This window comes from Panicum virgatum, chromosome 8K (genome assembly GCF_016808335.1).
Source record: "Panicum virgatum strain AP13 chromosome 8K, P.virgatum_v5, whole genome shotgun sequence".
Taxonomy (NCBI): domain Eukaryota; kingdom Viridiplantae; phylum Streptophyta; class Magnoliopsida; order Poales; family Poaceae; genus Panicum; species Panicum virgatum.
Window position 1 is genome coordinate 40,901,902 of NC_053143.1, and position 58,850 is coordinate 40,960,751.

At 47.8% G+C, this 58,850-nt stretch overlaps 3 protein-coding genes and 2 pseudogenes across 4 annotated transcripts in view; 2 read left to right on the plus strand and 3 right to left on the minus strand.

Annotated features, from left to right (window-relative positions):
* Positions 1-2,517, plus strand: part of LOC120644680 (cell division cycle-associated protein 7-like) — a 3,847-nt gene extending 1,330 nt beyond the window's left edge. Inside the window, exons 2-6 of one of the 2 annotated variants that reach the window (XM_039921359.1) lie at positions 1-13; positions 422-505; positions 1,349-1,478; positions 1,706-2,097; positions 2,128-2,517. The exon at positions 1-13 is cut by the window's left edge and continues 224 nt beyond it. In XM_039921359.1, coding sequence (XP_039777293.1) covers positions 1-13; positions 422-505; positions 1,349-1,478; positions 1,706-2,097; positions 2,128-2,155 — 647 coding nt within the window. In that variant the 3' untranslated portion in view covers positions 2,156-2,517. Of the gene's footprint in view, positions 14-421; positions 506-1,348; positions 1,479-1,705 lie in introns of both variants that reach the window. The other variant, XM_039921358.1, reaches the window with a different exon arrangement.
* Positions 2,518-2,627: 110 nt separating this feature from the next.
* LOC120645728 lies at positions 2,628-4,724 on the plus strand. The gene has a single exon (XM_039922482.1). It carries the CDS (start codon positions 2,628-2,630, stop codon positions 4,722-4,724), a length of 2,097 nt encoding a protein of 698 aa, XP_039778416.1.
* Positions 4,725-24,762: 20,038 nt separating this feature from the next.
* Positions 24,763-25,701, minus strand: LOC120645729 (annotated as a pseudogene).
* Positions 25,702-27,094: 1,393 nt separating this feature from the next.
* On the minus strand, positions 27,095-32,336 carry LOC120645730. Its single transcript, XM_039922483.1, has 5 exons — positions 32,318-32,336; positions 31,600-32,013; positions 31,366-31,533; positions 31,156-31,257; positions 27,095-27,237 (listed from the first exon to the last, which is right to left on the minus strand). Exons 1-5 carry the CDS (start codon positions 32,334-32,336, stop codon positions 27,095-27,097), a joined length of 846 nt encoding a protein of 281 aa, XP_039778417.1.
* Positions 32,337-43,773: 11,437 nt separating this feature from the next.
* Positions 43,774-49,580, minus strand: LOC120645731 (annotated as a pseudogene).
* Between the last annotated feature and the right edge of the window lie 9,270 nt (positions 49,581-58,850).

Consider the following 58,850-nt stretch of genomic DNA (forward strand, 5'->3'; position numbering starts at 1 on the left):
GTCATCAGTGCCGGTAAGCTTCCACTGGAGTAACAACTTGGGGATGCTGTAGTTTTGCATCAGTTTCTTTTGCTATCCATTGTTTTGCTGAAGGGTAAAACAACTTGAAATTCATTACAGCGAAATGAACAAAAAAATACAACTTTAACAGTAATGGAATGCGGTCTTAGTACAGGTGAATTTCTGCTAGAGACCAAGTTTAATATTTTTTACTACCTCTTTCCTAATGTGATTTAGTTTGTGTATGCTAGATAGATCAATGTGTACACTTAAAAGTCTATTTCTTCTATATTATATATGAATGACAAGTTACTTGATTAAAATTATTCTTGTCTCGACTCAAGGTGTATTGTATGTAACGTGGGATTTCAGAATTTTCTTGTTGCATATCTGCCTGATGCAAAGTGCTTCCATGGTACAGGCAGAAGACTCTTGGTCATCACACAAGCTGCTGCAAATGCCAGATTGTCCAAGGGCAGTTCTGTGGAGATTGTTTGTACATGAGGTGAGGTTTTTCTTTAGATTAATTTCTCATTTCTCGGTTAAATGTGGTCTAGTTCTGCTGCTAGATAGAATTAAGCATAGAGTTATCAATTACATTTATGAGTGTGGACATAAGTAGTTTTAAGCCATCTTTTCTGTTTTCTAATGACATGCACGTTAATGGGTTGGGCGCATGTTTCCTTCTGACAATTTTGATTGTGTATATGCAATGATGACATTGTTAAATGTAATTTGTGATTTGCAACAGAATTCCATGCTTTTGATACTATTCTGCACGTAGCATAATGTACTGTTTAAACACAAAAAGGCTTATATGTTAGTTCTAAAAGTTTAACAGAATCTCCAATCACAAATATAAATCTATCTGGGCATATCTTAGTTGAACCTTTTCTTACTCTTGCCACCAGTATCTAAATTGTTGTATATAGGTTGACTACACACGATTAACACTAAAATGCAATGAAAATTACTTGTACAATCTATAGCTCTTCTCATTTATGATAATTGATTTTCATAGATATTTCTAGTCATATCAGAGGAATTATTAGCTAGAGAAATATAACAGGAACTTTCCAATTTACATTCACAAATCGATATGGATTTGATGCTGAAATTATAACTTTTTTCTTCGAACTTTTGGAAGCCAGTGAAACCTATGTAGGATTTGGATGCAATATGGAACTGAGCTAAAAATGGCCTAGATTTGTGCAGGTCCAGGTCTGTGTCAATAGTACATGTACTCTAAATTGGGCATGTTTCTTCTCTCCATGTGTGCGCGCGTGCCCGTGCGTGCACTTGACATTTAAGTTCTCGTTTTTGAATTGACATTTTGCAATCAATGCAGGTATGGCGAGAATGTGCTAGAAGCTAAGAAGAATCCCAGCTGGATATGTCCCGTTTGCCGTGGCATTTGTAATTGCAGTATATGCAGAACTAAGAAAGGATGGTTCCCTACTGGTTCTGCGTATAGGAAGGTATATATACTAGCATAAACATGGATTTTACGTTTGGAGAGCACAAACTGCTGTTAGAAGTGGAAGTAACTTGAAATTTATGCTATATTCTTTAAAAATAATCTCTTTTGTAATGATGTGACTAAAGTCTTTTTGTTATTTGTAGTTTACTGTCATGTTTTAATATGCGTGAATGATTTTATCATTGATCTAATGATTTGATAATGTGGGTGTGTTCCTTCATGCAGGTTGTCAGACTTGGGTACAATTCTGTGGCTCACTATCTAATTGCAACACAGCGAGCATCAGCTAACCCAGAGGATTCAAGCTCAGCTGACTTCTCAAACAAGCAGCTTCCTGACAAATCAGAAACCTCATGTGTTTCTGACCATGATGCTACAGCTGCCAAGGAGAGCTTAGAGGATGGAGAAACGAGTAGCAAAGCTAAGCAGAGCAAAGCAAATTGCCGCCAAGTGAAGAACTCTGATGGCGACAAGGACGATAGCAGAAGCGAGTCCGCGGTGACATCTGATGCTCACATTGATCAGGCCAATAATAATGTTGGATGTGTCACTCCATCGTCTAAGCCAACTTCAAGGAAGAGGAAGTACGAACGAAGCCCAGACTGCATTGCAAGGAGGCTGCGAAGCCCAGACTGCATTGCAAGGAGGCTGCGATCCCGGTCCAACAAGCCATGAACATTGGATCCTATGAGAACGGACTCCCGTTTGCTTTTGTGATCCCAGTCCAAGTGGGTCGTGGTGTGTAGGTGTTGTGGACACTATATTTGGCAAGAAGTACCAGTGCAGGAGCAAGGCAAGGGCGTCCACAACAGAATAGGTGCCTAGTTTGGTTATTTCCGGTTTGTTAGGCTTAAGTTTAGGAGGTCTGTTAAGATAGTCTTTATATTCAGGGAAGAGAAGAGAGTCTTGGCAAGTAGAAGGATAGCCTTTAGAGCTCAGAGCCTCCTGTGTGAGGGCGAGTTAGGGTTCTATTCAACTGCCGAACCTGTTATCTGTGATTTGGAAATTGGGATTGATTAAAATAGCAGTCCACATCATTTGGTATCAGCTAGGTCTTTCCTCCGCCTGTTCCATCTACTATCGCCTGCCCACAACCCCCTCTCCCTTGCGCGCTGCTAAACCCATCTCTCCACCGCCATGTCCGACGATGGCGATCAAACGCCGGCCACCCAAGCCTCCATGGAGTCCATGTTCGACAAGCTCGTCAAGATGGTCGGCGACCTTGGCAAGCGCATGGACAGAGATCTTTGCCGTTCGCCAAGAAACACGTCTCATCTCCGCGTCTGTGAAGAACGTGCAGACCCAGATCCTGGACAAACAGGGTCGCTTCGACACCCACGATGCATCCTCGTCCGGCAAGCCGGCGGCCCCTGGCCACAAGCTGCGCTTCCGAAAGTATGACGGCAGCGACGTTCCCATCACGTGGCTGCACAAAGGCGAGCAGTTCTTCCGCGCCTACGGCACACCGGAACACCTCAAGGTTCCGATGGCATCCTTCTATCTCGACGGCGCCGACGGCCAATGGTACTATCGTCTGGAGAAAAACCAGGGCGTTCCGTCCTGGAGTCAGTTCGTCGACGGCTTCAACCGGAGGTTCGGGCCCCCACTGCGTAGCAACCCCTTGGGTGAGCTGACACAACTCCGCCGTACCTCCACGGTCGACGATTACCAGGAGCAATTCCTCCTGCTCCTGGCTCGCTGCGAGGATGTCACGGAGCTGCAACAGATAGCCATCTTCACGGCGGGACTCCAGCAGCCCCTCAGCACGGACGTTGAGATGCAGAAGCCGGCAACACTAGAGGACGCCATGGCTCTAGCCCGTGTGTTCGAGCGTCGCAAACACGTGACCACGGAGCTGTCCGCCGGTGGAGGCCGTACGACGTCGTGTTCCGCTCAGCGCGCATCGGTTTCCTCGTCGTGGTCCACGCCGGCAACACCCACCACGGGCTCTACATTAGCACTGCCCGTGGCCGCGCCCAAACCTCCATCACCGACGGACGGCTGTTTCAAGTGCCTCTCACCGGAGGGATCTACTACTTGGAACTTGAAGGGCTGTGCTTCAACTGCCCCAAGAAATTCTCGAAGGAACACGCCAAGGTCTGCTCCGGCAAAGGGATCTACTACCTGGAACTTGACGACGGTGATGCAGCGGAGGACACCGAAGCGGAGGACGACGTCACCATCTCGGTGCACGCCGTCACAGGCATCCGCACGAGTTCCACTCTACAACTCCGGAGCAGCGACCCGCGGCGCCACCATGGTCGCGTTGATCGACTCCGGGTCGACGCACTCCTTCATCTCCGACGCCATGGCCCTTCGTGTCGGCCTCGTTCCCACCCCACGGCCGGGTCTCTCAGTGGGCGTCGCGAACGGCGATCGTGTGCCCATTGCCAGCGTCTGTCGTGGCGTGTCCATGACCGTTGAGGACGAACAGTTCTCGGCCGACTTCTACGTCCTCCCGCTGGAAGGCTACGACCTCATCTTGGGCTGCGATTGGTTGCACTCCCTGGGACCCGTTGTTTGGGACCTATCCAAGCTCTCTATGATGTTCTGGCGCCATGATCATCAAGTGCGCTGGATAGGAGTGCACGCCACACTATCGCCATGCCTGGCGGTAACGCAGGCCATCAAACCCCTGATGGCCCTCCTCGCTGAGTTCGACGACTTGTTCGCAACGCCGTCCGGCTTGCCGCCGCCTCGACAACTGGATCACCGGATCCATTTGCTGCCCAACACCCCTCCGGTGGCCGTCAGACCATACCGGTACGCCCAAATGCTCAAAGATGAAATCGAAGCACAATGTCAAGCAATGCTGGAGCAAGGGATTATTAGGGCCAGCACCTCGGCGTTCTCGTCGCCGGTGTTGCTGGTTCGCAAACGCGATGGCTCTTGGCGCTTCTGTGTCGATTACAGAGCGCTCAACAGCAAGACGGTCCGGGACAAGTTTCTAATTCCGATCGTGGAGGAACTCTTGGACGAGCTTAAGGATGCCGTGTTCTTCACAAAGCTTGATCTACGCAGCGGGTACCATCAGGTCAGAATGCATCCAGATGACATTGCCAAAACGCCGTTCCGAACTCACCATGGGCACTTTGAGCTCCTAGTGATGCCGTTCGGCCTCACCAACGCGCCATCGACGTTCCAAGCCCTCATGAATGAGGTGTTGCGGCCGTTCCTCCGCCGGTGTGTATTGATCTTCGACGACATTCTCATCTTTAGCCGCACCGAGACAGAACACCTGTAGCATGTCCGGGCGGTCCACAGCACGCTTCGGCAGCACGGCCTCGTCCTCAAGCATTCCAAGTGCTCTTTCGGTGAACGCTGGATCCGCTACCTCGGCCATGTCATCGCAAACGGCGTGGTTGCCATGGACGTCGACAAGATTCAGGCCATCCAGGATTGGCCGCTACTGCGCTCCATCAAGGCGCTCCGTGGGTTTCTGGGGCTCATGGGGTACTATCGGCGCTTCATCCACAACTACGGCATCATCGCTGCGCCTCTGACGGCCCTCCTCAAGCGGGACGCGTTCCAGTGGGGTGACACAGCTACGGCGGCGTTCCACAACCTCAAGTGTGCGCTGACAACGGCTCCGGTCCTGCAGCTGCCCGACTCCACCAAGGCGTTCGTCGTGGACTGAGACGCGTCGGGATCCGGCTTCGGCGCGGTGCTACATCAAGGGCACGGTCCAATAGCCTTCTACAGCCGCACCGTCGCGCCGCAACACGCCAAGTTGGCAGCATGTGAGCGCGAGCTCATTGGACTCGGGCAGGCCATGCGCCACTGGTGGCCTTATTTGTGGACGGCGGAGTTCATCGTACGTACGGACCATTGCAGTCTCAAGCACCTCTTGGATCAGCGTCTCTCGACAATACCTCAGCACACCTGGGTATGCAAACTCTTTGGGTATAGTTTTGAGGTGGTGTACAAGCCTAGGAGGCAGAACGCGGCGGCTGACGCCTTGTCGTGGCGTGACGAGCATGAGCTTGGCGCACGAGTTCACGCCCAGCCCATGTCGCGGCTGGAGTTCCCCTTTTTCAATGCGTTCCGGCGTTGGGTGCAGCCTCTCCCTGAGATAGTCGCCAAGCGCCAGGAGATCCACGACGGTGTCGCCAATGCGGTGTGGTCTGCGGCCGATGGCTTTGTGCTACACCAAGGCTGCATCTACGTTCCGGCATCATCTTCCCTCTGGCCGCAGCTGCTCGACCATGCAAATGGAACCGGCCATGAGGGGATCTAGAAGACCTTCGGGCGGTTGCGCTCCTATTTCTACTGTCCGCAGGCGGCCAAGCTCATCCACGACTACATCCGTGGGTGCCTCGTCTGTCAACGGAACAAGACGAAACACCTGCACCCGGCCGGCCTCCTACAGCCCCTCGAAGTTCTGTCATCCGTGTGGAGCGACATCGCCATGGACTTCGTCGAGGGTTTTCCCAAGGTCAGCGGCAAGTCCGTCGTGCTCACGGTAGTGGACTGTTTCTCCAAGATGGTCCACTTCGTTCCTCTCGGCCACCCCTACACGGCTCTCTCCGTCGCGCAGGCGTTCTTCGACACCATCGTACGCCTACATGGGTTTCCGTGCTCCATTGTGAGTGACAGGGACCCTGTGTTCACTAGCACGTTGTGGACGAAGCTCTTCTCGCTCGCCAGCGTGAAGCTACGCCTCAGTTCTGCGTTCCGGCCGCAGACTGACGGCCAATCGGAGGTGGCCAACCGCGTTCTCGGCGTCTACCTGCGGTGCTTGGCTGGCGATCGGCCGCGCAGCTGGCTTCACTGGTTGCCCTGGGCGGAGTATTGCTTCAACACATCGTACCAGACTGCTCTGCGCGTTACGCCGTTCGAGGTCGTCTACGGCCGGCCGCCCCCGTCGTTGGTGCAGTATGATCCTGGCATGGCGCGCGTCGTCGCAGTGGACAAGCAGCTTCAACATCGCAACGTGTTCTTGGCAGAGATTCGGGAATGACTACTTCAGGCGCAGGATTATATGAAGTCGTCCCATGACAAGCTCCACAGGGACCTTTCGTTCCAGGTGAACGACTGGGTGTGGCTGCATTTGCATCAGCGCACCGCTTCCGGCATTACTGATGGCTCCAAGTCCAAGCTATCACCACGTTTCTACGGGCCGTTCCAAGTGGTGGAGAAGATCGGCTCCGTGGCGTATCGTTTGCGGCTACCTCCTAAGGCAAGAATCCACAATGTCTTCCATGTTGTGTTCCTCAAGAAGCATCATGGTGAGACACCTACGGCCATGAAGCGTCCCCTCATAAGAGAAGACTTAAATGTGATACAAAACATCAGTCCCAGGAGGCTGATGCCACATTTATTACATCAGATGGTTCAAAACCTTACAAACCTTGGCGGACACTCGATACAGATGATAATAATAATTAACCAGGCTACGACATAACACCAGACCGCGAACCACATAGGGTCTACTACGGGCTCAGAGTACTGCGACAGCGGAGGCATCTCAACAGGGCCGGTTCCACAGGTAAAGTTGGGTGTAGAACGATAACCCTACTCGGCGTCGTCTGGTACGAAGTCCGGGTCTTCTTCTGTAAAAAAAGTAAGAGTGGGGTGAGTACAAACGTACTCAGCAAGTCCAACCACACCCACGGAGGGGGTTATAACAGAATAATATGCATAGGTAAATCAAGGATGAGGTTACGGTTTAATTTGCCGAAAAGCGATACTTTATGCAGGGGTTTATTTTATAGAAAACCATTTAGAAATCAGTTTTTGGCATTAACACAGAGTTCAGGTTTTAAAACTGCTACCGGACTCCCCGTCTGACGTAGCACACGGCACAACTGCCGGGACCAATTCCAAAACAACTCACACCAGCCCATCCCAGAGAAACACTAGTTATGTGACCACACCGTAACTCGCCCAATACCGTGGGCACGGACTATTCGAATAGATTCTTAACTCTGCAGAGGTGTGCAACTTTACCCACAAGTAGGATACCACAACTCGAACACCGTCGTGTCGGTGTAGATCCCAACATAGCCATTACCCACCATAGCTAAGCCTGACTAGCCATCACGGGATGCACCAAGGGGTCATTGACCGTTCACTTAGGTATAACCGGGCATAAGTCACTCGGGGCTTATCCCTTCTCCTTAGTCACCCGTTGCTCTCAGCTCTCCTGATGGCTATCACACCAACTAGTGGGATTTATGCTACGCCGTTGCCCATACAACGGTCGAGTGGTTTGCACGATAGTGGAGTCAGGTGAGATGACACACCAACTCGGTCCTTAGACACGACAAGATGGATATCTCCCTTCTTTGCCCAGCCACACAGGCATAAGCACACCAATCGGCAAATCACATAGAAATGCCGTCCATCTCGCCCATACTCATCTTTCGAAAATCCACATTTTATCCCTTCCCACACGCACACATTTTCTTTATAAATCAGATAGTATTATGAGTAAAGTCCTAAGCGTTCTAATATCGATTAACGTCCAAGCAAAATCAGACATTAATCTAGGTGGTCAAGGAATGGTCATCACAAATCAAGGGGTGGCTATCCAACCGTGTTTTCATGCAAGTAAAACATATGCAACTTTATAAAACAGGCCATTGGGTTGTGTTTATAAAAACTAGGACAGAAACATGCATCAAAGGATGGGATTGAACTTGCCGTCTTCAAAGCCTTCGGGGAAGTCCTGTCCTTCGGGCTCGGGGTCGCGGATCGGGTCCTCGTTCACCTGCTCACAGCACTGCTCGTCAACGGGTTCTCCTTCGTTCACTCCGTGGTCTACAGCGCACACAAACAAACATTCAATCAAAACAAAGATTTGTCGTCGAGCTCGAAACGGGAACACATGAAATATAGGGCATAGATTGTTATTTTCGAATGGTTTCTGAATGGTATGGCCGAAACTGAGTTAGGAGAGGCGGGGTAAAATTTTAGGTTAAACCGGGGTCGTTAGGCACATAAAATGATAGGTCAGGGGAGCGTTTAGGCCCTAAACAGGGGTTTAGGGACCTAATTGTAATTAAGATTAAGTAGGCAGGGGCTTGGTTTATATTTTAGAAGTTTCTTGGGTTAATCTGAAAGGGTTAGGGGCTTAGTTGTAATTAACTTTATATGGTGGGGGTTTATTTTGGGAATATAACAAAAGAAGGGGTTTTAATTGAAAAAGGCTTTAAATGGGTGGGGTTTCTTTAGTGAATATAGAAAAGTGGAGGGGGTTCCTGGCAAAAATGCCAGTCCTCTTCCTCCCCCGCGCTGGGAAAACAGGGGAGGGGTAGGGGCGCGCCGGCGGCGGCCGATTCGGCCGCCCTGGGCCTCGACGGCGGCCCGGGGTAGAGGGGAAAGAGAGAGGGAGCTGCGGTGAGATGATCCCCTGCCTCACCTCGGCCGGAGATGGCGTGTGGCGGTCCGGCCACGGCGGCCAGCGGCGGCGGTGCTACAAGGCAGGCGGCGGCGGTGCTAGGGGAGCAAAGGAGAAGCTAGGGCGGCGGCGGTGGCTCTGGGTGGTGGTTGCGATACTTGGGGATGCTCCGCGGCCCCTTTTATAGGCGGCCAAGGCGGTGGAGGGGTAAGAGCGGGGCGACGGCCGGCGAGGCGGCTCTGAGCGGCGTCAATGGGGTGGGGACGGCGAAGCTCTGTGCGGGTGTCAACGGGGGTTGAGGCGGGATGCGTGCTGGTGAAGTGACGGTTCGAGGGGTGGCGCTGTGCTTCGTCAATGGCACCAGTGGACGGCGAAGTGACGCGAGGCGGCGACCGCCGCAGGCGGCACTGTGCCGTGGTCGCCGGCGCTGTGCGCCGGGGCGACGGCGTGCGCGTGCGGGTCGGAGCTTCGGCCGTCGACGGGACGCGTCGTGGGCAGGGCGAGCGGGGCTGGACAGTGGGGCGCTGCGCGCGTAGGAGCGGCCAGGCGGCCGTGGCGTGCGGAGCAGGGCGTGGGCGGCGCTGGAGCGGCGTGCAGGCAGGGTCGGGCTGAGCGCAGTGGCGCGCGCGAGAGCGGGGTCCCGGGGGCGTGCGCGCGCACAGGCGCTCGCGTGGGCACAGCCCGGGGGCGGTGTTCGCGGCGAGCAGCGGGCGGCCGGGGCGCGGGTCGGGTCAGGCGGGCGCGCGTGGGTGCGTGCAGCGGCCGGGAGCGGGGCGAAGGCGAGCTGCGCGGGGCGCGGCCGGTGCGCGCCGAGCCGCTGCAGGGCGGCGCGTGCGCTGCGTGGCCGGAGCGGGGTCCAGGGGCGGCGTGCCCGGGGGGGAAAAGGCGTGCTCAGCTGGGGCGCGGTCGGGCGAGCAGGGGGCGAGGGGGGAGGGCGCGGGCCAGGCGCGCGCGGCAGAGAAGAAAGGAAGGGGAGAGAGAGAGGAGGGAAGAAGAGAGAAGAAAAAGAAAAGAAAAAGAAAATGGGAAAAGAAAAGAAAAAGAAAAAAGGAGGGGAAAGAGAAGGGAAAAAGAGAGGGGGGGGCGAGCGCGTCGCGCTGATCGCGGCCGCGGTCGGCCCACGCGTGTGTCGGCCGCGTGCGACGCGCAGGCCGAGGGCCAAACAGGGATGGGACCAAAGCGGAAGATTTGGGTGCCGGCTCGGTTCCTCGGGGTATCGGGAAGTCAGGCGGAAAAAGAAACAGAAGGGATCGAGCTCAATGACAAAACAAGGATTAGCGCGTGATTTAGTTTTGTTAGATTTTGGGATGTTACAGGCCATGAGCGCCTTGTCCGCCATCAAGGTCCTCCGAGCGATGCCCAGTAGGAACTCGTGGGACTTGCTGGTTCAGTGGGAAGGGCGCAGCACTGCAGAGGCTACTTGGGAACCTCTCTAGGAGTTCAAGGAGCGTCACCCTGATTTCAAGCTCGAGGACGAGCTTTTTGGTCGGGGGGGGGGGGGGGGGGAGTGTTGTGGACACTATATTTGGCAAGAAGTACCAGCGCAGGAGCAAGGCAAGGGCGTCCACAACAGAATAGGCGCCTAGTTTGGTTATTTCCGGTTTGTTAGGCTTAAGTTTAGGAGGTCTGTTAAGATAGAGTCTTTATATTCAGGGAATAGAAGAGAGTCTTGGCAAGTAGAAGGATAGCCTTTAGAGCTCAGAGCCTCCTGCATGAGGGCGAGCTAGGGTTCTATCCAACTACCGAACCTGTTATATGTGATTTGGGATTGATTAAAATAGCAGTCCACATCAGTAGTTCCCTTACAAGACTGCCCAGTATATGTTGGGAATCTGTAGATGCAGGTGATTGTGGGGGTGGTATTTTGTGTAGCTGTGTTACAGCTTTAAACTATGTTTGTTGCCAAGAGTAATTGAAATGGGCTATGCTTCTGGCAACCTGGCATATAGTGCAAATCTTTCTGATGTTCAGTGAATGTTTTATGAATTTGCAGTAGCCTTAAGCTTAATGTTTGATTCACAATCCAACTCAGCTCTTAATCATCCTTAATTTAAAAATATATAAAATTTGAGTCCAGTTCTTTTTGAACCCAAGAGCCAAGACAAGGAAGAGGAGGTAGTAGGAATAAAGTCCTGACTGCGTTTCAAGCAGACAGCACCATATGCACTAGTCATTCTGATGGACGCTCCGCCTCCCCCTCCCTCTCCCCTCCCCTACCCCACGCCGGGCCCGGCGGCCACCACCTCTGCGCCGGAATTCATTCCAAATCCGGCGGCCACCACCCCCGAGCGCCCCCCCTCCCACCCCTCGCCGCCCGCGGGCCGCAGCAAGTCCATGCGATGGTGCCGTGATACGCCGCCGTCAGGCAAGTCCGGTGGCCCATCTCCTATCTCCTTCAGGGACGTGCTGCTGGTTGGGATTGGTGCGCGCGCTCCGCCGCTGTCATCGCCGACTGGCTCGCGGGAAGCCCCTCCGTCGCCCGCCATACGTCTCGTGGTGCACCCGGAGAGGCGACAGCCCGCCGCGCTCCTCACGGACCCAGACGCCGAGGGCTGGCGCCCCGCCCTCAGCCGTAGGGCTCGTCTGGCAGCTGGGAGGCTTGCGCGTGGTGCCCCCCGCCCTGTGCCGGTTGATCTTCAGGGAAAATGCTTTAATTGCTTCTCCCCGAAGCACCGGGCGGCATTCTGCAAGTCATGTACGCGGTGCTTCCACTGCCGGGCGACGGGCCATCGCTCTTATGTCTGCCCGAGCCGACGCTCCAGGATTCCGGACGCCGCTCATCCCCGGCTGGTGTGGCGACCGGTGGCTGCCACCTCACCTGCGGCGTCCTCTTCTCCGGCCCCGATGGATGCTCCTGGTGCTGCTGCGCCCGCCCCTCCGAGCAATGATGGCTCTGGGCGGCGCCGGCGCCGGCACCGGAAAAGGCATAGAAACCGCGGCCCTCCATCCCCAACCTCTGGCGACTCCGAGACGGCGCCATCCCTCGCCTTAAGCGGTGATGGCCGCCCGGCGACGGTGGGCGGGCAGGATCGTCGTCCCCGCTGTCTGCTCATGCGTTCGGCCGGCATTGCCCGGCGAGAGGCGAACCTCTCTGCGCGTGCCCTGGTCGTATCGGTGGTTGCTGATTGCCCCGGCGACCTCGCAGACTCCATCGTGCCTGCGCTGGCCCAATGGCTTGAGATCGAGGCTAGCTCGCTATCCCTCCTTCGTCTGGGAACGGCGAGTTTCCTCTTGATTTCGCCAGACGAGGCCACGGCGACTAGGATCCTCAATGGTGCGCAGCCGCTCATGCTCCCTAGTGGACGTCTGTTCTTCTCCCGGTGGACGCGTTTCCTCAACTCCTCCGCTGGAACTCTTTCTTCGGCGGTTGACATCGAGCTCAAGGGAATACCGGCACATGTCTGGGACATGGACACGGCGGCGCAGCTTCTCGGCGGCTGCTGTCTCCCCATCGACCTCCATCCCGCGACATCCGAACAACGGGACGTCTTCCGTCTGGCGGCCTGGTGCACATATCCGGACGACGTGCCTCCAGCGATCGACCTCCTCATCCCAGAACCTGACGTGGTGGCCCGGGGAAGGGCGGCGGATCGTCACGCGCTCGTCTACCCCATCTCAATTGCCGTGACGCCCCTCGACGAGCTGGCTGGGGCAGCTGCCCCCCCCCCTCCCCCGCCTCTCCCTCCTCCGGCGTTCGATGATCGGCGGCGGCGGCCGCGTTCAACGGCGGAGGGACCCAGGCTTGATCGGGGCCCGCCGCGGCCCTATCGCCTCGCGACTGGGCCCGACATACACTAACGGCGGCGCGTCTTCCCGAGGCATCGCGCTGGGCCCGGTGAACGACGACGCGCCCCATGTTCCGAGGAGGCCCGCGACCCCAGGACCCGAGGCTGTCGAGGTTTTGGACGCCTTGGAGCCTGTGACGGACGTGGGCGATGTTATTGTGCGTGCGGCGATGCCCCCTTCGACGGTCAAGCTGCCCGCCTTGAATGGGATCGCGGTCGTCGAGACGGCGGCGGCGGATGACGCCTCACTGCCAGTTCGTGACTCCCCCCCTCCGTCTTTGAAGCTGGTGGTCCCCCATGATCTACCTGCGACCTGCTTGTCCGTGACCGTCGATCCTCCTGCTCCGTTCGCGTCTCCGGCCCCCATGCATCTCGTGGGCGTGGCCGTTGACGACGCGCAGCCGGGAGATTCGCCTGCGACTGCTGGAGGGGCGGCCATCAACGTCGGCCCGCTGATCCATGATGCGGCACCGGTCCTTGCGGCGAAGAGGAGATTTCCCGCGCGCTGGCCCGCATGATACTGGTAGCGGGGGAGGTGCCGCTGGTACACGCGATCTCTAATGGCGGCGCTCCGTCGACCACTGCGACCAGTGTGGCGCCTACTTCTCCGTTGGCTGAAGCGCCCACGACGGCCGCTCCGCTGGCTGAAGCGCCCACGACGGCCGCTCCTCCTCTGGATGCGGAGCCTGCAGCGGCCTGTTCCCCAGCGGCGAGAACGACTACAACTGAGTTGTCACCGCGGGCTGCGACCACCAATGCGACCACCGTGGTGACTGCTCTGGCAGCTCCGACACCTCTGGTCCCCTGCTTCAAGTTGGTGTACTCCCGGCGACAAAGGCAACCACACCCTGAGCCGGAAACCCCGCTGCAGGGGGACGCCATCTCACCGGCACGCCCAGGCTCCCTCAATTCATGCCAGCGGAAGCGCTTCTTGGTGAAAATTTCTAAAAAGACGGCAAGGATCCTCCCTACGCCAATGGCGAGCAGACTGCGTTCCCGCCAAGGTTTTAAATCTCCGGCTATAGCTACCGCTATCTCCGGCTATAGCTATTTGAGAGAAATTTAGCTAAGTTTTTTCACGTAGAATTTAGCTCTTAGCTACCGCTATAGCCCGATATAGCTGGCTATAGCCTGTTTTTGGACATCGATAGCTAAATGGCTTAGCCCGCTATTTAAAACACGCCTGCACACCTTGTGCTCCGCGGCGCAGCCGTCGCATCGCTGGGATGGAGCCGGATGTTCCTGGTGGTGGGACATCCCAATGAGCAAGGAAGAAGGTAATGCGTGCCCTGGACCTCATTGGGGAGACTGCCGGCATCGATCAGCAAAGCTTGGAGAGGTACTGCAAGCTATTCACTGGCTCGGCGAAGCTCCCGGACTCCCAGGCTTTGGCGCTCTCGGCTCTCTTCGGATGGGCTGCTCCTGATGAGGAAGAATTGCGGCGGGTGACTGGTTGCTGACTGTTGCTGCCAAGGTCGTTCTTTTCCTTTGCTAGACATGAATCTGTCTAAGATCCTTTGCTGGAACGTCCGTGGATTAAATTCCAGGGCACGACAAGACACTGTAAGAACCTTGATCACCACAGGTCGAATTGAGGTAGTCTGTTTACAGGAGACAAAAATGTCGGGTGTTTCTCATAGCTGCATTCTTTCTATGCTGGGCTCTGATTTTCCTCATTGGGTAGAGCTGCCAGCGGTTGGTGCTAGTGGGGGTATTTTAGTCGCTTGGCGACATGATCTAGGACCAGCTACCACCACCAGGCTAGATAATTTCAGCTTGTCTGTTCAATTCTCCCCGGCCAACTCACAAGCCTGGTGGTTAACTTGTGTGTACGGTCCTCAAGGGAATGATAATAAAGTGATTTTCATGCAAGAAATTCGTGATGTGAGATCAGCTTGTCCTGGACTGTGGCTTCTCCTTGGGGATTTCAATTTAATAACACACACTGATGATAAGAACAGTGGGACTGTTGACAGGGCAATGATGGGAAGATTTCGCCGTTTGATCAGTGACTCGGAGCTAAAAGATCTGCCTCTGCTTGGCCGCAAATACACGTGGTCCAATCTGCAAGACCAGTCGACACTAGTCAAACTTGACAGAGTTCTTTGCTCAGCCGATTGGGAGCAGATGTTTCCTAACTGTCTATTGCAGAGTTGTGCCACAGATGGGTCAGATCATTGCCCCCTCCTGCTAGGGTTGAATGATGTACAACCGGCTAAGGCCAGATTTCATTTTGAGGCCTTTTGGCCCAGCCTGGATGGTTTTCAAGAGGTAGTTGCAGCAGCTTGGGCATCTGAGGCAGTTTCTCATTGTCCATTTGACACCCTGGCAAGAAAATTCAGAACACTTGTTAGAAAACTTCAAAGCTGGAGCCAAAAGAAAGTGGGCCATGTCAATTCACAACTAGCACTAGCCAGGGAAGTGCTCCATCAGTTAGAAATAGCACAAGATTCTAGGGAATTATCCAGGCTCGAATTATGGCTCCAGAACAAACTCAAGCCGCATTCCTTGGCTCTTTCCTCTCTGCAGCGTACCATCGCAAGAAGTAGATCCCGCATTGGTTGGCTTAAGGAAGGTGATGCCAATACATCTTTGTTTCATGCACACGCCCGACACCGCAAGAGGAAAAATTTCATTGCTAAGATCACCACGGTCGAGGGGACAACCCTCACCAAACATGAGGAAAAGGAGCAGCATATCTTTGATTTCTATAACAGCTTGCTGGGCAGCAGTACTGACAGAGAGATGATAGTTAATCTAGCAGAATTAGACATGCCAAATATTCCTCTACATGACCTAGAAGTTCCTTTTTCAGAAGAGGAAGTTTGGAAAACAGTAAAGGCATTACCTCCCGATAAAGCTCCTGGCCCTGATGGGTTTACAGGCAGATTCTATAAAGTGTGTTGGCAGATTATCAAAGTGGACATAATGGCTGCGATATCAGCTGTATGGAGCCGAAAATTCACCAACTTTGAGCTCCTGAATTCAGCTTTTGTCACTCTCCTACCAAAGAGAGAGGATGCCTCCAGTATAAAGGATTATGCATCAGTTTAGTGCATTCATTCGCCAAGTTGGTAACAAAAATCCTCGCCAACAAACTTGCCGGGTATTTGAATCAGCTGGTTTCCCCCAACCAAAGCGTTTTCTTTAAAGGTCGCTTCATTTTGGACAACTTCATGCTGGTCCAACATACTACAAAGTTCCTGCACCAACAGAAACAGGCCCGCATTCTTCTCAAACTGGATATCACTAAGGCCTTTGACTCAGTTTCTTGGCCTTTCCTCCTGGAAGTGTTGAATCAGTTGAGTTTTGGGCAAATTTGGTGTGATATCATAAGTGGCTGCTAGGCACATCTTCCACTCAGGTACTCCTTAATGGCTCTCCAGGAGAAAAAAATTATCACCAGCGCGGCCTTAGACAGGGAGACCCACTGTCCCCCATGCTCTTCATACTAATCATTGATGTGCTGTGTCATATAATAAATAAAGCTGCAGAACATAATATGCTACAACCATTGGCGAGAAGAGCATTACGCCATAGGATCTCCTTGTATGCTGATGATGTGGTGCTTTTCTTGAGACCCTCGGCTAGTGATATTGAGATCACTTTGGATATATTGCAGCTATTTGGAACAGCTTCTGGGCTCACAACAAACCTCCAAAAAAGCAGTGTCCTTCTCATCCAGTGCAGTGAAGATGACAAAGTATTCTTGCAGGAATCCTTGCCATGCCAAATCTCTGAGTTTCCATGTAAATACCCGGGGTCCTCTCTCCCCTCACAAACTCACCAAAGCTCAAGCAATGTCCATTGTGGAAAGAGTAGCAGATAGACTCCCAAGTTGGAAGGCTGACTTGCTCACCAAAGCTAGTAGGGTAATATTGGTCCAGTATGTGCTCACCTCAATGCTCATCAACATTTTGTTAGCACTTGAGCTACCACCCAGTGTTTTGAAGGCAATAGACAAGATCAGAAGAGCTTTCTTATGGAAGGGCAGGAAGGATGTTAAAGGAGGGCATTGTCTGCTTGCATGGCCAAAAGTCACAAGACCAGTTTTTTTAGGAGGGCTTGACATCACTGACCTCCAAAAACTGGGGTGGGCACTAAAACTTAGGTGGCTATGGCTGCAGAAAACTGAACCTGAAAAGTCATGGTCTTTTTTCCCAATTCAGGCCCAACACTAGGTCCAGTATTTTTTTGCAATGGCTGTCAAAAGAGTAATTGGAAATGGAAAAAACACTAGTTTTTGGACAAATGGCTGGTTGCTTGACCAAAGCCTAAAACAGACCCTGCCACATCTATACAGTGCAGTAGCAGTAAGAGCAAGGGAAAGAACAGTGTTCGATGCTATAACTGATAGAAGGTGGATTTCAGATATTAGAGGAGCATTGAGTGTGCAGGTTCTGATTGAATACATTCATCTTTGGAGCTTCTTTCAGATGTTGAGCTACAGCCAGGGGTGGAAGATTTACATATTTGGAAGTTCACAGCCTCTGGTCTTTATTCCACCAAATCAGCATATGAGGCTCTTTTCATTGGTGCCACCCAATTCGACCCTTGGGAGAGAATTTGGAAAAGCTGGGCTCCGGGAAAATGCAAGTTCTTTTTGTGGACTGCTGCCCATAATCGATGTTGGACAGCAGATAGACTTGCTAAAAGAGGCCTTAACCATCCACCAAAATGTCCACTTTGTGATCAAATTGAAGAAACAATAGACCACTTGCTGGTTTCTTGTGTCTTCACCCAGCAATTCTGGTTCATCAACTTGCAGCAATTTGGGTTACAAGCTGCAGCACCACAGCTAGCTGATATCTGCTTTGTGGATTGGTGGGGAGGAGTTAGCAACATGCTTTTTGGTCAGGATAAAAAAGGAGTTAACTCTATCATTATCTTAGGGGCCTGGTTAATTTGGAAACATCGCAACCGTTGTGTGTTTGATGGTGAGACCCCCCAATGTTTCCCGGGTTGTGGAAGCCTTTAGAGAGGAGGTCCAGTTGTGGTCTGTAGCAGGGGCTAGAGGAGTTTCATATCTCCTCGCCTTAGCTCCCTCTTAGCTGACAAGAGTGTGTGTTCGTGTGGTCTGGTCCCTGTTGGTGTCTAGGTTTTAAGAGGGAGAAAGTACTAGTTTTTGAGGGTGTGTTACAGACCCTTTATCCCTGTAATATTTTTTTTGAGGGGGGGGGGGCTTTACCCCCACAATCTCTTCTTAATATATTGATGCGCAGTTCTCCTGCGCGTTCGAGAAAAAAACTGCGTTTCAAGCAGGCTGCAACCTGCGGTCCAACAAGCCATTGAACACTGACAAGATCATTTGACAATGAACTTTTGTTTGCTTTTGTGATGCTGGCCGTCCAAAGGGCTATCTTTTGTGACTAAGAACTGCAGTTCATGGCGTGTAGGTTCACTTACAAGTAGTTCATGGTCTTTTGGAGGAATTGGAGGATTGACAAAGAAATTAGTTTATTCTGACGGTCTGCATGCACAGACCAATATTCGTTGATATTGATTGGTACTAATTCTACACCATAACAAGCAGTTATAGTTGTAAACGACCACAATATACATCCTTGAATGTGATACATCCACACTGATGGTAAGATGAAGATGACAATAAATCTTCATCATGTGGCTTCACCACAAGTGCAAAGTACAGACTGACAGCATATAGGAAATAGATGATGTTTAGGACAGCGACACGGTCTTCAAAGTATAACTTTAACTGCTTATTTTTATAAAACTATTTGTTGAAAAGTTATATATGTATATTTTTATGAAAGTGTTTCTTAAGACAAATCTATTCATATAATTTTTGCTTTATCAAACTCAATAACTTAAAAGTTATTCATGATTTATATTCCCAATGTTTGACTCAAACCTTGTCCAAAACGACATCTAAATCCTATATGGAGAGAGTACACATATAACAAGAACTGAATCAACATTCAATATATCTCACTTCAAAAACCTCATTTTTATTTATTCATATATCTATTGGCAATGGTAGCACCATGGCTGCAAATTAAGGACATTAGTTTACTTGTAGAGTGACAGGTAGCCTTTGTGCCCAACCTTACCAATTAGCCTAACAGTTAGCTGTCTTTTTTGGCCCATTTTGCCACATAACAGCGAGAAACAGGTAGACTTTCTCAAATGCATTGTCCAAAAGTTGTAAGTAAGCAAGCCTCCATGATCTCTTGAATAAGATGATGCTAATTCCCCTCCCAGCTATGTTATGTTAAAAATAAACGGATCCCTAGTGGTTGTGACAGCGAGGGGATAAATCTTAGAATCAATGATACATAGGGCAATTGAAAAAATTTCATAACACATAAGGAAGACATCAAAATTTTCATGATACTGAAGGAATTTGCTCTCTAGTAAGTGGCTTGCACCTATTGCCCTATCAAATGCTTCACATCCATTCTTGAACTCAGCTCCAAGATCCATATATTGAGATTCATGTTCCCCAACATTATTATCTTAGTGCCCATGAACGGGAGCACTGGCAAATCGCAGCCTTTCGGCAGGTGGTGCAGGACTGCCAGCTTGTGGATCTTGGTTTCAGCGGCTTGCCATATACCTGGGATAATAGACATGATGGCGATCGCAATGTGAAAGTGCGGCTGGACAGGGCCTTGGGTGATCATAGGTTTTTGGAGCTGTTGGCAGAATCGGCAGTGAAACATTCTCCGCTTGCCGAGTATGACCATTGTGCGATATTGGTCGAGCTTCGAAAATCTGATGCTAGCACAAGGAGACGAGGGCATCGGAAGAAACGTCCGTTTCGGTATGAAAATATGTGGCAACGACATGATGATTATGGGTCCTTCATTCAGCAAGCCTGGGACCCGGGTCCTGGGTCTGCTGATCTGAAGTTCTGAACTCGGTTGCCTCAACCCTATCCTCTATGCAATCATCACTGGAAGCATGGGATAGAGAGGTCTTTGGTTCAGTAAGAAAGAAGGTTGTGTTGCTCAGACAGGAGTTGGAACGGGAAAGGGCTTCTACCTTGTACCGTGGCCCTACAGCAAAAGAAAAGGACTTGATGCAGCAGTTGTCAGAGGTGTTGGCGAGAGAAGAAATAATGGAGAAACAAAGGTCTCGTGTCGAGTGGCTCAAGGAGGGTGACAGAAATACAGGTTTCTTCCAAGCAAAGGCTAAGGCACGGGCACGAACAAATAAGATAAGCTGCTTGAAGAATTCAGTTGGGGAACTCATTATGGAACAAGGTCAGCTGGAGGACTTGGCTAGTGAGTTCTATCGTGCTCTTTTTTCTACACAGGAGAACCTAGAACCGGATTTGGTCTGTCAATACGTCCCTAAGAAGGTAACTGATTTGATGAATGAGATACTTGATCGACCATTTGTGGCAGAAGCGGTAGAGCATGCTCTCTTTCAAATGGGTCCGAATAAATCACCTGGGCCAGATGGATTTATGGCGGGTTTTTTTCAAAAACATTGGGCCTTAGTGAAGGAAGGTGTGACTGCAGCTGTGCTTGGCTTTCTTAATGGAGGCGACATGGTTGCTTCAGTCAACAAGACGATTTTGGTGTTAATTCCTAAAGTGGCGAATCCACAAGACTTAACTCAGTTTCGACCTATATCTCTTTGTAACGTCCTCTACAAGCTCTGCTCTAAAACGATGGCAAATAGATTACGGCTTGTCTTGGATGATATTATCTCGGAGGAACAAAGCGCCTTTGTACCAGGTAGATTGATCATAGACAACGTTCTTATTGCATACGAGAGTATCCACTATCTGTGACATAAAAAAGGAAAAAGTGGAGCGTGCGCTGTGAAGCTTGATATGACGAAGGCTTATGACCGGGTTGAGTGAAATTACTTGCACGCAGTCTTGGGAGCTCTCGGTTTCTCAGAGAGGTGGCAAAATCTGGTTATGAAATGTGTGACATCCGTTTCCTTCTCAGTCCGAATAAATGGTATGTTCTCACCGACTTTCAAGCCAACAAGAGGTATTCGGCAGGGAGATCCTATATCACCGTACCTCTTTGTGCTCTGTGCAGAAGGTCTGACGAGCATGCTAAAGTTCTGTGGGCCACAACACTTAGCAAAAGGTATTCGGGTTGGAATTCATGCACCTTGGATTTCTCATTTATTGTTTGCAGATGATAGCTTAATCTTTATGCAAGCAAACACGAGGGGTGCAAACAGATTGGCCAATATACTGGAACTGTACCATCGTGGATCTGGACAGTTGGTAAATAAAGCAAAGTCTGCAGTTTTCTTCAGTGTGAATTGTGATCAGAACATGAAGCAAGCTGTGTGTTGTTCTCTGCAAATTCAGACTGAAGCGTTGGGAGAAAGATACTTGGGATTGCCGACTGCAGTGGGAAAAGTATCTGATGGGACATTTGATTACTCTGCAGACAGGATTAGGAGTTTTGTTCATGGATGGGGGGAAAACAATATGAGTTGTGCTGGTCGTGAAGTGCTCTTAAAGGCAAATGCGCAGGCTGTTCCAACATATCCGATGTGCTGTTTTAAGTTGCCAGCACCTATCTGCAAGAAGATGAAAACATATATCTCGAATTACTGGTGGGGCAGTTCAATTGATAGTCACAAGATTCACTGGCAAAAATGGTCTAAGTTGACTGCTCCGAAAGGTGAAGGTGGTATGGGCTTTCGTGATACGTCTCTTTTCAACCAGGCTATGCTTGGGAAGCAAGGTTGGCGCCTACTTACGCGGCCTGACTCCTTGTGTACGAGAGTAATTAAAGGGAAATATTCCCCCCATGGTAATTTCTTATCGGCTACTCGAAGGAAGAGATCTTCGGAGACGTGGCATGCTTTGCTGCATGGTCGAGACGTTCTCCGGAGGGGTTTAATCAAAAGGGTTGGACCTGGGAATTCAATCAATATCTGGAATGATAATTGGATCCCAGGTGCGCTGAAACTGAAACCACTGCTCCGACAAGAACATGTCATTGTTGAGCAGGTGGATGAGTTGTTTATCCAAGGCACTAGAAGGTGGAATGAGGATCTGGTGCGTGACTCCTTTGTACCATGGGATGCAGAAGAGATACTTAAAATCAAGGCTGGTGTGAGGATGGTGGAAGATACAGTCGCTTGGAACTATGAGAGAACTGGAATATATTCTGTTCGCTCAGCTTACCGACTCCTGAAAGCTGATGAGCGACAGAAGGAAGCAAGTGCAGGAAATAAATCTGGTTCGTCTTATGCTGATGGTATTTGGAACAAGCTATGGAAACTGAAGATTCCTCCAAAAATACGTATCTTTTGGTGGCGTGCAGTGAACAATTTCCTACCCACAAAAAGGGAGCTGAAACGGAGACATGTAGAACAAGAAGACTTCTGTGAAACATGTGGAGAGGAAGGTGAAACTTTGTTCCATGTGGCGTTCAAATGCCCTTTGGCGAGAAGGTTCTGGCAGTCAGCCAAAGATTTAGTGGGCATCAAAATTCCAGCATTGCATCCAGCAACTTGGACCAGGGATCTCCTGTCTCCTGATAAGGTCCTGAATACGGACGCGGCCATGATCATTTGTGGTGTGTGGTCCCTTTGGGCTGGAAGAAACGCACGGAAGCACGGAAGGGTGAGCTGGAATTCTGGAGCGGCGGTCAGGCACATCTCCAAGATGTTAGAGGATTTGGTATGCTCATCTACAACTCAGGAGGTGAGGCCAGATCCGCTTCGCAGACGATAGAGGGGACCGCCGGAGGACTAGGTCAAGGTTAACACGGATGCTTCTTTCTCGGCTCTGTCAGCATCTGGTGCTAGTGGTGTGGTGCTCTGAAACTCCCAGGGTGAAGTTATAGCTGCATTGGCTCGTGCTTACACCAATATTGCAGATGTGACAATGGCAGAAGCTTTGGTGGCACGGGACGGGGTGCTGTTGGCAAGTGAGCAGGCTGCAACAAAAGTGATACTGGAGGTGGACAATTTGCAGGTGGCGAGCCTTATCCGCTCAGAAAATGGGCTCCGCAGCGCTATCTCCGGAATTTGGCACGAAATCAGAGAGCTTAGTAGTTTGTTTTCAGCTTTTGATGTATCTTTTGTTCATAGGGAGGGCAACGAGGCTGCTCATAGATGTGCGAGTATGCCCTCTGCGACCACTCCTTTTCTCTCTTGGTCTGGCTCTCTCCCAAACTGGCTTATGGAGATTGCAGACAGAGATTGTAATGATTCGTTAAATCAATAGAAGCTCTCGAGATGTGCTAAAAAAACATTATTATCTTGTTACCCGCAAAAAAACATTATTATTTTGTTATCGTTGGATGTCACAGCTTCAATCTTGTGCATTCTGCATATTTTACTTGCTCCACTACCTGCTTGATGCGGTATTATTTTGTTACCCGCAAAAGATATTATTATTTGAATAGTATAAGATATAAATTTTCTATAGTTTTGTATCACATAAATAAAATGTTAGTGGATCTTGAGCAAATTAAATACTAATGGAGTAATTGTCAGCCAAAGCCTTATCCTAATGAATAAAATACTCATTGTAAATAAATTTCATTATTTTTACATCTTATAATATTCAAATAATTGCATATACTATTTTGAATGTGTTCATTAATTGGAATTTCTGATTCATGATCGAGATGAAAAATTATAATATTTAATTTCGTTACATTTACTATATATTTATTGATTTATTAAGTGTATTTGACATGGACATTTTAGATAGGGAAAATTCGATTCATGCCACCACAACTCCGTGAAATTGGGTTTCACGTTGAAAATCATGCCACTCAATGGCATGGATTTCAACATGAAATCCAACTTCGTGAAATTGTAGTGGCATGGATCCAACTGACCCTTTTAGATATATATTTTGGTTCCAATTTATTTATGATCAAACTACTATTTCCTTATTTTTTAAATTCCAAATTTCACTAGTTAATTTGACATTTAATGTTTTATTTAAGGACCTGGCTAACGTTAGGCCAGCTATATGGCTGCTCCTTTTTTGGAAGTCCCCAATCACAATTTTCTTTTTGGTAGTTTTCCCACACTGGTCAACTTCCGCATCGTGTAGAGAATAAACGATTTCAAACAAAAAAGCCGTAGTTTCAATATCGAGTGTCCAAATCAAAATTTGGTGACACAGTTGCACTCGTTTCAATAAGAGCTTCAAAACAAGATCCCACACCACTATGTTTCAAGAAATATTTTTTCATATGAGAAAAATGCTTTTTTAGTGTATTCAAATTTGCTTATGAATTTTGCAGAAGTTGCTCATCATTTTACAAAATGTTGCTTGACTCGCCTGAGTTTAGTTAAATAGATATTGTCGTTGATATTTACAAGATAATTGGATGATGTGATTAGAGGATGATGGCAAACAATTGTGTTGGGGTATGTGGACATTTAATGCATGATCAGTGATAGGTAACTTTAGCAAGTTCATTAAGTATTTTTACTAGTTTATGTTGGTATCTTAATCTATGTAAGCAATTTATATGTATTTAAAAAAATATTGTTGAAACATATGCAATTAACATCTTATTTTGAAGATGTTTTCAAAAGAAATCCAGCTATGCAACCAGAATTTGAATTTGAAGGCGGGTTCGAGAACTGCAAATTTTTTAAAAGAAAGAAGTAGAACTGGAGGTGGCAGGCAAGGCACGTGTGATGGGTTTGAAACGTCACCTCTCACCGTGGAGTCTTGGATCAAATATGAACGACAGATGGAGGCAGCTGTACAGAGATGCAAACGTAGGGCAGGTCTGTAAGTGGTTTTATCTTTATGTAATTTAGGCCATTTGATGATATATAATAAATGGTGTAAATCTGTTCTTTTTTATTAATGTGGTAATTTATGTACTTAAGGTGAATGTGGTTGTTTCTTCCATTATTGAAACCACAGATGTTAGTAAATATTTTAGATTGTAGATTTGTGGTGCTAGTCTTTCTATTGTTATGTGAATTTCCTTAATGTATAATTCATATTGTGTGAGTGTATAGATGCTCAATGTCCCGACCATATAGCATAACTCTCTACGCGTGAAGGCAAAGGAAAATACCCCATTGTCTCGGGTTGAGGCCTATGGTTGCTGAACCATCAACAAGAAAGTCATATCTATAATTTTGTACTGTGCATGTAAGCAGTGATAATTCTAGAAGACCATTGTAAATCCTTGAATCTAATGCATCACATTGACAAAAACTGATGCAGTTGAAAGTAATCATGTAGTTGATCTAGCATTCATCATGTGGCATCAACATGAGTGAGCACAGACTGACAGTGCAAAGATAAAAAAGGAATTGAACAGTATTCAAGATGCCTGACTTCAAAGAAAACAACATATATACACAACCAAATATAATATATCCTACACAACCATATATACTCGGGGCAGCACATCAAAGGACTTTATGCTCAACCTAACTGATTGGCCTAATATTTAGCTGACTTTTTGACCCATCTTGCCCATGTAACAAATACAAACGCATATGTTTTGTCGAATAGGCAGAAGTAAGCAATGCGCCATGGCTTTTTGAATAGGAAAATACAGAACACCACCCAGAGACCAGCCATATATCCTACGCAAAGTCCAAAAGAAAATGGATGTACCTTAGAATCATGTCCATCTATCTCGTGATGACAATGCTTTGGTTCACTTCTGCTTGATGAGCAATTCTTTAGAAGAGGATGTCCACAAAGCCCGTTGTTGCCGTTGTACATAAATGGGTATTCCACATACAGGGTGTCAGAGTTGTCCTTCTGATGGAATTCTTCCAGTAAGATTGTTGTACGACAAGTCCATGTAGCCCAAATATGTTAAAGCTGAAAGGCTTTGTGGGATTTCTCCATTAATCTTGTTTTCCGAGAGATCAAGTGATTCCAATGATCGCATGGCCCCAATCTTTCTTGGAATTTTTCCACTCAATTGATTCCTTGATAAATTCAGATTAATGACTCCATCTAGAGAAGCTATTCCTTCTGGTATTCTACCTGTCAAGTGGTTAGATGATAAGTCAATGCTCGCCATCTCATAAAGTTCGTAATCTATGTAGTAACGTTCCTGCCCCTTGGTGATCACAGACAAATTCACGCTAACAAGCATATCTTCCAGCCCCCTTAATGGCAATAATGTACGAATAGTCATACCCGACAAATTTGCCAAATGCCGGGGTAAGGGCCCTGATAAACTATTCCCTGCCAAGTCCAGTTTAGAAAGAACGTTTAGTCTGGTAATGGTTGATGGAATATTTTCAGTAAACATGTTGTTGCTAAGTTGTAGTATTCTAAGTTCTGTGAAATTTCCAATCCATGATAGATCCAGGACATATAGATGCCTCCACATTATTGTCAAAGATGACGGGAACTTTCCAGATAATCTATTGTTACGTAAAATTAATACACGGAACCCTCTTGACTTCAAACATAACGGGATCTCTCCATCAACTAGATTGTTGGCCAAGTTCAGCCCACCCAGACTTCTCATTTGACAAATACACTTTGAAATAGGCCCGCTGACATGATTGGAGGCGAGATTCAGAGTTTCTAGGTGTTTAGATCCGATATCTGGTGGCAGAGTTCCTGACAAAGAGTTCTCAGAGATGTCCAGACTCTCAAGGGATATAGGCAACCGAGGTATTGGGCCAGATAGGTTGTTTGAATGCAAATCAAGCCGAGGTATTAGCGCATTGTTATTGCTTTTATCCCAACAACGGTAGGGTGTCAATGCGGGAGGACTGACTACAACTATTTACACGATGAATTGATGATTGGTTACATATATATAGATGTGGACATCGGGGTGAAGCCGGATATTCTTTTTCATTATCTAAAAAAATAGATATGGACATCGTACAATAAATGAACATAAACTTGTTCAAAATCGAAATTTCTAGAGATGTACAAGTTTTTTTTGAGGAGCCACCAATATATTAGTGAAGCCTCTTGTGGGCTCATTAAAACACAAACATGGGAAAGATGCTTAGGAATAGTAGTTACACCAGTCCTCAGCAACAGCTTGATCTTGTCTCGGCGACCTGCAATGCCAGCTAGAGTAGCGCTTCTGCTTTGCAAACTGAGCAGTGGGTGTAGTAGGGAGGGTTCCTGGCACCTGAAGAGGACACGCCGTGCCTATGTTTCAGTTGCCAGGCACAGAGCAGCAGGGGTATGCAGAGTAGTGAGCGTCAGGAAGGATCATTGGCTTCTTCAGTTGCCATCGCTGGGAGACACATGCGTCTTCCGGGATTGGGATCCCCTGTGTCGCCTAGAACTGTGAAGCAGCAAAGGGGCAGTAGTGTAGGACGAGATGGTCCGGACTTTCCAGACTTGTTTTGCATACGTCACAGGCCGCTTCATTGACAGTGTTCTTGGCCAGCAGATTGGTCTTTTGTTTTTTTTGAAAGGGGAACTTTATTGATTTCAAGATGTTACATCGAGAAGATACAACGTCTTGAAAACGATCCCGGCCTCTGCCTCAAAAAACACACAACCTAAAGTGAGTCCGACACAAAGCCAAACGCTAGTGACTATCAATCCTATGACTAGATCGCCACCCATGCGCCTGGGAGAAAATATCCTTGGCCACCTGCTCCAAGAACCGAGAGGCCGCAGCAAGCGCCTCCCGTGAAGTAGGCTGTTGAAGGGTAGCCCAAGTGCGCAGCCAGTGTGTAGTCCTGTAGAGTACCTACAAAAAAGAGGAATTTTTGTTTTCAAATACCACAGCGTTTCTGCAGAGCCAGACAAACCAGCATAGGGCTGCCGCGCCTACAAGGATGAGGTTTTTGAATTGTTTTGGTATTCCATTAAGCCACCCTCCGAATAGATTTGCAACACTTGAAGGCCTTCTAATGCCCCAGGCTGCATGTACCATTGACCAGACCATTTTAGATAGACGACAGTCAAAAAAGAGATGTTGAATTGTCTCCTTTTCGTGGCAAAAACAACATTTTTGGGAGCCTTGCCAGTTCCTCCTTGCAAGATTATCCTTAGTGAGTATGACCCCTCGCCTAAGGTACCAAAGGAAGATTTTAATTTTAAGCGGTGTTTTCAATTTCCACAGCTTCTTATTATCGTAGGGAACATTCCGGTTGATTAGCGCCCTGTAATGTGTCTTAACTGAAAAGACACCTGAAGGGTCTAAATCCCACTTGAACTCGTCATCCTCTTAGCTAAGGTTGAGAGCGGCCAGTCGGGTTGCCAGGTTGTTCCATGCTGCTAGGTTGTTTCCTATTAGATCTCTGCGCCAACATAGATTGGGTTGTGGTGTCGAAAGCACTTGGCCCACCGTATCCTGTTTCTTCCTGACTATGTTATATAACTGCGGATATTGTTGTCGCAAAGGTCTATTTCCTAGCCAAATGTCCTCCCAGAATCTTACTTGAGACCCATTCTTTATGGTGAAAGTGCCAAATTTGAGGAAATCATTTTTCACTTTCATTAAGCTTGCCCAGAAATGAGAATCCCCATTTTTCCAATGGACTTGCACCAAAGGCTTTGTCCCTAGATACTTGTAACGTAGGATTTGCTGCCACGTGCCATCTATAGTTAACAGACGATACACCCATTTGCTGACCAAAGCTATGTTCTTTAATTCTAAATTTTGTATCCCTAAGCCCCCTTGTTCTTTCGGTTGGCACAGGATATCCCACTTAGCTAGCTGATATTTCCTTTTGTGCGTGTTGCTCTGCCAAAAGAAGCGGGATCGAAAGTAATCCAACTTTTTACGAACCCCTTTTGGAATCTCAAAGAAGGACATCATATATATTGGCAAGCTGCTAAGAACCGAGTTGATTAGTGTTAGCCTTCCTCCTGTGGATAGGTTTTTCCCTTTCCAGCTACTGAGGCGCTTTTCCAACCGTTCTTGTACCCTCAACCAGTCACTATTTGATAGACGCCGATAGTGAATCGGTATTCCTAAATAGCATATTGGGAAGGATCCGGTGTTGCATCCGAACAGCTGCATGTAATGATCTTCGAATTCCTTTGCTTCCCCGAAGCAGAAGAGCTCGCTCTTATGGAAGTTTATTTTCAACCCCGATAATTGCTCAAACGCACAAAGGATTAACTTCAGATTTTGAGCCTGTTCCAGGTTGTGTTCCATAAATAGGATAGTATCATCAGCATATTGAAGTATTGAAAGGCCGTCCTCTACTAGGTGCGGCACAACACCTTTCAGCTAATTATCTGCCTTTGCCTTGTTTATGAACAAAGCTAGCATATCGGCTACCACATTGAAAAGAATGGGTGAAAGGGGATTTCCTTGTCGAAGGCCTTTTTTTGTTTGGAAGAAAGGGCCAATCTTGTCGTTGACGTTAATTGCAACACTCCCGCCAGATATGAAGGATCTAATCCACTCAATCCATTTTGGTGAAAATCCTTTCATCCGAAGCATTTGTAATAGGAAATCCCACTTTACTTTGTCGTAAGCTTTTTCGAAATCTATTTTGAAGATGATTGCGCTTTGGTTTTTGCGGTGCAACTCATGAACAGTTTCATGGAGGGTAACAACTCCTTCAAGGATGTTCCGTCCTCGCATAAAGGTTGTTTGAGTTGGGCTAATCAAGTGATCCGCGACTGAGTTAACACCGATGGTCGCGACCTTCGTGAAGATTTTAAAGCTCACATTTAGTAAGCAGATGGGTCTGTACTGCTGTATTCTGCTAGCGTCCTGGGTTTTGGGCAACAGGGTGATTACACCAAAATTTAGACTAAAGATTGGGATTTCACCGCTGTGTAGTTCATGGAACATTTGTATCAGATCCCCTTTGACAACGTCCCAAAAATGCTGATAAAACTCCGCTGGAAAGCCATCAGGGCCTGGTGCTTTATTGTGTTCCATGTCAAAGATAGCTTCCCGAATCTCCTTTTCAGTGAAAGGGGCCGTGAGAAACTCGTTTTCAGCTTGGGTGACATGGGGGATGTCTTCTGTCGCATCCTCATCAAAAGAAAAGTTATTATTTATTGAGGGTCCGAAGAGGTGTTTGTAGAATTGGGTGATATAACTCTTGAGGTTATTCTGCCCCTCCACTTTGACTCCCTCGTTATCCAAAGAGAAGATAAGTTTCTTATGATGCTTGCCACTTGCAACCATCTGAAAGTACCTCGTGCTGGAATCCCCCAAAAGGACGTCAGTGACTTTAGCACGCTGGTAGAACTTGAGTTCTTCTTCTCGCAAAAGCTTGATCAAGCCATCGCGTGCGACTTCTAGCTGCGTCATTTCATCATCCGTTAGCACTCTGGCTTTCCGCTAGTGTGTCTAATGATGTGACCGTCTCTTGGAGGTTCTGTTTTTGGATTTTATAATCTCCATGTTGGTGTTTAGCCCAACCTCTTAGGTGTTTACGAAGAGCCACCATTTTTCGGTTCCATCTCTGTACAGCATTTTGTCCGTTGACCAGTTTATTCCAAATTTCAGCCACGTGTTCCCTAAAGTCCTCATGAGAAAGCCATGGAAGTTCCATTTTGAACTGTTCCGAATTCCCTGTAAAGGAAGAGTCGCCAGTATCCAATAGTAATGGGGCGTGATCTGACACTCCTCTGTCCAGCGCATGCACCGTTACCATTAGATATTTGAATTCCCACTCCGTGGACATCAACACCCTATCCAGTTTCTCAAAAGTCGGGTCTGGTAGAGAATTTGCCCAGGTGAATTGGCGACCTGTCAACTCTATCTCCCGAAGATCGAAACTGTCAATGACTGCGTTGAATAGGAATGGCCAGCAGGGGTTGAAATTAGTCTTGTTCTTTTCTTTGCTATGTCTCATTATGTTAAAGTCACCCCCTATCAAGGTTGGCAAAGGATTCTGCTGGCAGGTTCGAACTAGTTCTGCTAAAAATGCTGGTTTAAAGTCATCTTGAGCCGGGCCATAAACCGCCATTAGAATCCATTTGAAATCGTCGCTCTTATTGCGAAGATGGAATTTTATGAAAAATTCCCCTTCCGCTATAAAGCTTAAATCTAGAACCGCTGAATTTATTCCCAATAGTATGCCGCCTGACCGCCCTCTGGGGGGGAAGAAAGTGCCAGGTAAAATCTGCGCCTCCCGACAGGCGATTCAGATTCGCTCTAGACATGTCCCTCTTTCCGGTTACCATGACAGCCACATAGTCGAGATTGTGTTCCTTAATTGCCTCTGAAATGTAGCGATATTTAGCCAAGTCTGAAAGACCTCTGCTATTCCAGTAGAATCCTCTCATGGGGAAACACTATTATATCGCTTGTGAGCCCTCTTATGGGCCTTGTCTTTTTTAATAGAAGACTTCGACTTACGTCTGGATACCTTGAGATCACAAATTTTTGTGATCAGTTCCGAATCATCGAAGTCTGTATCTGTTAAATCCTTGACCAAGTGGGTTAAGAGTGCGTCATCTTGAAACGCGTCTTCCTCATCACTTGTGTCAAACGGATTCTCATATCTCTTAACCCGGTCTGCTCCGCTTCTATGTTGCTGTACAGAGGATCTGTCTATCTCAATTCTTTTTAGAGCATTAAAGGAAAAGTTAACAACTGTACTGCTGTTCCCCAACGAGATACCAATTGATTTTAATTTATTGGAACAAATTTCTTCGGAAAGCTTGCCAAATAAAAGAGAAGGAGGGGTACCTGCAGGAGAGCTGATTCCTGTGCTCTTGCATGGGGTCGCCTGGGGGTTCAGATTTTTTGCAGTGGTGCGTCTCATTGCCTTGTCCATAACTGGCTCGTCAGCTGCAGAAATGCCATCTGCATTATACGAGTTACCAGCTCGAGCGCTCCTGCGTTTGCCGTTTATAAAAACTGAACCAGACTGTGAGTCTGAGGGGTCGGGTGAGTTACCTGCTGTTGGAGTAGCAACTGCAGCCCGGGTCCTTGGTGATGCTATCTGTGGTGACTGGATAGCCCTAGATGGAGTCCTCACCCCCTCACTGACAGATCCTGAGGTGTCGCCCGATGTGGCAGCCACCGAAGATGCTGTGTGGCTGCTATGTGAGGCCGGCAGCAAGGCTGCAACATGTGAAGAGTCAGGTGCGGTAGCAGCTGGATTATCAACCATGGAAGCCTGGTGCTTACCGTCCAAATGCGCCGTTGCAGGTGTCACGACCGGCGATCGCGTGTTGGTGGACGTCAGGGGGGCCTGCTTCCCAGCTGAAGCTGCTGCACTCCTCTGGCTGCCCTCGGTAGCGCACGGCAGAGACAGCGCCAGCATCACCGCGCCAGCAGCATGCAGCGGTGTTCTGTCCTCTGTAATCGCCACAACGAGATGTTCTATATCAGACACCGCAGCCATATTTATGACAGGATTACCAACGCTAAATGATTCCAAAACAGCTTGGTACTCACCATCCTGGGGCACCACTGCGGATCGCCTCTTCTCATCGTTCGTCAGTCCAGCTTGTGGAGACCGAACGGTACTCGATGGCGACCTTGCCAGCTCCCCAGTTGATCCTGAAGTTGTCTTAGCTGATTGGGCCCCTTTTGTAGCACCTGCATCAGATCGAGAATTAAGTGAAAAGCTCAACTTATTAACCCCATAATCTGATGAAAAGAGTGGATGGTACTTACCTGCCCAGGTGTCCGGACGTGGCCTAAAACCCCCTTGGGTGTGAGCAAAACTGTAACCCTGAGTTCCCGCTCAGTCTGTTATTCAGTTAGAGTAGATGTAGAGCTCGGCTTGGATCGTTCCTATCCTCCCGAGCGCGTCCAGTACTGGCGCCACGACGTTCCTGGTTTCCTGGGCGTTCGTGGCGAGCTTTGTGCGGCACGACTGCGTGTGGGATGGCACATGCACCTGAGGTCGTGGCGGACATGGCGGACGGCGAGACTAGCTCTACCGCTCTTTTTCTTTCCCTGCAGTTTTCGTTTCCTTTGTAGCTCATGTATATAAGTAGAAGCTATAAACAGAAAATGCTGAGGCGATTGCTCGGCATCAAAACCACTGTCTTTCATTTCACCGGAGAGTTGTGAGAGTTCGCCGGAGTTCCATCCGGCCGCCGGAGAGAGTTCCGGTTGACACGTGGCATCAGAGCCAGGTTGAGCCGTGGGATGGACACCACGTCCGCTCCGCCAGGCGGCGGTCAGCGCCGGGAGCGACGGGTGTCTCTCTCGCCAGCGCCGCGCAGAGGGCACCGCGAGGTCATCGTCCACCGCAACGTCACGGAGAACACCGCCGCCGGCACTCAGTTTCCCATGCTCACACGCACCAACTATCAAGAGTGGGCGATGTTGATGCAGGTGAACTTCGAGGCTGCTGGGTGGTGGTACGCCGTCGAGCCGGAGGTCGGGGAGGAGGTCAACTATCGCCACGATCGCCTGGCGCTCGCCGCGATCCTGCGCTCGGTGCCGCCCGAGATGCTGTCTAGCCTGCGTGAGAGGAGGAACTCCGCGGCTGAGGCATGGACGGCGATCAAGAGGATCCGCGTCAGCGTCACACACGTGCAGGAGGCCAATGCGCAGCAGCTCCGGCGCGAGTTCAACGCCCTGGTGTGGAAGGAGGCGGAAACCGCGGAGGACTTCGCGAACCGCATCACCGGGCTCGCCGCTGATCTGCGCCTCCTCGGCGATGATCTTCCGGAGGTTGATGTCGTCAGGAAGATGTTGTAGCTCGTCCCCGAGCACCTCGCGCAAGTCGCCATCTCCATCGAGACCCTGCTCGACATCAACCTCATGTCCGTGGAGGAGGTGACCGGTAGGCTGCGCGTCGTCGAGCAACGGCGCAAAGCGGCGCCCGTCACCGACAGCCAAGGCCGGCTGCTTCTCTGCGAAGAGGAATGGCGCGCCAAGCTCAACCTCCGGGACTCCGACAGCAAGAGCAGCAGCAGCGGCTCCAGCGGCGCCGGCGGCAAGAAGCGCGGAGGCCGCGGTCGCGGTCGTGGGCGCGGCAAGGCGGAATCCTCCGCTGCATCGCCGGGCGATGGTACTGGGGCGGCCACCCGCCGCGACCAGTGCAAACGCTGTGGCAAATACGGCCACTGGGCCAAGGATTGCCGTAGCAAGCCCAAGGCCGAGGCCCACGTCGCGCAAGCGGAGGAGGAGAACGAGCCCGCGCTGCTGATGGCCCACGCAACCGTCTTCCCCAACACCTCCACCACGCCGCACGCCGAGGGGACTCCTAGTTCTCTGGAGCGCCGCCCGCTGCGCGTACTCGAGGGTAAAGTCTTCGCCCAGCTTGACGGAGATGCAGAGCATGACGATTCATTGTGGTACCTCGACAGCGGAGCGACGAACCACATGACCGGCTGCCGCGACGCCTTCACCGACATCGACACGGCAGTGCACGGCAGCGTCAAGTTCGGCGACGGCTCAGAGGTCACCATCGAGGGCGCGGGCACGGTGCTATTCGAGGGTAAGACCGGCGAGCACCTCCCGCTCACGGGGGTGTACTTCATTCCGAGGCTCACCATCAACATCGTCAGCCTCGGACAGTTGGATGAAGGCGGCTGCGACGTCCACGCCAGGCACGGCCTGCTGCGGATCCGCGACGAGCAGGATCGCCTGATCGTGCGTGTGAGGCGCTCGTCGAACCGCCTCTACCTGCTGCGCGTGAAGCTAGCCCGGCCGCTCTGCCTGGCCGCGCACGCCTTCGATAGCGCGTGGCTGTGGCACGAGCGGTTCGGCCACTTGAACTTCGACGCCCTGCGCAAGCTGGAGCAGCGGGGCATGGTGGAAGGACTCCCCTCCGTCGAGCATGTACACCAGCTGTGCGCAGACTGCGTCACTACCAAGCTCAAGCGGAGCCCGTTCCCGTCCCAGGCGAAACGCCGAGCGGAAGGGCTGCTGGATCTTGTCCATGGAGATCTCTGCGGCCCCATCACGCCGGCGACCCCCGGTGGTAAGGCCTACTTCTTGTTGCTGGTTGATGACCGTAGCCGATACATGTGGGTGGCACTGCTCGCCGCCAAGAGCGACACCCTTGCCGCCGTCAAGAAGTTCCAGGCCAAGGTGGAGGTGGAGACGGGGCGACGCCTGCGGGTTCTGCGTACCGACAATGGAGGCGAGTTCACCTCCATCGAGTTCGACACCTACTGCGCCGAGCGCGGCGTTGAGCGGCAGCGCACCGCGCCCTACACACCGCAGCAAAATGGCGTAGTCGAGCGAAGGAACCAGACGGTCGTCACGATGGCGCGCAGTCTGCTGAAGAGCCGGAACTTGCCGGCATTCTTCTGGGGAGAGGCGGTCGCCACCGCCGTGTACCTACTGAACCGGGCGCCCACCAAGGCCGTCGACGGGATGACCCCGTATGAGGCCTGGCATGGCCGCAGGCCGGACGTCCACTACCTATGCACCTTCGGCTGCGTTGCCTACATCAAAGCGACGAAGCCGCACCTCAAGAAGCTCGACGACCGCGGGACACCGGTGGTCTTCATCGGCTACGAGCCCGGCGCCAAGGCGTGGCATTTCTACGATCCCGCATCACGACGCGCCGTCGTCTCCAGGGATGCTGTCTTCGACGAGCCGACCCCGTGGACCTGGGAGGACGAGAACCATGGCGCAGATCGGGAACTCATCATCGAGTACCACTCCATGGATTTGGGATCCACCCAGATCGACGCTGGCCCGGCCCCAAGATCGCCAATGCCGCCGTCGCCCCCCGTTCCTGTTACTCCACCGGGAACACCTGCTGCCCCGACGCCGCAGACGCCTGCCTCGCCGGCTGCTGCTCCAGCGCAGCTCGAGTTCGTGTCGCCGCCGCCGCATGCTGAGGAGTACTGGGACGCCGACAATGACGACGTCGAGCCACGCTACCGCACTGTCGACAACGTGCTGGGCGCGGCAACTCCACCTGGGTATGCTGTTCGCCAAGTTGCTGCTGAGCTCCACCCGTAGATCGAGGAGGAGCCGGCCACCTTCGCAGAGGCCGAGCAGCACCAGCCCTGGCGCCGTGCCATGATGGAGGAGATCGACGCCATCCAGAGCAACAAGACTTGGCGCCTGGTTCCCCTTCCGGCCGGTCACCGCCCGATCGGTCTGAGTGGGTATACAAGGTGAAGAAGAACGCCGCCGGCGAGGTGACCAAGCACAAGGCGCGTCTCGTGGCAAAGGGGTACGTGCAGCAATAGGGCATAGACTTTGATGAAGTGTTCGCGCCTGTGGCTCGCATCAAGTCTGTGCGTTTGCTGCTCGCCCTCGCCGCCCAGGAAGGGTGGCCCGTCCACCACATGGACGTGAAATCGGCTTTCCTAAACGGGGAGCTAGCCGAGGAGGTATACGTGCGGCAGCCTCCTGGTTTCGTCACCGCCGGGCAAGAGGAGAAGGTACTGCGCCTCGACAAGGTGCTCTATGGACTTCGTCAGGCCCCGCGCGCATGGAACGCCAAGTTGGACGAGTCGCTGGTGGCTCTCGGCTTCAGCCACAGTGCGTCCGAGCACGCGGTGTACGCCAGCGGCGAGGGTGCATCGCGGCTGCTAGTGGGAGTCTACGTCGATGATCTAATCATCACCGGCAACAACGCTGCGGAGATCACCAAGTTCAAGGAACAGATGAGCTCCAGGTTCAAGATGAGTGACCTCGGACTTCTTTGTTTCTACCTGGGGATCGAAGTGCAGCAGGGAGAGCATGGGATCAGCCTCTCCCAGGCTGGGTACGCGCGCAAGATCCTTGAGCGCGCGGGCATGGACTCGTGCAATCCATGTCACACCCCGATGGAGGCCCGCCTGAAGTTGTCGAAGACCAGCACTGCAGCGCCGGTGGATGCCACTGAGTACCGGGGCCTCGTTGGTTGCCTGCGGTACCTGGTACACACCAGGCCCGACATCACCTTCGCCGTCGGCTACGTGAGCCGTTTCATGGAGCGCCCCACCTCCGAGCACTTATCCGCGGTGAAGCGCATCCTACGTTACATCACGGGGACGATCGACTACGGCTGCTACTACAAGCGCGGTGGGAGCGAGCTGAAACTGTGCGACGCAGACATGGGCGGCGATGTCGACACACGGAAGAGCACTACCGGCGTGCTCTTCTATCTTGGTTCCTGTCCGGTGACTTGGCAATCACAGAAGCAGAAGGTCGTCGCCTTGTCTTCCTGTGAAGCTGAGTATATCGCGGGGACTACAGCGGTCTGTCAAGGCGTTTGGCTGGCGCAGCTGCTGGCCGAGTTGAAGAGCAAGCAGCGCGCGGCCTTCATTCTGAAGATGGACAGCCAATCGGCGATTGCACTCAGTAAGAATCCCGTTTTCCACGATCGAAGTAAACATATAGATGTGCGCTATCATTTCATTCGAGAGTGCATTGGCGATGGGAAGATGGACATTGAGCACGTCCGCACTGAGGAGCAACTGGCTGATATCTTGACGAAGCCGCTAGCGCGTGATCGCTTCTGTGAGTTGCGTGTGAAGCTGGGTGTCGGGAAGATCAGCAAGGAACATCAGGCTTAGGGGGTGAAATGTGAGCAAAACTGTAACCCTGAGTTCCCGCTCAGTCTGTTATTCAGTTAGAGTAGATGTAGAGCTCGGCTTGGATCGTTCCTATCCTCCCGAGCGCGTCCAGTACTGGCGCCACGACGTTCCTGGTTTCCTGGGCGTTCGTGGCGAGCTTTGTGCGGCACGACTGCGTGTGGGATGGCACACGCACCTGAGGTCGTGGCGGACATGGCGGACGGCGAGACTAGCTCTGCCGCTCTTTTTCTTTCCCTGCAGTTTTCGTTTCCTTTGTAGCTCATGTATATAAGTAGAAGCTATAAACAGAAAACGCTGAGGCGATTGCTCGGCAGTTTTCTTTCATTTCACCGGAGAGTTGTGAGAGTTCGCTGGAGTTCCATCCGGCCGCCGGAGAGAGTTCCGGCTGACACTGGGTGGTGTAACCGCGATCAACGGATGAAAATTTGTAGGACCATCCACAATTAATGGCTTAATCGGCGGGCAAGGTCGACAATTCCCAAGCGGTACTGTCATGTGATTAATGGCTAATTAATTGGTCTTTTGTTAGGGGCAGCAAGATAGCTGAGGTGACTACTGTCATGTGATTCTTGGTCGCTTACTGTTGGAAGAGACGTACGTAAAGGTGCTTTCAGTTCACTATGGGTTGTGTGACGAACAGTTGGCTGATGGTGCCAATTTGGTGGCGATTCCACTCTGCAGCAGAGTCAGTCCCCAAGTCTCCTCCTCGCCATCGCCAACCGTCCGTCAAAACGTTAATGCACATAGATGGAAGCGTGCATCATGGAAATGGCAGGCCTTTTTTCAGAAACAAGAGCGTGGTTGGGTGGTCGCTCCAGTGCAGCACTTACATTATTGCAATTCCACCTTGTTGCTAGTGTTTTTTCCCCCGATGGGAACAGGAGGGGCACCCCCTACTAGAATTTATTAGAAAAGAACCAAACAGTTTATGTACAGATGAGAAGAAAGCAAGAAAAGAAAAGAAACATGAAAGAACTAACCACATTCTATATATGCTAGTGTTGCACTAATGTAAATCATGTATTTTCAAATAAGCACGCAAATAAAGTGTTTGCAAGATGGTGAAAGTGGTATTTGAAAATTAGTATAGGGCCTCACTTTTGTTGACCCAATAAGAGCGAATTACTGAAACTCGGGTGATGCGAGGCTGATGGCGCCATTCGGTGGTGATCCCACACTCTGTGGTGAAGTCAGTCTTCCTCGCCTTTGTCGTTCGTCCGTCAACAGCACTACTGCATATATAAAATGTGGTGGCTTCGGTTTTTTAGACATTAGAGCTATGAATACTGCTCTGCTGGGGAAATGGATTCACAGGTTTGGAGAGTGGAGGAAATACCATAACAAGAGCTTGTTCCAGCATAAGTTCAAAGGTGGCTCACAATTCTGGGCAGGTCTGAGTAAGATTAAGAGCTGGTATGAATTTGGCAGACCAATTTTTTCGATTAAAGGCAGAGCAATGGTGGTTGAGGATGGAAGAAGAACCATGTTTTGAGATTTTTTTTAGATTAAGGAAGGACTAGCCTTGAATATTTATATGTGAATGTAGGTGTTGACACCCAAAATTGGCACAAGTCAAGATTCGCTGGGTTATACCAGTCAGGAAAAAAAGGTTATCAAATGATCAATTGGACAGCACCATTGAGTAGATCTTGTCGAGACGATCGAAATGCATATATAGAACGTTCAATTTGGAGTACGGATGAGGAAGTTATGCCTTCAGAAAGATCTGCACCTCAGTCAGACCGGTCCAGTGGCGATCATACCGGTTCGGAGACGGATCCGAAATGCCCAATCCGAGTTAAGAGTTGTACTTTATGTCGGGTACCATAATCATGGGGCATCCTAACCAGGGACTGAAATGCCCTCAAAACGCGATTAGGCACCTGGGCCGAATTCTTCCCTAGGGCGACTCTGACGTCCAAGCTTGGATGCCCAAAGCCACTCTAGGGACAGGAAGCCCAAGTGAACACTTGGCCCACGGCCCAGCTCCACGGTGCAGCCCCTCCGAGGCCTCGCCAGCCGTGGAGCGAACTCCGCCTCGCTCGAGGGCTCCCCGCCGAGGCCCCTCGAAGCGCAATCTCCGCCTCGCTCGAGATCCCCCTAGCTGAGCCCTCCTCGGCGCGGGGGGAAACTCCGCCTTGCTTGAGACCACCCTCGGCAGACTGTGGCAGCATCTCAACCACCCGACGGGACGGGGCACATTAATTCACCAACCACTCCATGGCATAGGGCGGGAGTCAGATGGAGTCAGGCGGCGCAAGCCGACGTCGATCACCATGCCACACAGCGAACGTGACCGGCGTCTCGTCAGTCTGCGCCCGCCACTGTGCCGCTATTCCTGGCGCAGGCAGGTCTGCGGCGCCCTGTGCGGACTTGCCTGACATCACCTTGCCACTGTGCCGCTTACCCCGTGTACCTTTCTCCCTTGTAGGACCCTCGACGGGCATGAGCAACGACCCTCGAACACGGTACGGCTCTTGACCGGGGCAAGACCGGTGTCTTTAGCACCCTCGACGCCCTACCTCATCCGACGCAAGGCACTGCGCACCCAGCAGTCACTGACATACCGTCGCCTGGTGCCACAGGACATGAACACGCCCTGGACACAGTCGCAGGACTCGCAAGGACGACGACCACGCCCGACGCCATGCCTCACAACACTCAGCGATAGGAGCTACTAACTGTTCCCCCCGATTCGGGATATCTCACGCATGTAACCTCCCTCCTTGAGTCTATAAAGGGAGGGAGGAGTGCACGCACTCGGGACGGATCCAGACAAGCCGTGAACGCTCAATTGCACACACGCATACCCATCTTCCGATATTGGCATTCACCTCAATCGCCTCTAGCACATCCAGGGACTTGGGAGCCTCACTCCCTCTCCCGCTCAAGCTTGTACCCCCTACTATAGGCACCCCGGTGCAAGATAATACAGTACTCCCTCCCCCTGCTGGACGTACGGCCTCATTGGCCCGAACCAGGATAAATCCGGTGTCATTGTGTTATCTCTTGCATCAACCATCTAGGGGCTGGGACATGCAGCATCATTACTAGTTGGTGCTAGACCGCGAGGTCCGGACACCGACACTTTGACACGAGATTTGTAAGGATTTTGACTCCTAATGGGTACGGACCACCCCATCCTATCTTACTATTACTAATTGGAAGTTCCTTTTGAAGTCTCCACATAAAGCTACCTATGATCATACGTGGATGCTCTAAAAATAATATAAATCAAAAAAATCTCTAAAGAAACAAAACATCTGGCCATCGATCTATATAATGTAATCATAATAGCCTTTGAATCTACTGTGTTTCATGAAAATTACCCACCTATACTATTATACCAGGTATAATGAAGATTATTACAAAAATAACCCCTATATCTAGATATAAATTACCCATCCGTACCAGCATTAATGGAAAAAACGATAGAATATCAGGCGTGGCCCCTTCATCACGGGCAAGGAGGTTCAGATTTGAACTTAAAAATAAAACCCTCCAAAGCTGTTTGACCTTTGGTTTGTCTACCCAAGAAGGAAGGGGGTTTAGGCGTCATTGACCTCTCATCTCACAACAATGCCCTTTTACTCAAGTTCCTACGCAAGTCCTTCATGAAAAGGGACATCCCCTGGGTCCACTTAATCTAGCACACATACTACAACGATGGTAACTACCTAGACAACCAAGCAAGGGATCTTTCTGGTAGAGAGACATTGTGAAACTATTGGACACGTATAAAAACCTTACAAGTTTATATTACTAATTAGAGGCTACTTTTAAAGCTTCCGGGTGAAGCTACCTAGAAGATGAACAGTCTAAAAAATAGAAAATTTTTACAAATTCTTATAAAAAATAGAAAATTTTTACAAATTCTTATAAAAATCAGAAACATTAGGTCATCAATTCAACAACTCTAATTATACTAGCCATTGAATTTGTTATTTTTTCTAATAAATTACCCATATTTGTCATTTATGAAAATAGAGTAAAGTAACCCCCTAAATATGTGTCTAAATTACCCATCTCTGCCATTATAAAAACAATCTAAAGTAACCCCTAATCTTCATAATATATTATCCACTTATGTTATTATAAAATAATATCAATTAACCTTTATTTTTCATATATGTTATCCAATAATATCATAATAAAAAATAAAAATAAACCTTAAATTTGAATTAAAATTATATTATTATAATAAAATTTTAAACCGCATTAATATAAAATTCTAAATTACTATTTTCATAATTATTAATTTATTATTTATATTAAATACAATTTAGCGCACCGGCGGTGCCGCCCCAACTCCGGCAAGTAAAAATCGTAACTACCACATCCAATATTTACTATCCACCATATGCACAACATTCAATGAAATCTTACCTATTTTTAAATTCTAAAGAGCGGATTGTTTCTTCGGTATTTTCACTTTTGATCCGTCATTAGTCATTGACATGTGGGCCCTATCGTCAAAGTACCACGATCGTCCCGCGGGCCCCGCACGGGTCACTGCCTCTCTCGTCCCACCGCATCTCTCGTGCGCCACGCTCAGGGGCGTCCCTGTGGGCGGCACCTCCGAGGCTCCCCGAACGCTGCGCATGGGTCGCCTCTGCTCCGCTGCTCCCGCCGCCGCCGCCGCACCCTTTCGTCCCGTGTGCGGGTCGCCCACTAAGAGTAGCAGAGAGAGGAATCGAGGGAGAGGAGAGAGAGGCAGCAGGGTGCGAGAGGCCGGGATTGGGGAACCAGGGGCAGCATGGAGGAATCGAGGGAGAAGTGCATGGAAGGAGAGGATTTGAGGGAGAGGACTGCACAGGGGGGCAGCAGGGAGCGACCCGAATTGCAGGGGCACCATCGAGAGAGAGAGTGAGAGATTTGGGAAGAGAAGGTGGAGGATGCGATGCAGCTGTGGTGGTCACCAAATTAAATGTTTTTGGCAAAAAAACATTTAGATCCCAAAAGTTTTTGAACAAAAACATCACATCGAATATTTGGACACATGCATCGAATGTTTGACAATTGGTGCTACAGTAAATATTTGCTAATGATAGATTAATTAGACTTAATAAATTCATCTTGCAGTTTACAGGTAGAATCTGAAATTTGTTTTGCTATTAGTCTACATTTAATACTTCAAATGTGTGTGTATACTTAAAATTTTACACCAAGAGAGCTAAACACGGAAGAAGTTTTGGTTGATTTCTTTAATTTTTAGTTTTTTTCCCGAGGGTTGGTCGGCTCCAACAAACTAGGGTTTTTTTAATAATATGCTTCTGTATTCCTTTAGTTAAGGATAAAGTACAAATACACAAAGAAATAAAGAAACATACATGGAGGATACATGGACAACTGTTTCCACCAAGCTACGCAAAGGACCCTAAACAAACTGAAAAATACAAAGAGACCCCTGGAACCTTCGCGAGCCACTAGCACACGAACTCGTCGCCGCCGGACATCGCCGCCGAAGAAGAAACCGAGTGTCGCCATGAACCGGAGAAGCCCATCGCACACAGGCTTTTGTTGGAGTCGCGGTGTAAGAAGCCATCGGCGAAACGCACATTCGACCGGGGACACGCCCCAACTCCTCCAAGTTCTGGATCCAACCTCGCCGTCGACGACCACCGTCGAGGGAAGACCGAGTCGGAATCCACCACCAAACAGCCACACCACCCGCAGCCATCGCTGCATCCTTCAAGCAAAAGAAGGCCAGCAACCACCCCACCAGATAGGAAGGGAGACTCACCGACCATAAGCTCCGAAGCAGATCTCCACGACCTCGCCGATGAAACTGGAGTAGAGCAACACCGGGGCGAAGAAGAGGCCTGGAAACCTTATTCCCCTGTGCCGCCGTTGCCATCGCCTCGTCGACGCCGCCAGGAAAGCCAAGCCTCCGAGGAACACCCCTCGGCAAACCCTAGCTCCGCCTCCGATGACCGACGGCGAGCACCACCTAGGACTAGCACAACTACCTACCCTATATACATCCGCACGGCAATCCCGCGGTCTCACTCCCACTCCGACGCCTCTCCGGCCAGGGTTAGGTAGGAACAGATGGGCCTTTGAGGACCAAGTCTAACGTAAAATGATGACTTCCTACAATAACAATCTTTTTGGACAAAATTTAAACCCTGTAGCTATGATTTTTTGGAACGAACAGAGTACATCTATAACTATATCTTTTTCTTTATCTTTACCTATTTATAAAGAGATGACCGTTTCGTCGGTCACGTGTCATTGATAGGTGGATCCAGAGAATCGAAAATTTGAAATCATGTAGAACTGGTGTTTGCAGAGTAATACCATATATATACAATTTCTAAAAAACAATTAATACAATTTCTAAAAAAAACAATGATTTCGTGGTTCGTGAGTTGGTATATTTTAATCAGAACACGAACAAACTAATCGGTACTCGGACAATCAATACCTCGCATGGACAGTCACAACACAAACTGATGGTCTCATATATGTTCGGGTAAAATTTATATTACGGGCATCTTGCTAGTTAAAGGTAAACATCATTAACGTTCAGTGCATGCAAACAACAATTTTACGGTCCAACTACTACCTTTTACGGTGGCGTGGTAGGAGCGTTTCTGGATAAACCTGTTCAAAATTTCAGAAATCACGCCATTGATTGCTATCGTCTTCTCCCCAAATCCAATCCACGCTCCTACCCACTCACCGACCGCACCGGCAAAACCGCCGGTGGAGTTCGATGCCCGACCACCACATCGCTAGACATCGCCTATGCGGCGCCCTGTCCCCCACCCCTGCCTCGCCAGTGGAAGCTGCTACCATGCCCTCCATGCACCCCTTGAATCCCATCCCTGGTCCTGCACATCCGAAGGAATCAGGAGCCCCCGTCCTCGCTCCGCACCCAACCACCACCACACCAGGTGTAGATCCGCCGGAGAAATTCACCCCAGCTGCCGCCGATTGGGTCTGCAGTCTCCCTCTGGCGGCGGGTGCCTATCTTGCCGCCGTGCCCACCCCGGTGGACCTGGCGGATACACCAAATAAATAAATAAAAGTTAATCAAGACAATATCAGGTCTCAAATTCTAAATAAATGAAACATCTACGTCATTTTTTCTTACATATTACTAATCAATGAAATACATTTCAGAAATCATAAAGATGATATACATGAGCATGGGTCTGAAAATGCTCGAATGAGAAGGAAACAAATTATGGATTGAAAAAGAAACCAACGCGTTTTAAGCTAGATTGCAATGATGTTCTTATTGAACAAATCGGTCCAGATAATAACAAAGGAAGGTACTAACTTGATTTGTTTATTACACTACTACTATACACCTACACTCGCACTATACCTTTATGTACAAAATGTTGTAGGCAATTTACTGAAAATATCTACAACCAAGAGTGCAAGACCTGACACGCCAAGCAAAAAGGTAACCATGCAACACTTCTATTATTTTCTAATAAACAAAAATTCTATGCAGAAGAACTTAACATTGTGCCTTCCTTTAGGATGTACACATGGATGTACATCAAGACAGAGATAGGTACTTATTTAAATAACACCCTGCCATCTATGATCATGGTAAGATAATAATGAGTAACAGCTAACATGAGAAGTTCCTTTTAGTTATTATTCAAGGTATGAACTGAAGAAAACAGCATCCAAGAGAAAACAATCACCGAATGGAAAAGTGAACAAGAAAAATCCAAGAATCAAATATTTACCATTGAAGACTAATTGCATAGGGTGTGTCATATAAATTATGTACATATGGATCATATTGTTCCTACTTACTGGATAAAGTATTTACCATTGAAGACTAATTGGAGTCTCCTTTCAAGCTTCCACATGAAGCCATCTAGGATCCTAGGTGGACACTCTACAAAAATAGAAAAATCCTAAAAATTCTCACAAAAATCAGAAATATCCGGCCATCAATCTGACAACTCTAATTATAATAGCCATTGGATTTGTTATCTTTCCTAATAATTTACTTATCTGTGCCATTATAAAAATAGAATAAAGTAACTCCCTACACATGTATCTAAATTACTCACCTCCACCATAATAAAAAAAATCTAAAATAACCAACTAATTGTCGTGTAAATTACCCACCTATGCCATTATGAAAATAATGCAAATAACCCCCTAAGTTTGTATATAAAATTATCCAATTATGTCATTATTAAAAATTAAAATAACCCCTAAATATAAATCTAAATTATATAGTTATAATTAAATATTAAAGCATACCAATATATAATTCTAAATTACTATTTCTATCATTATTAATATGTCATTTATATAAAATACTATCTACAAAATTTGTCCACATATATTCATGTATGATGAAAGTGATAAGAATATTAATTCACAAATAAATGATTCAATTAAATATATGTCAAACTTACATGGAGGTGTGATGCAAAATAAAATCTATTATAACTAGATAATGGTAAATATATATTTTAAAGCATGTGTTAGAATATCTAATAGATGAAAGAGGATGTAAAATTATTAGTTATAAATTTTATTTTTATATTAGTTCTAATTAGCCCGTGCGGGAGCACGGGTTGATAGGCTAGTGTTTTACTAATTTGCAGTAGCCTTAAGCTTAATGTTTGATTCAAAATACAACTCAGCTCTTAATCATCCTTAAGTTAAAAATATATAAAATAGGACTTTAGTTCTTTGTGAGCTCAAGACTTGAATATTTATACCCATTACTACGTTAAGCAAGAGGAGATGTGACTGCAGAGGAGACTCATCCCCCAAATGGCTACCTTTTGTGACAAAGAAAGAAGTGCACTTCATGGTGTGTAGTTCATGGTCTTTTGGAGGAATCGAGGATTGACAAAGAATTTTTTTTTCTGACGGTCTGCATGCATTGACCAATATTATTTTACACCATATGTATAAGCAGTGATAGTTGTAAACGACCACAATAAACACCCTTGAATGTGATGCATCACACTGATGGTAAATCGATGTGGTTGACAATAGGTCTCCATGTGGCTTCACCTTGAGTACAAAGTACAGACTGACAGCATACACATATAACAAGAACTGAACCAACATTCAATAGATCTCACTTCAGAAAATCACAACCTTGTTTTTATTTATTCATATATCTGCTGGCAATGGCAGCACCATGGCTGCAAATTAAGGACTTCAGTTTACTTGTAGAGTGACAGGTAGCCTTTGTGCCTAACCTTACCAATTAGCCTAACCGGTAGCTGTCCTTTTTTGCCCCATTTGGCCACATAACATCGAGAAACACGTAGACTTTGTCAAATGCTTTGTCTAAAGTTGGAAGTAAGCAAGTCTTCATGATCTCTTGAATAAGATGACACAGAAAACATCCCAGAGATCGAGGGCATATTCTACGCAAAGCCCGAAGGAAAATGTAAGTACCTTAGTGTTAGAGTATATTTGGTAGGTTAGGATACGTAATCCCGGACTGCCATATGTATCGGGGAGGTGCCTTACCCCCCAAGTCTCTGTACTCTATATATACCGCCCAAGGGGCTCAATGTAATACATCGACCACATTATACGTATCCTATCCATTCCTACACTTAGGATCATGTCGTCCATCCCTCTTTGGATCACTATGATTTGGTTCATTGTTGTTGGTGCATTTATTTTGAAGAGGATACCCACAAAGACCAATGTTGCCATCATACATAAGCGGGTTCTGCGCATAGAGGGTGTCGAGCTGCCCCCCTGATGGGATTCTTCCTATGAGATTGTTGTGCGACAAGTCCAGGGAGCCTAATTATGTTAGTTTTGAAAAGCTCAGTGGGATCTCTCCATAAAGATTGTTTCCTGAGATGTCAAGCGATTCCAATAAATCCATGTCCCCAAATTTTGCTGAAATTTTCCCAGTCAAATGATTCCTTGATAAATTCAAATTTACAACTCCTCCTAGTGATGCTGTTTCTTCTGGAATTCCGCTAGTCAATTGGTTTGATGACAAGTCAATGCTCACCATGTTATAAATTGCTAAATTATAGTAATAGCGCTCTTGCCCCTTCATGGATACAGACATATTCACATAAAAATGAAATAATTTATATAATTTATATATGATCCTGTCATACTTGTCAAATGCGACAAATGGCGGGGTATGGCACCTGATATACTATTGCCTGCCAGATTTCGATAAAATAGGCCTCCAAGCTTGGTAATAGTTGGTGAAATGCTTCCAATGAACTTATTCCATGCTAGATCAAGAATTTTTAGGTCTCTGTACGTTTCCAAAATTGATTGTAACTTCCTAGATAGCATATTGTTATTCAATATTAGTATCCTGACTGCCGTCATTCGCTCAAAACATCGTGGAAATTCTCCGTCCAAATAATTGTTAGCCAAGTTCAAGGCATCCAAGTTCAATTCACAAATATATTGAGGAATATGACCAGTGATATGATTGGAAAATAGACTTAGGTGCATTAAGTTTGGGGCTCCAAAATTTTGTGGTAGTGGCCCTGACAAATAGTTTCTGGAGATGTCCAGTGAATAGAGGTTTGTCGGCAACTCAAATATCTGACCAGTTAGCTTGTTTGAATCCAAGTAGAGTATGCGTAATGATGTCATATTTTTCAACTTCTTTGGCAGTGTGCCATCGATTCTATTATTTGAAATGTACAGTTCTGTTGCATTTGAGAAGGTAGTGGCAAACCAGTCTGGAAGCCTATCAAATATTGATGTGTTTGATATGTCTAGATTATCAATATTGGTTTGAAAACGCAGCCATGCTGGAAAAAGAGGACCCATCTGGCAAGATGCAAAAGTTGCACGTTGAAGTTTAAAGGGAGGCAGCCACTCAGGATCTACTACAATCTTCAAGATATTACCTGACAAGTTTATTGTCCTTAAGCTTGCTAGGCCAGTAAAGTGTTCATGAGTGATAACACCACTGAGGTTGTTGCTGCTTAGGTCCATGTTAGTCAAATTACTGAGCATACTGATCTCAGAAGGTACAGGTCCACTGAATTTGTTGTTAGAGAGATTGAGAATGAGTAAATTATTGAGCATACCAATCTCAGAGGGTAAAGGTCCAGTGAACTGATTCTCATATAGTTGAAGAGTGTGTAAATCCTTAAGCATGCCAATTTCAGAGGGCACATGTCCGGTGAATCGGTTGCTGTAGAGTTCAAGAATGTGTAAGCTGGACCATTGGCGCCCAATCCAATCTGGCAGTGTTCCAGTGAAATTATTCCCACCTAGATACAGTTCCTTCAGTTTGTTTGGGAAACACTGTGGTAATAACTCCATTATGTCGCCAAAGGATGCTAGCTCAGTTGGTTAGTCACTCCGGCGGCACCCCTCAGGTCCTGAGTTCGACTCCCCGTGGGAGCGAATTTCAGGCTGAGGGTAAAAAAAAATCCCCTCGCTGGCCCTGTGTGCCAAAGCACTGGTTGTGAGCCGGCCCCAGGTCGGCCTGAGGACCCTTACATGGCCCAGGCAGGTAGTCCCCAGGGGTTACGTCTCCCAGTGTCAGGGCGGGGCCAGAGTTTGGGGATTTTCTCGGTCGGGGAAGCCGAGTCTTCTCTTAGATAATACCGGTGGGGCGGTCTTTCCCCACCCGGCCGAGTTTTTTTTTATAACTCCATTATGTCACCATTCAAGTTACTGTAGTGGAGGTCCAGAATTTCCAAATTGCACAAATTTCTCATGTTTTCTGTCATCACATCTATGCTCCCAATGCTTTCTGAAAGATCAAGCACTTTGAGGGAGGTCATACCTCCAAGTCCACACGGCATTTGACCGTGCAAAGAAGTGGCCGCAAGTTCAAGGTACCGAAGGCTTGTCAAATTCCAGAACCAACAGGATGCAACTGGGTGGTCAAAGTAGTTCCCAAAGAGATTGAGCTCCTCAAGGTCTGTAAGATTAAGATGTGGGATGGATTCATTTGCGCTCGCAAGCGAGCACTCAAGAAGGCGAAGAACCTTCAAGGAAGGAACCATGTTCACCACACGAGCCCAATCAACTGTCCTGCTGAGGTCTACAGAAGACATGTCGAGGTAGTGTAAGGGCAGATTGGATAACCATGAGATGTCCGTGGGGTATAAGCTCGGACCGGCCGATGGGACGAACGAACCAGCACGCGAAAGGTCAAGGTACTGCAATTTTGAGAGATTGCCGAGATGGGGTGGCACCATGCCGGTGAATGTCGTGCCAGAGAGGTTCAGATAGTTCAAGTTCTTTAGGAGGCCCAGGAACTCCGGCACACGGCCTGCCGGCCCTGTGATGTCGTTCTCGCTGAGATCAAGGTGCTCGAGATGCTGCAAGGAGAGCAGGGAGGGACTTATCTGGCCGGCCATGGCTGTGTCCCAAACATGGCGATTTAGGTCATCGGCTTGATGTGTGTTGCGAAGCTGAATCGCGATGACGCCGCGGTTGGTCCCGGTTGCTGCATCGGATGCCTCTCCATCTGCAGCAGTCTTCTTCGCCTTCGCCCCATGAGGCGAGGCGACCGGCTGGGTCCCTGGTGATGCCTTGCTTGAACACCAGCAGGGCGTCCCTCTCGTGTGGCAAGCACCTGCCAGTAGCAACAGTGCTTCTGCCATGATGCTGGCCCAGTGCCCGGCTGTGGCTGCTGGTCGGGGACGAGGAGGAGGAGGCAATTGCGACGAGGACGAATAAGAGCGTTGTAATGTGATGCATGGTGTAGAACGGGTAGGCTTACAGTCCACTAATGAGGTTTTTGATCTATACGTGTAAGCTTCTGTACACCATGATACGCTGTTTTCTAGCCTTGCTGACTGCAGCACAAAACTCGGAGCTGCTGGCTTGTTGCCGCTGCCGTGTGCCAGACGCCCGCACCACCAGCCACCACTACACTACGACACCAAATTAGGAACAAGCATCAGTTGGTAAAAGTCCAACATTACCGATGAACAATTAGTCAATAAAGCTTCCCGACTTGCGATCAGTTGGTGATTCTTATTTTGCAGATAAACCATTGATCGGTAAAGATAGTTCTATATTTACCGATTAACGGCCAGTCGGTGATTGTATTTGCTACCTCGAACCATTAGTCCGTAAAGAGTTTTCATAGTCCCTTTTTATATATATATCTCAAATTTAATAATATTGAAATTTAAATATGATTTTTGACATATCACTTTGCATGAAAACATAATATAGCCTTGATTTCATATGTTTATTCATAAAACTAATTTAGTTGTGATTTTTATTTGATAATCTAAATGTCTTTGTACCTATTTATCTAAATCACCTCACATTTGAATAGTATGTGTTGTAAAAATATTCTTTAAATTACAAATATATATATATGCTACGCATGGAATTTTCAAAGGAAAAATTCAAATCTTTTCACGGGAATTGATTTTCCCATGAGATAGAGAATCCGTGCTGGCTGACGATTTTGGCGCAATCTGACGATTGTAGCAAGTTCTTTACGAAATTTCTCCTGAAGTTCATGAAATTTACCAGCCTTGTGCCATCCATATAAACCGGAACTTGCAATGTAGTGCGCAGTCACGTATAGAATTCACTACGGAACCCGGCTCTTTGCCGAATGCCAAATGCTTTGATGAGTGCGGCAAAGAGCCTCTATGCCCAGTGTCGTGCAAAAAACATTCGGCATAAAAAACCCCGACAAAGCAGCTTCTTTGCCGAGTGGTTTTTTTGGCATTGGTGTAAGGATCACCGGGGTGTCCGACCCTAGAGGGGGAGGGGGTGAATAGGGTCGCTAATCGCTTTTCTATCCTAGGGCTCAATCTAATTGCATAAGATAAACCTAACACGTCCTACACATGCTAGTTATGACTAAGGTTTATCTATGCTACCCTCTACTTACCCCAAAAGACTTGCAAACTATAGCCAATCCTAATCAAACTAACTAGGAAAGTAAAGGTAATCAAGAAAGAGTAAATGCGGAAACGTAATGCGGTAAGTAAAGCGGTAAGGGAGAGGATATGCAAACTCCCGTGAAGACACCAAGACACACGATTTAACGTGGTTCGGTTAGGACACCAAAGTCCCTCCCTACGTCCACGGCCACTTGCTCACAAAGAACAAGTGGGATGCCGAGTCTCTTCGCTTGATCACCGTCTTGCCACGCCTCCAAGGCTCCCAACAAGCAAAGGCTAAGTGACGCCAAGTCACAAAGACGAGGTCACCGCCACCGTCTATCTCGAAGCGTCACCACGGCACCGTCTTCACTATCTTGGAGCTTTAACACCAAGTAGGGGCCTCCTTCCCCGCACAAAGTGTCGTTGCCACTCCACACCAAGTCGGAGGGTCACACGACGAGTACAAGTGTTTGCTTGCCGCAGCAAGACTTCTCTCAAGGGAGCTCTCGCAAGAACTAATCCCTAATCAAGCACTAAGCACTCTAACAAGTGTGCTTAAGCCTATATGATGTACAATGAAGCTCTATGGTGGTTGGAGATGATCTTTAGCTCTTGTATACTTCCTTGAACTCCAGCACCCTCAAATGGTGCGGCCTTGGGGGTATATATAGGCAGCACAAACAAATATAGCCGTTGGAGAAAAGCTGCCAGAAATGTGCTTAACACCGGTTAATCCGATGCTCCCCAAATCGCCATCGTCGGTTTAACCGGTGATACTAAACTGCCCACTGAAAACTAGCCGTTACGTGTACGGGCAATCAACCGACGCAATCGACCGGTGTATGTAATGTTAGCGTCGGTTTAACCGGTGAGTGCAACTGTCCTTTGATCCTTGAAAAACAAACTCTCTGGACAACTGCACCGACGCCATTAACCGGTGCATCATCGGTTCATCCGATGTATGCATTTTCCTTGGTCTGCTTCTGCCATTGCACCGACGTATTCAAACTTTCTATCATCGGTTCATCCGGTGCCAAACCCTAGCCCGCAGGCCATCTCTGTCATTGCACCGATGAGTACATTTTGCCTTACGTCGGTTCATCCGGTGATACTAAAACTCCCAGACGTGCTCAAGTCAATGCACCGACGTGTGTAATTTGCTTGGCGTCGGTTCAACCGGTGACTTGATTTCTTTTAGGTCAACCCCCGTAGGGGCGGCCCTTCGGGCCTAGCTTCGCCTCTCTTCTCTTTGTCATCACTTGAACCTAAAAGCCTGAGTATATCATCTAAGCAAACACATTAGTTCAAGTGTTGCGTGTGTCATCAATCGCCAAAACATTATATTGAAATATGGCATGAGAGGCCATTTTCGCTACAACTGGGCAAAGAAATTACTTTTTTTCTACCCTTCAAACTTTTCTACTCTGTAGGCACAACATGGGGTAATCTACGTTCAAATTTAGTATATTTTTGTATTTTTTTGCTATATTTAATTAATTAATTGCATTTCAAGCAATTTTTTGAATCAATTCAAATTTGAACTCAAGTGATTCAAATAATAGAATAAAATGAGTAGAAAAATGATATTCATGCTATTTAGCCCAGTTTGAGGCTAAACCTGTGAAATGAAAAAGAATTTCCAACATCTTGTTCAGGAAACACGATCACAAACATGTGCCTGAATGGTTTTTAAATTTTAAAAAAAGCAAATAAAGTCTGAAAACCATAAGATTTGTCATGATCTGATGGTATCACACGTAGAGGCTGTATTAAAAAATTGAGAAGATTTTGCACATTTTGTCACATATGATGTTTACAAATCGAAGCATCTCAAAGGAAGAATCGCAACGTTCTAAGATTTGGAGTCAAATTTTTGCAAATGACCTCGAATGGAAAAACTTAGAGCATCAAAGTTGTAGATCTCAAGAAGTTATAAAACTTTGTATTTCGAAACTTTTTCATTTGAATTCATTTAGGCTCCCAAAATTGCATTTGAATTCATTCAAATTTGAAATTCAAATTTTTGCAAATGACCTCTAATGGAGAAACTCAGAATATCAAAGGTGTATATATCAAGAAGTTATGAAACTTTTTGGTTCACAACTTTTTTATTTGAATTCATTTAGTCTCCCAAATTGCACAATAATATCTAAGAAATCACCGTACCTATATGTCTCCTCCAACATTAATAACGTCTTGTTTGGATCCAACTGCTAATGGATGAAAATGCTAAACTTTAGCACTAGTTCATCCAAACAGAAGTGCATAATGGGGTGGGGTGGGGTGGGGTGGGGCTAAAATTTAGATAGGACTCAAAACTTAATTACTTAACTTTAGCCTACTCAAACAGCCCCTGAATAACTACGATTGTTTTGATTGCTTATTTCTGTTGGAGGAGACACGAGTGCTTTCACTTCGGTCAGTGGTGTGTTGTACGTTGTTAATTAGGCTGATGGCACCATTCGGTGGTGGTGGTGATTCCACTCTGCGGTGAAGTCAATCCTCACCCTTGTCATTTGTCTATAGGTTACAGCACTACCGCACCGAGCTTTGAAGCATGTGATTGGGTGGCCGGTCCATTGCAGCACTCTAGTACGTTGCAATTCCACACATCTTTATGTAAAAGCACTAAAACAGGTATTTTTAAATAACCACGCGAATAAAGACTTTGAAAGGCTCTGAAAAGTGGTAAATGGTAAGAGTGAGAATTACTGCTTTCTATCTGTACAGAGAATACCATAATTTGCTTTTGCCAAATTAACTTACTAGTTTTTAGAATGCAATTATTACTCGATACATATATAGTCAGCGTGAAAGGAGCAAGGAATTGGCATTGCACCACCAACTAAGGTCCTGTTTTTAGTTCTCAAAAATTTTCCTACAGTACCCATTACATCGAATCTTCGGACATATGCATGGAATATTAAATGCAGTTGAAAAGAATAACTTATTACACAGCTTAACTGTAAACGACGAGATGAATTTTTTAAGCCTAATTAGTCTATAATTAGACATTAATTCCAACAAGGCATGATAGACGTGAATACACACGTGCACACTGACTGGAAACTTGTCACGAGGGCTTGGAGAAGGCCGAGTGTGCCGGTTAGGTCTGTAAGTTCCACATTTTTTGGGTCATTGGGTCGATTCAAAATTTAATAAAATGAACTAGAATAGCATGCTACGTAATTAATTTGGAAGTGAAAATGAACTAAAATGACAAACCCAGAAAACTCTAATGGGTACCCACTTGCAGCCCTACTGCTGGTGCTGCCCGTGTCTCGGAACCTAGAGGGGCAAGATGATGGGACAGTGTGCTGCAGAACCTAGTGCTCTATCTCACGGTTCCCCATCCCTCCTGATTTCCGCAGGCTGATTGAAGCAATTCTTCTGAATACAAAGACCCTTATTTCCATCATATATAATATATATTTATTTATATAATCTATATGCTTAGGTGTAGATTAGCATTCTACACCCAACACCCAACCGATCTAGCCAGCCAACCCATCCAGCCCACCTAGCCCCGCTCGGCCCAGCTTGGCCCACCCCGCTCCAATTACGTACCCCCTCGCTCCCTCCCCTATCCCCACCGCATCCCGATCCAAATTGCTACAGTGGCTGTGAGGGATTTTACATCTAGGTGAAGTAGTTTATTCTACACCAACAGCTAAACTGCTGAACAAAAATTTCAGTTGTTCAATAACTGGTTAGCTATTATGGAATATTGTTCAATAACTTTATAAATTTAGTTTAGTATTTTGACAATTATTTTTGCTAGTACTGAAAGGTGGGTGCAGAATAATAATATTTTACACTCAGAGTGTAGAATAGCATTGCCGTATATATATAATAAGCGGGCTGTGTGTAGAAGGTGTCGAGCTGTCCCCTACTGGAATTCAAGGACTGACATGTTTTTCTACGGCGGATAAGGGTTTTTTTCTATCTTTTGATGACGCGTAATAAGGTATCCCCTCTTGTTTTTCTGTAGCATAAAATATTTTCTTTTATAAGTGGAGGTTTATCAATACATTAGATGTCGATCTCAAACTATTTCATATTATTTCCCCTCGCTCCTGGGCCCCTGGCACATCAATAACAACAAAGGTAGGTTTATCTGCCAAAAGTTGAAAGACGACTTTCCATTTTCTAGAAGATAAGATTAGTAAGCTCCAGCCTGACGCCCCCAGAATCCCCGAGCTTATATTCAGCCAGCAGCAGCCACACAAAGGTTAGAAGTTCCCCTCCTCTGGCCAGCTGCGCCGCATGCATCTCTGGCCGGGACTTGGCAGCCACGTAGATGATGATCCCTGTCCAGACATCTCTGATCTCCTCCAGTTTTCGCACATCTACCTGGCGGGGAACCCTCCCTGAATCCATCTCCTGCAGGATTGGCCGAGACCGTTCCAGCGTAGCCACCGTGTTGGCACTGACAGGCAGCAGCGAAGGGTGGTTCACCAGGAGGTACATCGAGTAGCGGGAGAGTGCCCGGCACAACTCCACCAAATGTTCAGTGCCCGCTTCTACTCTTGCCTCCAGCTCTGATTCTGAACACTCACTCAGAGCTACCACTACTACAAAACAGGCCTTTGTTCCTGGCCATTTGTCCCGGCAGCCTTTGGGCCCGGGACAATAGGTGGCTTTTGTCCCGGGTCCAACGGCTAGCCGGGCCAGCGGGGGGACGGGGGCCTTTTGTCCCGGTTGGAGACACCAACCGGGACAAAATGGGAGCCTTTTGTCCCGGTTGGTGGTTCCAACCGGGACAAAAGGGTACGTATTGTTTTGCATGATCTCAACATACTGATCTCTTGATTTATTCGGTATCATGTAGAATGGAGATACATACTTGCAGAAGAAAGGGATACTCTCACCTCGGCTTCATCGACCCAATTACTTGTAATTGGAGGCTTCTACGCGACAATACCGATGAGATATTCCAAATGTTGTTCAAGTACATAAGCGTTTATCACAACAAGCAAATGATATTGTTTCCTTACAACTTTGCGTGAGTGATTCCTTCCGTCTAACTCTTTCTATTCTGTAATCGAATTGTTTAAACCTTAACTACCAAGAACTGCCTCCGTATAATCTTGCAGTGAACACTGGATCCTAATTGTCATAATTCCCGAGAAGAGCCTACTCGTGGTTATGGACTCATTGAGGAGACCTCCAGAACAATACGAAAATCTTCTTAACATGATAAAAAAGTAATTCTACCACTACTCCGTCCATGACCGATAATTTGAATCACTTTGTTACTTGACTATAATTGTTCTAATCATGCACAGGGTTTGGAAAGAATTCGCTAAAAATCATCCAGGCAAATTTGACAAGAAATTGAAGATCAAGACAGATTTTCCGGTACGCGCTTGGATGATTCGTTGCACGATTCATTAGTTTTATTATATATTCATGTAAATACCTGATAATTTCTTCTCTCTTAAAGTGTATGAGGCAGAAACCAGGCACTGTATTGTGCGCATACTATGTATGCGAGAACATCCATGGTCTGGTAGGTCCTCCAAAGGGCTGGACAGATTGGGAGGAGGAAGTAAGTAAAAAAACTTGTTAATATTTGAACTCGTATTTTAATTAGTCGAAATTAATTATCCCCTTTTTCCATAGGTCGGGGAGATGCGCGATAAACTCATACCGGAGGAAAAGGTTATGGCGATTCAAGAACAATTCTCCGGATTTATTGTTGAGCAAGTCCTCGATCCAAAAGGCGAATTCTACTATGATGGAATATCTAATATTGACAATCACAGTAAATATGACAATATACGCGTATATATGTAATTAAGAACGAATATAACTATGTAAATATATATGTGTGTCTATGTATTAAATTTCTATTTATGAGTATGTATGTATGTATTAAATTTCCAAAAGGCAAATTCTACTATGTAATTAAGAACGAATATACCTATGCAAATATGATGGAGTATGTATGTATTATATATATAAGCACTCCAATAATATATGTGTATATATATATATTTATATAATATTGGTCCTAGACATTTTCATATGTAAAGGAATTCACATGTATAGATATGTGTATACATATATATATAAGTGAATTAATTTATATATGAAAACTATCTAGGACAAATATTATATAAGTAACTATATATATATGTATATATTAGTGGAGATCATACACACTGAATTCCAATACATAAGTTTTATTGAAATGCAAAAGTATAATTGAAATAGAAAAAGAATTGAGAAAAGAAAAACATGAAAAAAAAAAGACCTTTTGTCCCGGTTGGTAACACCAACCGGGACAAAAGGGTGCGCCAGCCACGTGGGCGCTGGCTGCACCTTTTGTCCCGGTTGGTGTTACCAACCGGGACAAAAGGTCCTCTTTTGTCCCGGTTGCCACAACCGGGACAAAAGGGCACCCCCTTTTGTCCCGGACAGGCGTTCCCGGTTGGGAAACCGGGACAACAGCGGTTTCCCAACCGGGACAAATCAACGTTTTTGTAGTAGTGTACCTCTGTCAGAAAATGAACCACGCAAATTGTGGAACTGAAGTCCCTGGTGTAAGCATCTGATACGAACTGCCACCAAGAGGAGTGGCAGCCATCTGAACCTGCTGGAGCTGCTTCGCGCATGAGGTCACGGTCTTTCAGCCAGATCTGTGGAATCTGGATGATGCCATTGATATCTGCTTGCTCATCAAACAAACGAGCAACCCCCTGGAGGAGACAATCCATCACATTATCCGCCTTAACGTACTCGGTGCCGAACAAATTGCTGCTCACCCAGAACACTTTCTCCTTTTCAAGGCCGATCAGGGTCCCCAACTTCGTGACCATGGTTCTCACTAGTTGACTGCAGGACCTAGGGGTGTCTTGGCCTTCCTCCAACCAGCCATACAAGTTACATTGTCCCACTACATTTGCCCACAATGGCCTTTTCTCCGGCCATGCCATGGAAAAAAGAAACCAGGAGAATCGGGCAAGTTTGTCTTGTTTTCGAGCTTGTTGTAGCCATGCCAAAGTCCATGGCGACGTCATGAAAATGAACACCGCGCAAGCTTCTAGGAAGAAGCTGCCGGCAAACAGTGAATACGTTACTACAATGTCAGCTCTTCTGTAACTTTGTCTGGCTCCTGCAAGAAATAGCGTTAAAGCAACAACAAGGCACATCTGAGAGATACCCCGAAGTAAAATACCACTCTTTGTTCTAAGCACATGAGCCTTGGTGTAGAGATCATCATACATCATGCCGAGCTGAACCTCTAACACCTTGAGCAGTTTCTTGGGTTGCATTGGTCCATGCTGCCTCATGTATCTCTCACCAGGGCGTGCAGAGAAGATGTGAAACACATCTACCATTGACAGCAGACTAGTGCACACAGCATCAGAGTAGCTACCAGCATCCGCACGTATCGCTTCGGGCAACCGGTGTTTGTAGTGATTTCCAGTAGAGCTTTTGAGACTTTCAAAGCTCCCACTCTTGAGTGACCATATCCTTTCTCCATACTTGATAATTCCGGCGATGAACAAAGCGATACCTGAGATTAGAAGCTCCATGCTCTGCTTGTTGCTCATCGATTTCCAGAAAACGTATATTGCAAGGGCAACCTGCACCACCAGATTCAACAAATGCCTCAACCACAAGCTGTTGTCCTCCATGGCAAAAGCAGTAATAGTGTCCTGCCCACCAAGATGTATTATGAGAAAGGGTGCCCAAAAAAAGGCTAGTGGGTGGGTTCCTCTTAATGTGTCACATCCAGGAGTGACCCCCTCATGTCTTGAGAGGTAGCCAAGGGCATAAATTGCCACCAAATCTGCTCCCAAATAAGCTATCCAAATGGACAACCTAAGGAACTTGTTGCTGCCATGCCGTCGAAGGCCACCGGTAAAGAAGAGAAATATCTGTAGCCCAAAACTTATCAGCACTAGCAGATGAATTTCCCAGGGCAAAATCTGTTTGGTTAGATTCTCCATTGTGCATTAGATTTCCTGTCTTGGACCACCTTGGTTACAAGGATGCATACACATTAGAGTGACTTTTGTAAAAACAAAAAGAAGAAGCAAAACTTCATTGTACATATGTCCACAGTTTAAAATAGGTACCCGTTTACCTCCATATAAATACAGCA

Excerpts from the sequence above, each read along its gene's own strand:
- LOC120645728 (XM_039922482.1), top strand. The coding sequence starts at position 2,628 with ATGGCGATCAAACGCCGGCCACCCAAGCCTCCATGGAGTCCATGTTCG.
- LOC120645730 (XM_039922483.1), bottom strand. Across the intron at positions 31,534-31,599 it reads TGCAACGGCGCATTTGGACG|CCTTGCTGCCGGCCTCACAT; the intron begins GTAAGCACCAGG and ends CACATGTTGCAG. Across the intron at positions 27,238-31,155 it reads AGGAATCAGCTCTCCTGCAG|GTACTCTACAGGACTACACA; the intron begins GTACCCCTCCTT and ends TCTTTTTTGTAG.